Here is a 72,089-nt window from a genome sequence, read left to right on the forward strand (position 1 = left end):
AGAGTTGATAAGCAACAAGAAAATCAATTGTACAGTGATGTAGCCATAAGAAATAAAGTGGTGCAGTTTTAGCAAGAAAAGGGAACAATCCCTGTTCAAGCCACTGGGTTGTCGAACACCTCTGTGAAAAAGTGGTCAGGCTGAAGTACATGTTATTAACTTGTATATAATATTTTTCTTTCCACAAAGTATTGGTGATAGAAAAGTATTTAATTTTGTTGCAAATCATTAATAAACAAAAATATACAGTATTTATTCAAATAAATTTCCCAGTGTGTTTATTGTTCAGGATGGTTATAGGTTTATTTTTTTGGGTGTAATATGGTAGCATGTCTAATAAAAAACTACCCTAGACACAATTATATCAAGAAGTGATAAAATACAGTAACAATTGTATCAAAATGCTTGGTAAATTCTTAATTCTACTTCTAATCTAATTACTAAGAAAATTGATTTCACAAAATCAATGCAGTAATAACTATCCATTTTAATGAGTCTTTAGTATTTATATAATTTGTTTTTCATTGACAAAGATATTTCACTTTTCAACTACATACTTTTCTTCTAAAGGTTACATTGTTTATGTTCAGCCAGATGCTCTCTTATTCCTATATAATGTGGTTGTTTGTTAATGAGGACACTTGGGTAACCTCCTACTCACCTCGGGAGAGACTCATTCTACTACCAGAATCATGGAAATGTAAAGGATTACTTGATTTAACACAATTAATTGTGAATTGAGGGTATGTTACATTGCATTGTAATGCATGTATTACCTTACCAATTGTGTAAACCACACAAGTGTAGTTTAATTAATTAATCAGTATTTAGTTGATTTGATGATATTGATAGTTGTTAACTAGAAATTGTGCTTAACAAATCTTATTATTGTCATCATTATTATAATTAATTATATTAATGGTTGCAACAGTAGCTTGTGTTTCACTTTTGAAGCACACATTATACTGTCTATTCTTTTATATTTTTTTTTTAGTAATAATAATGATAATATATTTAGACCGGGCGCCCGGAAGATTTATTCATGTGAAAAGATACAAAAGGTTTGATGATGTAGTTAGGTGCGTATTAGGGCGAGATGCAATATTCGACATTGCTGCCGGGTCACAGCCTGTACACAGGGCCTGTGGGGATCATAACATAGGGGGGTAAAAATGCATTTATTTATGTGAAGCGATACAAGGATAGACTTTTTTGGATATCATTCGCAAATGACAGCAACTTTATCCTGTACGAGGCGCCAAACAGCAACATTTTAGGGCCACGCCCAAATGGGTTTATTCATGTGAAGCGATACAAGGTTGAATCTTTTTTTAATGGCAGCAGTATATATTGGGGATGACAAAAACACCAATGACAGCAACTTTATCCTGTACATAAGCTCAGACAGCAGCCCTAAAGGTCCGCAGTTTCCCCCTATTCGGCTATAATTATACTCGGCGCGTATGTCGTCTAATGGCGTTCAGCTGAGTTAGAAATACGTGATACGGACTCGGACTGACAATAAATACACAGTAGAATGCTAAAACAATAAATAAAGAGAGCAGTTGTTTCCTGTACCAAATCATCAAACATCAAACTCTTAAAAACTCGCCCAAAATGGGTTTATCCATTCGTGATCAACAATGTTGATAATACAAACACATTCACGATAACGAATGACTTTTATTTTATAATTGAAATATATCTTTATTTTGGAATAATAAATAACACCAACAAAAACACTTAAAATAACCAACAGCAGATTTGTATTTTAGGGTATCATTTTGAACAATCAATATTATATCAAAATCATTATTTCACAACACAAAATAATATAATTTAAGAATATTTTTCAGATAAACTAATTAATAATTACACTCATAATGATCGACACCGGTACCGATTATTGTGCATTATTATTATAACTCGATTTAAATATTGTTTTAATTACACACTAGACACTAGTGATATGTCTATATAAAAAAAGGCAACGAAATCTAAATTTGCAACATTTTTTACATAACATAACATAATAGTAAAGTAAATAATAGTTCGAATTCAACATAATCACTTAGAGAATTTGTAAGGTATAGATTAGACTATCGATTGCACACTATTACTAAAAAAAAAATAACCGTTTTTATGTGAATTAGACTGATAAAAACCAACAAAAAACTTAATCTGCCAACATTTGAAACGTCGTTACTTGTCCATAATGGATCGACTACTGTATCGATTACTGCATTCACAACTTCCATTGTTTCCTCCTCCACACGTGATCAATCTATCATGATCATAATCAATTTCTAATATTTTATTAACGTTATCACAATCATCTGCTGAACATGTTGAAATATTAGCAATGATGTTAAAATCCTCTGACAGTCTGTACAGTGAGGTGTAAGCTCCTATGTAGATATCTCCTGTTGTACTTTGGATTTTGACATGGTACAGATCTTCATTTTCATAGGGTTTAAATTCAAGTAACACAACATTGTTGGATGCTTGGATGCTTAGCAGAAATGTTGAAGAATATAGCAGAAATGCAAAAAAGTTTAACAATGTTGGCAAACTCACTATTTAAAGGTGAGAGAACATCATTACCTTATGAAAGAAAATAAAAAACACTACTTTAAAATAAGAAATACAACGAATGATTAATCTTTACATGCCTATACTGAATAGCTATCTACTATCTATACTCATTAATTGAAAAGCTAAAACTGGATTGTTGTACCAACAAGCATGGAAAATATCCCACACAGTATATTGCTCATTTCAGGATTACATGCTGCACTTGTAGTTAAGTATTTATAGTATCAGTATAGTATCAGTTTTGTCTAATACCCTTTTTATATCTGCTTACATTTGTATAACTTGTAACAACTTGTAACAAAGTGTTTGATCTCTTGAATTATTACACGTTTTAAGACACGCATACGCTGAGAAATATCAGGAGGAAAACAAAGTTGCACGGTAATAAAAGACACGACAGACGCATATTCTCTATAATTATAATATATTAATTACAGTACATATAAATAGAGGTAAATTATTATATGCCTATTATAACATGATGCCTAATATAATATTTAAACGTGTTTAGAAATGGCCATTTTGAAAAGACACAGTCCTTTTCCGAGACCTGTGAAATACAAAAAATAAATTAATTTAATGATTGATAATAAATATTTATTAACCAAGTAAAAAATATCCACATAAATAATCTAGTTCCTAAAAAATATCAATTAAATCTATATAAAAGAAAAATGTATATCCCCGTCTTGCATGCATAGTTCAGTCAATCTAGTGATATTTAGAGGTAAACCCACCACAAATTGCAATAGTAACGAAACATTGATTTTTTCATTCCAAATGTACTTTAGAATGACATATTAAAAGTCACCAAAAATTGAAGCATTGGAACACATTATTTTTTACGTAATCTCAACAACTATATAGCGATTTTATTCCGTAAATATTTTGGGGGTAGGGCGTGACATTTATGCCCATAACTTGTGGTTTTATAATTCAATCTCAATAATCTTGATATCAATGTGTAGAATATATATGTTTTTCTAATATGCAATTAAAAAACCAAAATACAACACCTATTTATATAACTAGAGGTCAAAAGGTTATTGACCTTTTACAAAAACTCATTTCTTTCCATAAAAAAATGATTAACTGTAATATCGTATGCCATAATTGTGGATGCATTTAATCAAAATTGTGTTTTTTCTGTACCTATCGATATATAAAATAGGAAACATGATGTTAACTAGAAGAATTTTAAAAAGTAATGATGTACTATTCTTATTGAAATTGATTCTTGATCAAATGTTATGTAAACAATTTTGTGGTAGGGGGTAGCGTTTATGCCTATAATCCATTGTTTTATAACCATATCTAAATAGCTTTAGTACCAATGTGTATAGTATATATATCCTACTAATATACATTAAAAAAACAATTAATACAACAGTTATATGTAACTAGATGTCAAAAGGTCATTGACCTTTTACAAAAACTCAAATTTTTCCTAAAAAAATTATTAACTGCAATGTCTTATTCCATAATTGCCGATGCATTTGATGAAACTTGTGTTTAGAGGTAACAGTTATGCCTGCCAATAAAATCTAAATAACTACAAATGTGTATAAGATGTATTTTTTACTCTAAAACTAATTGATACAACAGTTGTTATGTAACTATAGAGGTCAGTAACCTTTTACGAAAATTCAAATTTTCTTAAAATAGCGTAAAACTAAATTATGTTTATTTATATATTAGAAGTGTTTGGTGCAAATAATGTTTTTCCTGTACCTATTGTATCGTCATGAAATAGGAAAAATGATGCTAGCTAGAAGAACATTGAAATTCATTAGCGGTATGTACTATTGCTGATTAATTAATGAGTCTTGATAATTGGGAATCAACTCATAATTTACTATAGATAGATTTTTGATGATTTTAGTATCAACGAATGTACGTAATGACAAGTATTGGATCTCTCCAGGGTTGCGTTCTCTCTCCTGTATATTATATACACGGATAACTGTCGCAGCAAACAGGACAATAGTCATCTTGTCAAATTTGCTGACGACACTGTCTTGCTGTCTCTCCTTAAAAATTCACACGACGGACATGGTTCCGCATTAGATGGAAGTCAATGTGACAAAAACTAAGGAGATGATTGTAGATTTTAGGAAGGAGAAAGGACGCAGCCCTCTGGTATCCCTCATAAATGACGAACCAGCAAAATTGTCCATTCCTTTAACCGCTTTACATTATTATCCCAGTAATTTTTTTGGATCAAACATGTATGGAAGCATGGTTTTCGTTACACATACAGTATTTGATTTATGTACCAAATGTTATACAGTATCTCTTTTAATTTTTATTTCTTTTGTGCTGGCCAACATAATGTGGTATTGGATGCCGCACTGAGCGCTTCTGGCAGCACAGTGTTGATCGCATGTATACGCTTATTACACTTATTTCACCAGTATATAAAGTTATTTATACATTTTATCATCTTAGTGACTTACATAAACAGTATATTAATCAGAGATTTTGTACCTGAACTGTGTGTTAGGCTGTTTTAAAAGCTTACCTAAGCTACCATTGTCTTAGCTGTTATTGTTATGTAGCATAGGCTGTGGAGGCTGTTGTGTACCTATCTGCTTTGTTGTTGTTTGTGCTGCTATGCTGACATTCTTTAGCCTAGCTAGGAATGTGTACTTTTCACCATTTATATATTTATTTGGTTCAATGTACAACTACACATCAAAAGTATTATACAGCATATCTAGCTGTTTGAAATCTATCCGATTGGATTCATCTACTTGGAGTTACATATGTAGGCTTGGACTTAACATTAAAAAACGAACGAGACGGGGATGCTGTGGTGGCGCATCAAAGCGGAGAAAGCAAAACATACCATTTTTTCAAGAATCCATCCCAAATCCAAGCAGTGCACAAACTGGAATTTCTTTTTGTTTACTTAATGCAAGATCAATTTGTGATCCGAATCAAACCGGAAAATCCACTTCAATATTTGAGTACATTATAGATAACGACTGAGACATGGTTGATGCGTGATGATGACTCAATTTCTGCTGGCTGCATAACTCCAGATGGTTACATGTTTAACCATGTTCCTAGAACATATGGTCGCCATGGGGGAGTCGCCCTCATGTACAAAGCTGGTCTAAAAACACGCTCTCTGGACTTACCTGACTGTAGTACTTTTGAATCGTTGGGAATTCAATTTAGTAACGGAATTCGAACACTGCAAATCATAGTTATCTATCTTCCTCCTCCTAGCAAGAAAAATGGTTTCACCGTCTCACCATTTCTTCAATGAGTTCTCTAACATGCTTGATACCATTGCATTAGTACATTCCGACTTGCTCATTGCCGGGGATTTCAACTTTTACCTTGACAAATCCGAGAATAGGGAGGTTATGCATTTTATGAGCCTTCTTAAAGTTTATGATCTCACTCAACATGTTAAGCAACCAACCCATGAGGCAGGTCATACTCTTGACCTGCTTATTACCAAATCAACTGACACTTTTCTAACTGATGTCAATGTGGGCATCCCACATATATCTGACCACTAAGCTGTACATTGTAAGTTACAGTTAAATAAACCGCCGCAAACTCAGAAAATAGTTTCTAGTCGATCGTAACTACAAGAATCTCTGTGCTGACTCTGTTGTCAGCGAGTTACTAACACTAACACTGACTGTATCTCTTCCATGTGACATTGTTGATGCTATATGTATGTACAACTCTACATTGCGTTCAATGATTGATAAACTTGCTTTAACTAAGTCACGTCTGGTGATTATTCGACCGCAAACTCCATGGTATACTGATGAGATACGAAACAGAAAATAGTAAAAAGGCAGCTAGAGAGGAAATGGCGTAAGACTGGTCTCTAAACTGATTAGCATGCTTACACACATCAACGCCAATGTGTATCATCACATATTCATACTGCAAAGTTTGAATATCACTCAGCTCTAGTAAATATTGCTGTAGGTGACCAGAAGTAATTATTCAAAATTGTAAACACGTTACTGCATAGAGGAAATAAGACACCCTTACCTACCTGTAAATCAACCAGTATTCTTGCTGAAAGTTTCTCAGAGTTTTTTAATTAAAAGATCACTAAAATTCGATCAGGATTACTTCAATCTGTTCTCCAAGATGAGCATACATTTATTTCAAGGACTCCTTTAAGCTGTCAACTGTCTATTCTTGAACCAACCACAGATGAGGAGATCGAGAAATTGATCAAGGCATCCCCGATAAAATCTTGTGAGCTATATCCTATTCCAACTTGGCTTTTAAGTGATTGCGCTCTCCTGTAATAGTTCCAGTGCTAATGAAATTATCACATCCACAGTACCGCAGAATTTAAAGAAAGCACATGTACGGCCTTTGCTGAAGAAGACTGCCCTCGACCCAGAAGTTCTTAAAAATTATAGACCGGTTTCAAATTTATCCTTTGTTTTGAAGCTTATTGAGACATCAATAGATAATCAAGAACTTGTTATTCTATTTTTACTAGACTTATCGGCTGCTTTTGACACAGTAGATCACTCACTGCTTATTCATAGATTGTCACATGATATTGGGGTAAGAGATCAAGCATTGTCTTAGTTTACATCGTATCTAAGGAACAGAACCCATGCCGTCTGCATTGGTGATGTTTCATCAGATGACCTTCCTCCATTATGTGGCGTCCCACAAGGTTCTGTGCTTGGACCATAGCTGTTTTTCATCTATGTTGCACCAGTTGCTGAAATAATACGAAGACACGGATTATGTCATCATTTCTATGCAGATGATATACAAATCTACGTTTCTGTCAAGCCTTGCCAGACCAAGTTTATGTCCGCTGTAAAACGGTTATAAGAATGCTCTGCTGAGAAAACGGATGAGCTCCAACTTCCTCAAGCTAAATGATAAAAAAACCGAGGTGATCCTATTTGGTTCTGTTCAGCAGAGAAAAAAGATCTAGTTTTATGGCCAACATATTGGTGGCGTGCTAGTCAATCCATCAACAAAAGTTCGTAACCTTCGTGTACAACTTGATTGTAAAATGACCATGGAATCACATATCAACACAATCTGCCGATCTGCTATTTTCCATTTATGTAACATCGCCAAGATCAGACGTTACTTGAACCATTGTGCAACAGAGCAGATTGTACATGCTTTTGTTACCAGTCGGCTTGATATGGGAAATTCTCTGCTGTATGGTCTGCCAAAGAAGCAGTTGCGGACTTTCTAGAAGGTGCAAAATTGGGCAGCTCACTTGGTGATGTGTTCCAAAAAGTATGATCACGTCACACCTTAATCAAAGAGTTAAACTGGCTACCCATGGAGTCAGGTGTTAAATTTAAGATCCTGCTGCTGGTGTTCCGATGCCTAAATAGTTGCGCTCCAAAATATCTCTCAGAATTGCTGACAGTCAAGAAGGGAAAGCGAGAACTAAGATCTAGTCATCAGGTGCTACTGGACATTCCGAGGAGCAAACATAGTTGGGGAGATCGGACTTTCAGTGTTGCTGGACCTATAACTCACATAGTATTGTATTAAATGCATATGTTTCTATTAAACATGAATAGAAAGTAGTACTTCTGCATTATTTGCCATTGTTTTCGTGTTTTTAGAATATACGGTTTACGAGTTATGAGGAATCGGACATTATCTGAGGTTCAAAGGTCAAATTTGAAATGGCCTCAAATCTTAAAAGTTGCGATTTTTTTATACGGGTTACCATACCAAATTTCATGCTTTTACCCAATTTTGAAGTATTTTGGGTCTAAGGGGTCCATCCCACTAGTAAAAGAGAAGGATATTAACAATTTATGAAATAGTTTCCGCTGACCAATTTTTATACTATAAAGATGTTGTTATGTTTGTATAAAAACATTTGTTTATTTGAAATATTAAAAACAATTACTAATTATATATATAGTAATACCTGTGTTTTATTACTAAACCTTTTTCTTTTCATTTTAGAATCCCATTATATCTGAGTTGAGTCCAAGGTTTGGCATTCAAGCTGGTGGAACTACACTAACATTCAGTGGATCCAATCTGAACACTGGGAATGGCGTACTAATGGTATCTATTGGTGGAAGTAAATGTTATGTTACAAGGTTCGAAATGACATGTTGTACTTTCATTATCGTCTAGTCTAATGATCGTAATGAAGCTGCAGGTTATGTTACAAAATAAATCTTTTTTTGTTTATAGATTAACATGTAGAATATTACTACTCCCAAGGAGGTTATATTTTGCAATATTTATTAGACAGATCTTTACCGATTTTAAACCACATAGAGATGTAATGAATACTCTATTACTTTTTGATAGCAATCCACACAAGGATCCTAATTCTGGACCATTATTTTACTAATTTTAGAGCGTACTTCAAAAGGATGTATCTTTACCAAAATCTAACCACTGTTGATTTATTTTACAGTATCAATGAAAACCAGATGATGTGTACAACATCAAATTATACAACATCTGGAGCTGAAGTTGCAGTAACAGTTACATTTGGAAATGCTGTTAGAAATGGTCCTACCTTCACTTACACTAAAAAATCCCACAGTGACTGACTTCCAACCCAAACAAGGCATTCAAGCGTAAGAAGACATACTTTATGTTCTCAATTATAATACATGTATTCATGAATAAATGGTGAAGTACTGCAAAGTATACAAAGCTTCAGTAACAAACAATAATTGATTGATTAATAAATTGATTGCATACCTATTTCATTTCATTTCATTTATTTTGTCTCAGATACCAAAAAAAAACAATATAGGGAGACAGGATTCCCAAAAGCGAACTAAATCAAACTACCAAGTGGGTCTCCAACGTGGGTCTGTATCTCAATTGTTAGGAAAATCTTTTCTAAACATTCTCCTAAAATTTATGATTTTAAATAAATATTCAAAACAAAACAAGACAATGTATATATTTTAAATAATGTAAGTGTATTGACATTTAAAAAAAATAATTTTATTGCAGAGGTGGTCAAAACATCATAGTGACAGGAACAAATTTTCAATATGTACAGAAAGCACAGATGTTAAATATTATATTAACTGCAAATGTAAGATTTAAATTACGATTTGATGAATTTCGATTGAAAGAAAGAACACTTAACTACTAGTATTAGGGCATACTTACATAAACCCACCATTAAGAATTTGGTAATGCCAATTTATTTAAAACTTTCTTCTTCAAAATGATTCTATAATTTTGTAGAAATACATATATCGAAGAATATTATATGAAATAATTGGGCAGGAAACAAAATAATATTTTTTCTTCCCAGATCTGTATAATTCTGTCAAATGAGAATATGGATTGTGAAAGTCCACCAGCTCATCTCTCCACACTAGGTAGAAGACGACAGGCAGACCAAGCAGTTTTAACTTTGACCTTTTCATTTGATGATTTTGTCATTTCGGATTTTCAGTTTACCCTAATCCAGTTTATTATCTCTTTGATAATAAGTCTTCTTACAGAGAGAAAACGGAAGATGGTGACTATAAACATGACAACAAAATTGATGAGTGTATGATTCTGATGGTAATTATAATATGTGAAAACATTTTTATTTGGTTTTGATTTAAGAGTTAGAATTCATCATTGTAAACCATTTAAATCTGTTGGACATGGTCAGTTGTTGTGGATATGATGCCGATTGGGCTTCTTTCCAGCCACTTGATGGTTTTGATATTTAGTGTCAGGAAAAGAGTCCTATATTTCTTCTTGTTTAATTTGTAATAACAATTGATATTATTCTGAAATATTATCAACATATTTTAATTACAAAATTTAAATATTAGAAAAATAAAAATATAATTAATTACATAACATAGACTAAATAATGTGCACTGTAAATTATTCTCATTACAAGTGTGAGAGAAAATAAGTGACCAATAAATTCAATACATTGCTACATTGGTTCATATAAAAATGCAATGGCGTTTTAAACTTGATTATAGTTTTGAGAATCCGTATTTTATTTATACCCAACATTTAAAAAAACCTGTATATTTACATAATAGGGGTCTGACATCAACCTTGCTAGTGATGTTGAGGATGTTGAAGTCTTCATAGGAAGTGTTAAATGCACTGTAGATTCAATAAAACGTACAGTAGTTCTTGTTGAGATACCAGACATGGAACCTAATCCAGTAGATGGTGAAGATCATCCTATTGTTATGGTAGGTCGTGAGCTCACTAGATCATACTTTTAATATTATATATAATATATTTATAATTTTCAATAGTCTGTAACCAATAATGTCAAAATCACAAATTGTTTGTAAACGAACTCAGCAATATTGTAATATTAATCAATTTATTTTATTTTTAAGATGAACTACGTTATTTATGTTGTTCTGTTTTAATTGCTGTTTAGACTTAGGCTGAATAAGTAAAACAACGTTTAGAACTTAGAGACCAAAAGTGTAATTTTACAAAATTCTAATTTTAGACTTTGCTACTTAAACATTTTTGAATATATTCAATGTCGGACATACGTTTGCTAGTCCGCAATACAAAAGGGTGGTGAAAAAAGATATCGATACCATAGATATAAGAAACGACACGGGAGAAAAGGTATCATTTCAACGAGGAAGGGTTCTCGCTAAACTACATTTCAGACAGGCCAGATCAACGTACCTCGTTTAAAAAACAACAACAAATAAATAAAGATGGGGTCAGATGATTACGAAGATTACTACGTCAGACAGGCTGGCGGTATCGATATACCGGTGTTCCAAGGGTCGTACAATCAAAGAGGGTTCGGGTTGGGAGGTATCTTGTCCGGTCTCTTTAAACAGGCTGTACCATTGCTAAAGAAAGGTGCAAAGGCTCTCGGAAAACAAGCATTGCGCACGGGTGGTGAATTAGTGGGAGATGTTCTGAGCGGTAAAAACGTTAAACAAGCTGCAAAACGCAGATTTACTCAGGCGGGTCAACGTATCGTTTCCCAATATGGTAACGGTAGGGTGAATAAAAAGAGAAAACGTAAGCGTAAAGGCATCAGTCGATCGAACGCAAAGAGAGTAAGAAGATCCTCCGATATATTCGATATCTAAAAAATGGCTTTTGTACACATCACTCGTGCGAGTGTTTAAAATCGGAATTGGACTTGTTTTCTGTACCACCGACACAGACTAGTATAACCAAAGGATTGGACAATGGGTGCAGTATCACCTTTTCAACAGCATCACCGACGTGGGCCCCTTGCAATTTAACATACAAGAGTCCAGCGAGGAATACATGGATTTGTCGCAGACGATGCTTAATGTTAAACTAAAAATTACTAAACAAGACGGAACCGATCTCCAGCCCGCCGATCCGGTAGGCCCTGCCAATTTACTTTTGCAATCATTGTTTAGCGAAGTTGACGTTTCTTTGAACGAGAGATTGATTACCCCTTCGACAAATACTTATTCGTATAGGGCATTAATTGAAACATTACTGACTTATGGATCCGATGCCAAGAATACACACCTCACGGGTGGGTTGTTTCATAAAGACACGGCAGGTAAAATGGATGTAGCTGACCCTACGCTAGCCGAAAATGCGGTGAATAAAGGTCTTAAAAAACGGGCTCAATACATTGGCGGTAGTCGTTTTGTCGACTTGATTGGACCTATTCATTGCGATATATTTTTCCAAGATCGGATGATGCTCAGCGGTGTAGATGTCAAAATTAAACTGCATCGAAGTAAAAACGCATTTAGTCTCATGTCTTCAGATGCCGAGGCCGGTTTTAAGATCCGCCTGGAAGACGCGTCCTTGTTTGTTCGCAAAGTCCGCCTGAACCCGTCTATCGCGCTAGCCCACGCAAAAGCTCTGGAACGCGGTCCGGCCAAATACCCGCTGCGTCGCGTTGAGGTCAAGACATTAACTATACCGCGCGAAAAGCTATCGTTTACGAGGGAATCGCTGTACAACGGTAATCTACCGAAACGTCTGGTTGTAGGACTGGTGACCACCGAAGCATTCAACGGTAGCTACGAGAAGAATCCCTACAATTTTCAACATTTCAACATCAATTTCCTGGCTCTGGATGGAAAATGTCATTTATTATTAAATGACGAAATAACTAAATATATAATGTAAAACTACTGTAATAATAACAAAGGGGGCAGCCACCATTACATTATGTAGGTTATGGTATTGATATTACATCTAATACCTTACATTACATATATTGACGGTGAGCAAGTACCGTGGAAACCGTTAAAACCAACGTTCGAAGACGGAGGCAGCTACATGCTGGCGTATCAGGGTCTATTTTCGGGTTCTAACACGTTGTTCCAGGATACCGGAAATCAGATTTCTAGAGACGATTATCCTAAAGGCTATTCGTTGTTTGCTTTTGACCGGACTCCCGATTTGGCAAATGCCGGACATTTTAATCTAATTCGGCAGGGAATTAAATATACGTTTAGAAATTCAGTTTTCTACGGCTTTGACCGAGACCATCAACATTTTAGTTTATTCAGAATTTGATTCAATCATAGAAATTGACAAGTCTCGTAACGTAATTATAGATTTTTAATTATGAACACGATACAACTATTGAGGTTAATTAAATCAGATCCGTTGGCTAGTGGATACTTTCGAGGGGTGTACCCGTCTGACTTGTTACCTTTAGGGCATACGGGATATCCTAGAGCTTACATAGCAAACGTTGAGCCTAGCGGTCAAAACGGTTCGCATTGGGTAGCTTTCTTTTTTAACAATTTAAACGAAGGTGAATTTTTCGATTCTTTTGGGAACCCCCCAAATTACTATAGTAATCATTTTGTTAATTTTCTCGATAACTCTGTAGAAAGTTGGACATTTAACGATAAAGCGTTACAAGCGCCCTTGTCTACGGTATGCGGACAGTATTGTATTTTTATATTCTTCATAAATGCAGAAGAGTGGATACGTCCACGATAGTAAATATGTTTGGTAAAGATAAACCATCCAATGATTGGTTCGTCAATGATTTTGTAAAACGTCGATACGATGTTAACTTACCCGTATACGATAGTGAATATATTAAAGTACAATTTGTCAAAATGTTATTGAATGCGTAGTAAATAAAAATTGTTTTTTAAAATGGATATGTTTTGGACGTTTTATTTATCGAGTGACTACAACAACAAATTCGAGTTTATTTTATTTCTTTCTTTTTTATTCAATTCCTTTCTCATTATAGTACATAAAGATTAATGTTTTTTAAAAATTTAACCATTTAGGTTTAGGTTGTCTAGCTGAACGCCTCTTGGCAGGCGCTCGAAAGGTAAGTTTTTCATTTTCATCATCATCGTCATCGAGGTCATAATCCTTCTCATTCTTTCGTTTAGGTAGTGCGTGAGGAGGTGTACCGCTCGATTTAATTCTCTGTAAGGTACGACGTCTCGTCGGATTTCCAATCAAACTTTCTGGGGTGTTCAATTTCGCCAATACCGTTATAAAATCCCTCCAGCCTATAGGTTCAAATCCTTTCTTTTCTTGTATTATATCTTTTGTCAAATCTAGTAAATTACTCCCCTTTACCATTTGTCCTTCGATTAGTAGTTCACCGTATCTTGACCAATCAATTTCTCCCATCTTCCGGTAACGGTCTAGCCGGTCCAGAAATGTTTTTGTTTTGGATTTCAACGATGAGGGCATACTTTGTAGTATTTCTTTAGATATAGAGTCCGTATAATCTTCTTTTGATTCTGCGCCATTTTCGTTTATTTCAACATTCCCCGTTTGTTGTACGTTCAAGCTCATAGGTGAAGGGTTATTTACGGGTTTCTCTTTATTTAAATATCGTTGAAGTACTTGATTGTACATGGTAATTTTATCGTAATCGTGCAAGTCATCCCTTTCGAGTATACCCTTCATAGAATTATCTTACCCAGAAGTGATTGTCTCATGATTTTTCTCGTAACGTTTACTGTACAAAGCCGTATTTGCCAGTTCTTGGGGTATCAATACCATTTTCTTGGTGTGCCGCATTATTTCAAAAGTAAACTACCCAATGTTTGTAGAATCGGTTGTAATATAAGACCGAGGAAGCCGCCCTTTTGAATAAGTAAACGTTTTCTCTTGAGAGGCGAAATGCTTTTATTGGTAATATCGCGCATGTGTTTCTTGTACCGAGCCAACTTCTTCTTGTGAGCGTTGGATACTTGCACTCGACCTTTTAAAACATTCATTGCGCATTCACACAAAGCCGTCACCAGTTGATCGTCCGCGTTTTCCAAGATAATTTTTCTTTGACGCGGTGAACAGTGGGCTAGGAAACGAATAGTTTCAGCGTTCTTTTTGATACGTTTCGACATGATGTTGGTAAATAGGTAAATGAATAAATAGAACGGTACAGGCTGCGTTTTATATTCTAGGCACGTAAACAAAGTGATTGGTTTTTTAAAATATGTTACTTCTAACCCTCATTTCCTCAGGGGTATTTGCTTTTAGATCGATTAAAAGAAAACCGTACGGTACGCGGGTAGCGTCTTCAAAAGCCTCCTGTAAAAAACGTCCTTTACCGGGGTACATTTGTTTAGATAGATTAGCTATTTGTGATTTATCTCGAGTGTTTTTAAATAGTATTATGTAGTGAGCGTTTAAAGTGATGGTGCGGATTTCTTTAGAACCGTAAAAAAAGTTTTGCATAATGAATATAACCGAAATGTTTCTATGATGCGATCCCTTTGTAAACATGTTTACTACTCTTTTATCGCGGCTACACTCGGTCATTAAATCATCGATGATTACTAAATGGTTTTTTACGATAGTGAATATATTAAAGTACAATTTGCTTCACGAAATATGATTTTCTCGATGAGGTCGGCCCGCTAATTACGGCGGTGAAGGGGGTTACCAGTACACACGTCATCTTCAGTTTCAATGAGTCATACCCCTTGTATATCGGTATTTTATAACGAGGGGGTTCCTTATCCACATCACCCTATTTTAAAAACTGTCAACTAATGAAAGGGAGAGAAAGGGCCGAGGTTATAAACCAATAGGAGTTTAATAATGATAATTACGTTAACAAATGATTGTATATCAAAACCTAAAAATCAATTCCAACGTCATTAGCGTCTGTACACTAGTAGAGAGAGAAATGGCAGATTTGGAAAAACTGACTTTATCGTACATTGAATATAAATTAACGGGGGTAGTTGTGTGGGACTCCCCAATCCTTCATAGTATTATTCGCCTTTGTAACGAGGTGGACAAAAAGTATGGTTTGATTGCCTTGTGTAAAGACATTACTACGGAGACGTTGGATAGTGTGTTGAAAGAAATGATGATAGACCAAAATATACACGTCGGTAGACTCGTGACAGGAATTTCAGTGTGCGCACGTGTTGCGATGCAGTGTGATACTGATTTAGAATTAGAAATCGTTAAACGCGTATCCTGCGAATTTGTGAAGGAAAGGTTTTCTTTATTAGAACTTTGTAACGACAGTGATTTGGTAAGTAAATTTCTTTTTCTTTTTATTCTCATTTTAGCAATTAAGTTTTTTTTATTTTATCTTTTATTTATTATTATTATTATTTTTTTATAGGAACTTGGTCTGTGTAGTAAGAAGCTAGGAATTAACAGAGCATGGTACTTGATCGACTGACTAGTAGGCATTTGTATAGCCTTGTTGGAACAAACTGTTTGGTGACATTGGATAAATAAAATATTTAAACAAGGAAGAGGAGAGATTACAATATTTATATTGGATAGGATAAAATAAAAATACAGTCAACACTACGCATGTCTTTTGTTGTTGTTGTTGTCGTCGTCATCGTCGTCGTCTACGTTAAGAAACAGACAAGTATATAATATTATAAACAAGTACGGTGTATACATTTATTTCTCGTAAAACAAAATTATGATAAAGAAAACAATTATTTACAAAAATAAATTTGAAACGGTAACGATATAAGAATTCAAAAGGAAAAAATATTTAAATTAAAATTACAAAATATATTTGCTTTAAAAAAAAAAAATAGAAACGGTATCGACTTTATAAACTTTATAAACAAAATTGAAAATGTATAAAAAATATTTACATTAAAACTTAAAATATAATTTGCTTAAACAACAAAAAAGGAAACGGTAACGACATAAGAACTCAAATGTAAAAAAATATTTAAATTAAAATTACAAAATATATTTACTTAATCTACTAACAGAGAAACGGTACCGACTTTATAAACAAAATTTAAAAAAAATTTGATTAAAAACATGTATAAAAATATTTACATTAAAACTACAAATATATTTTGCTTAAGCTACAAAAAAGGAAACGAATTTATAAAGGAAATTGAGTGCATGAAATTACATAAAAAGTAACAATTAATTATTTATATATATAAAAAAAAGTAAGTTATATTTTAAAAGAAAAAGAGATGAAATTTATTGCAGTGATTCACCAAACATAACCGTAAGGAACTGTACGGTAATTTTCGATAATAATTCTTTATCGTACACGATTCGATAGTCTTTAGTCGATGTTTCGTTGACTATCTTACGTGTTTTTGGCTTGCGCGTTATGCGATTCTTCTCAACTGTCTTAATTGTATTAGGACCAATACCTCTTACCATATTGGAAACGGTGTCAAAGTTAATTTTCTGAGCGTTTGTAAAATTAAGGGTAAAACCTTTAACTTTACAAACAGTCTTCCCTGTATCCAATTTATAGGCGTAGTTCTTAGGCCCCCCAGAAACAAAGGACTCGATGTACTTACCGTCTTTAGGGTCGACCTTGGTCGTTAACTGACCCAAGTAGTCGCCCAGGGGAGGGTCCCAAACCCCGGGTTTTGACACGTAGATTACGCTGTCGGTATCGTAATACAGGACACGTTCCTGTAATTTCTCCAACAGCTTGTATAATTTTAAACGCGCTAGCGCAGTGGTAAATGCGGCAATGACAACGTTAACCTTTCGGTTAACTTCAACAAATTGTTCTTCGTCTTCGTATTTTATTTCAGCCAAATCATCATTAACAAAATTTAGATCATGAACGACTACCCGTTGGTTCGATAAAATATCGTAAACCTCGTTAGGATCTTGCGTATATTTAATTCTCGTGAGATTTTCACGCTGACCAAATTTACCCCAAAAACTATTTAGCATTAATTTGGCCAGAGATCGAAGCCCAGGATTGTACGCAATGTCGTCATGATTCAAGTCGATACCTTCTACGGTTCGATAGTCCGAAATGTATTTTTGTTTATCTTCGGGCGTTTTACACCATTCAGGCCAACCCGAAGCTTCTTGTTTCAATTTTAAAAATGTGTTAATGTAAGAGGCAAATAGACCGGACGAGAGAGAATCTGCAGAGTACGCACTTTTATTTTTAAAGTGCCATACTACGTGAACTTTACGTATCTCGTACCCAACCTCCACGGCTTTAGCGACCTCGATCGTTGCCCAAGAACCTGTAAATTCTCTATCTGTACCAGAATGATTGCAAGCGGTTTGTTTTTGAGAATCGACGCATGTTCTACAGAGAGCAAACATTAATTTACCGTTTGATCTATAAGGTAAGACTGGATGGAATACATTTTTAGGCGCTTCGATAGTACACTTTATCAAACCGAAATACTCGTTGATATCTGTGGAAATGTCTTTGCGATCATCGATTTCAGGATGTCCTACGGGGTAGGAACCGTATTTATTTACATAAGGGTACAAGGAAGTATAATCGATGTAATTAATTTCTTCACCCGGTTTTACCTTATAGAACAAACAACTGGCATTAGTCCTCCCACCGAAAAACGCGTCTCTTGGATTCAAAGTTTTCCTAATGAAAGGAACTTTGGAGACGATAGATTTAATGTTTGGGGCCAACGATTGTTTGATCCGTTTCCATTCGTGTTCCCAAATTTCGACGTACTCGAAATCTGGAAATTGTTCCTTCAGAAACCGTGATTTCTTGCTTGTCTTGACAAAGCATTCCAATATGGTCTCGTTATTGAAGGGATTAATGGAATCGGGTCTATAACAATCTTGGCACCCGTGGAATAAACAACCCATAAATTCGAAAATTATTTTGTTTTCTGAACATTCGCAGTCGACAAAGTAAGGTCCAAACATTTTGTCCCCTCCATTTCTGGCATGATGGATAAAGACCCCCCTTCTATGCGACTCGTAACACAACCATTCCATGCTAGAGTGAGAATGGTTAACGGTTGTTAGATACCCTGATGGTGGAAATAGAGCGATGGTTGTTTTAAAACATTTCTAGAAAATACGTGGTTACACGCTGAGGCAATTGTCATTAAATTATTTGAAAAGAGGTCAACACCGCCGCGTAGAGGGTTTTTCTGCGATATAGTTACTTTCAAAAAAAGATGTCTAAAAGTAAGACAACACTTTCTGAGAATATCTACATCGCTGATACAATACTCAACGAGTTCTTTTTGAAGATCAAATACTTGACTACTTTCAATTTTCTGGTTGTACCATTTAAAGAAAGATTCTCGACATGAAGTAGTCATTTTATCGGGGGAATAATTTGAAGAATCGGGGTAAGGACCTACGTAATTTTGATTATCTACAGAATTGAAATAATGAGGAAAGTAACCCTTTTAAAGTTCGGAGATGGCAAAAGTTTTGGGCAATTTGGATAGAGGCATGGGCAGAAATGAAAGGGAATCGATGAATCGAATGTTCGTTTCTTTAGTCCTAATCGAAATAAGTTTACCACCGCGAGCAATTACATCCGGTACAATGGAGTTTTTGTACAGGTAGTTGAGCACGAAGTAGCTATCATAACCCTGGAAGTTGTGAGCGATACACGTAATATTATCGTTATATTTGTAATCTTTGAATACGTAATTGCAGAAATCTACGCATGCAGACCCCCCGTGAAAACCCATTGATTTTTCCCCACACACGTCACAATCGGCGGAATCATTAGCACCGTCGATACAATTAAGACAAGTTTTTTGAAGAACGCATAAATTTGGTTTGTGTTCGCCTGTATCTTGCGTGCATTCGAAATCAAAAAAGAAATATTTAGTGACAGCTCTGTTACGGGCCTCCTGATTCTTTTTTTCAGTATGCTTAGGGGCTACAACCGGTTCCATGTAGCATTGATGATCGTATGAAACGAAAGTCCGACAAATTCTACAAAAATGGTTTTGACAATTGTGATCTTTTTGAACGATCCTATTACAAGTTGAAAAATTTTTAATTTTGTCACATACTGAAACTTTTTTAGAATCAGGATATTTTTTATGATTGGTGAAACATTGCGTATCCTTAAAAAATCTATTACATTCTTTACACTCTATTCTACTCTCTCTATTTACAAAAGAATTAGAAGAGGGGCAGTCGTTGTGCTTGCACAGCACGCACGTAAATTGACAATTGTGTTGGTACTTGTGATTATACCCCTTAAAACACCTATCGCAGGAATAATCAATTTTTAGAAAACCTCTCATTGTGGTTATGAGATCGTAATGATTAGAATGATGATAAAGATATATCTGCTTTTTTCGAAAATCGCCGCTAAAATGACTAAAAATTTAAATTGTCTTTTGAAATGACAATAATTTGATAATTTGGTAATTTTGATTGCATCTTTTTTATTTCCTCGATGCCGCAAGTATGCTCCCTAACCCCCGAATCTCTAAGTAAATGAAGGGCGGCTATTTTTTGATGACCCCTACCTTCTCTAAAGTTATTCCATCTAACCACGTTGTTAATTTTGTCTTCGAGCATGGAAATACCCGTAACAATTGCGCGTGCGCAGGGGATAGTTTCGTTTTCATCATTCTTAATCTTAATTATACTTTGAGTGTTAAGCAGTATGTCGATACCGTTTCTTCTAATACCCCTAGGCATTCTCATATGGAGAACGTTAAATTTAAACTTGTTATTAAGACAATGTTAATAAAAAATATCCGTTTTGGACTGAAGGACCTTCATAATGGCTGCAAAAATAACGTCAGCCGTAAGATGGCCCATCCGTCCAAAAGGGATAGAGATAGGTGAATCTAACCCCTCAGCCTGTATGACTTTTCGAAGCATGTCGTCGACATGCACGTTAATGCAGAGATTATCGACGACATGCTCGAAAATTCGATACAGTGTGGGCAGAAACACCTCTAAACTTAAATGATCAATATTAAAAAAATTAACTAAAAAATCGCTAATAGTCGCGTTAAAACGTTGGTTAAACCTATCAGCTAATTGAACGATTCTACAGAAGTGATTCAACTCTACCTCATCAAGATTAAGGTCCTCGTCTTCAACAGTATCAATATCGGCAAATTCTTCTCCGTCTTCGATTCTGAGCCTCTTTCTATTAACGCCCCTTCCGTATTGTATGGGTACAGGCTGAAAACAAAAAGAGAAAAACGGTAAAAAAATAAATAAAAGACGTGGTACAACAACAACAACAGTAGTAAAGAAAATAAAACGATAGTTACCTCAATAATCGAAGACTCCACTGAATCATTAATCTCGACATTTCCTCTCAATCTCAAACATTTGGTGTGAGCACCAACACCGTACTATACAGAAAAAAAATAGATAAATTAGAAAGGAAAACGTATATAAACCGTAAACGCAGAAACACTTTGTAAATGCCCCAATTACATAAACTACTACTTTATGAGATATACACGGTAAAAAAAAAAATTTAAAAAATAAATAAATAAATTAGAAAGAAACACAAAGAAGCCTTATAAACACACGTTCGGTTACACACAATCTACTTTTAAGAAATATACACGGTAAAATAAATATTACGTAAAAAATAAAATAAACAAACACTTACTTCTACGTCATCAATACACAAATTAGCCGATAGCTCCTGCACTATCTCAATAGCATTATTGCAAATATCCGAAAGTGAGAGGCTATCGGCTTCAGAAACACTCTGGCTAACATCCAAATCAAGATCCTGGTCATTAAATACGAAATCTTCTAGTAGTCCAATATCGGGGATAACATCGTCGGTATCGATATTTTCGACATTATTCCGCGATAAACTAACGATAGCTTCAACTGCTCTCTGGCATTCGATAAACAAGCTATCGTTAGAATCGGAAGATGATGATGATGATACGTAATGAGCCAATGTAAAAAAAATCAGTAATAAGTCTTGGATAATCAGTAAGTAAGCGAATGAAAAATTACCCACACTTACGTTGTTTTGATACCATCCCATGACACTAATTAAATTAAAAAATATAATATGCAAACAAAGGTACTTAGAACTTCCTTTAGGAAATGTGTCCGCTAATAAGATTGGTCAAACAACCCTTAAATAATTAGGAAGACCTTCCCACAACAGTGACCATTAGATTTAAATAAAACCCTTATAGTTACTATGGACGAATGAACTCGACGCAAACAAAGAATATATTATATTCTATGACGCAACACAATTTCCACCATTGAATTATAATTCCTTTACTTCTAATTTGGCTATCAACATATTTCTACTGTACTGTAGTGTATAATGTTGTATAATGAAATAAATATTTGAGATTGAGTTCATGTTTTAAACGCTTTATGTAACGTCCACCAACCCATGATCTTTCTCTATTACTACAGCATCGACGATCCTGAATTCAAAATTGCTAGGTCTAGCCCCCCGTTAATCATCAGCGCACACATCCATGTAGCCTGGCTCCGTCGATAGGCAATCGCGATGTGAAAAAAATCCCAATTCCTTATACGATGACGTCATACGCGTACCAGCACCCCATTGGCTGATTATGACTTAATGCAATTTTACCGTCGGTACCTTTAGTAGACGGAAGTTAGGATACGGTACCGTATCTTTAGCCACGGCGTAATTTTAATTATAATATTTTATGATGGCCTAAAATGGGGGCTGTATTTTATTATTTAAATTACAGTATTACTATTATTTTTTAATAATATATGCCTACTACTAGCCTAGGCATATATTCAGCCTACTAAATCAAATAATAAATGAAAAATAAAATAATAATACTGATTAAAAAAATGATTTTTTTGGGGGGTCAGATCATCAGGCTAGGCCGGCCAGTATGGAACGCCTCCTCTGCCTTCAGTTCACATTTATCATGCAGTACACACCAATCGTCATGCAGTACACACCAATCGTCATGCAGTACACACCATTGGTCATGTAGTACACACCAAACATCATGCAGTACACACCAAACATCATGCAGTACACATCAATCGTCATGCAGTACACACTGAACATCATGCAGTAGACACCAATGGTCATGCAGTACACACCAATCATCATGCAGTACACACCAATGGTCATCCAGTACACACCAATGGTCATGTAGTACACACCAATCGTCATGCAGTACACACCAATCGTCATGCAGTCAAATATTGCGTAATTTATACCGCCACCTATAGACAAAATCGAATATCACGTGACGTTTATTAGACTATAATTGAGAAGCTTCTCGCTCAACTTAATTTTATTAGGAGCAACGAATACGAAAGGAAACTTTATAAAGCTTTTTTTCCTCACCTGTTATTACGCTTGTGCGAGAGCAAGTGAGATGGTACGGATCAATAATCCGGAACACGTCCTAAACTTTGCGACATTACCATATCACACACTAAGGTCACCTTCCATTAATTCCTTCATATTTCAAACCGGAGCTCCAGTACTTAAAGATGTATTGTCCCCCTGAAAAAAAAATTTTTTTCAATATTTTTGTTGAATAGGCCATTTTAATTGCACATAAAAGTTATTCACTTTGACCTCAATTTGGATTGAAAAAAATAATTTTTTACACGGAAAAATCGCAATTTAATGCAAAAATTAACCAACCGGAAGCTATTTGTCTGGAAGACAAATGTGTTCCGGTTTAATTTAACCCTTGACCTGAGTTAGCTCATAAATATTCATATTGTATGGATACATCATGTGGATGATGATGCTTTCCAAATCAACAGCCAACAACGATAGCAATGCATGCGTGCGAGAGAGTCGAGTAGTGATGCGAGACGAATCTTGAAGAAAACACGAAAACTATAGCTAGCAGAATGCTAAGTTAGAATTACAGTTGGTAACTTTGATGTTGAATCTTATTCATTTAGGTGAGTTTTTGTTTCGCTAACAGGAGAGGCCTAGCTCCGAATTTGCTGCTACTGTACTACTACTTCTGTCTCTAGAAGTAGAGTGTAGTAGGCCTAGGCAGGGTGTCTAGTTAGGCAGTACACTGCTAGCTAGGGCTACAGTAGACCACCACCAGAAGGGATGTATTTTTGTTTTAATCATGATGAATTGGTTTAATTTTTAAAGATTTCAACTATCTATTCGGCAGTGAAAATTAAAAAAAAAAGAAAATCTTAATATTGTTTTGGATGTTTTACTGATGCAATATTTAAAAAATATTTTCTGTATCAAATGCAATAGGTTCAAATTAACATTCCGCAAATAAACATTTTATGCAGATATTTTGACACAAATTCCTTTTTTTTTTAGGTTGATTGAACAATAAGAGCAGGTAGTGAGAAACATAAAATGTATCGTACAGTGGCAACATTCACAATTTATTGAAACGTTTCTTACTATTAAAATGACACTTTGTAATGGATGTGAGCGATCTTAGAAGACTATAGCTGTCGTAATTACTGCCATTAATCAACACATTGATAATTTAGACAAATTGACACAAAAAACAATACAGGAATTCAATAAGATATACTGTATATATATATTTTATTAACTCCTTTTGAACTGTAATATTTACAGTAAAATTGTGAAGTGTAAGTAAATTTGAAGAATTTATCCTGTGTACTGAACTGTTGTAGTAGGTTTTTTTTTATTTATTGAATGTTATGTTTACAAAATAATGTACTGTACATATACAGTAATACAAAAAAAAATTATACAATATTCTACAAGCTGGACAAGAACATATTGGCCGAATGCAGCAGGAGAGTCAGAAATATTTTTCCTGCAATGCAATCATATTCCAATACCGAGTCTATCATTGTTGTCTTTGGGTGACCTCTGTTCCAGTCTTCATCAGCTCAACGTCTTTAAAAAAAGTAAAAGCAAAGTATGAAAATCTGGAAAAAATAGATCATGCATATTTGGTGCAAAATTGGGCTAGTGAAATTGCTTACTTTGACATAGTCAAATAAGTATACTACCTTTCTATGGTAATTAAAACACATTACTTATAATGTTATAACTTATAAAAAGAGAAAATAAATATTTGACTTACTACAGTACAGAGAAAATTTGTTGTTTGTGTTGTAAAATGGCTAAGCTGGCTTTTCCCCTCTGTCTACTTGTACAGTGCTGCTGGAAGGTTCTCAATTTCAGGCTTGTATTGCAACCATTTTCCCTGAAAAATGTTTGTTTTATTTTTATCATAAAAATTAGTTAAATTAAACAAGCTTCAACTGTAAATATATATGGTACAGCAAGCTGGCTGTATTTTCGGAATGTAGCTAAGATTGATGGCATATAGCCTAGGCCAGTCTATGAAGAGTACAATGTATAGGGCCTAGCTGGGCATCTTCTGCAGGTACCCGATTGTCACAGTCTGCTTGCTACTAGCCTAGTAATATGCAGCAGCATGTATTAATCTAGGCCTAGCCCTGAACTGAAAAAATCCCAGGCTAAGTTAATTAATTTACCTTCCTGATATTATTGCGTTATATATATTATTATATTTAAAATAACCGTCTAGGCCTACTTACCGACAAATTAACAGCTCAGCTTTACATATTTATACGATCAGGCCATGGAAACCCACATAACAGTCGAATCGCGTCGATCTATGGTGGTGTTGTTGTACATACAACGTGCATCGTCCATTGTTAGATCAGATCTCTGCTGTGTGGATGCTCATTAACATATCATGCATATGTATGAGTTAGCTCTACCGGCCTAATTTCTGAGCCGATGAGTTCGAAAAAATGGTAAACTTATTTTGATTTTTTTATAAGCGAAATCAATATTTTTTTCGGATTTTTTTTCGGTGGAAGTGAATAACTTTATGTTAACTACAAAACGGTCTATTCAAAATTTGATTTTTTTCATCTTTATTTTTCATTTTTTGGGGGACAATACATCTTTAAGGAAAAATTCATACGTTAAAAGAAGCCGCGTTACACACACCCGGTACAACACACACTCGTTCAGAATCGGAAGGGCCACGCAAATTTGGGACCTGGGCGCAAGTGAACAAGAAATTAAAGCTACCGGAAGATGGATAAGCGACGCATATATACGATATATCCGACCCTACTGCGTAACTCTTAGTAATGACTAATAAAAATCTACATTTGCATTATAACTCACTTACATCCATGCGTTTTTTTTTTTATTCTTTCAGTATTGTTTATTGGCGATGTGTTAGTACAACTTTGCTCCCATTGCAGTGCACGGTAGTGGAGACATCGGATTAGCCTTGGGTGGAAGGTGCAGATGCTCAACATACTGCCATGAAGTATCTGCGTATACTTTCATGCAGAGCATGGTTGTATTATTGGTGATTTTTGTACCTATCAGTCTCTTTGGAGAGTTTCATGTGGGTAAGTGAACATTCTTCCTTGTTTCCTGCACTTTGGTGGGCTGCTCTTGGCGGTCTTCCTTATTTTCCTTAAATGTTGTGTTCCACAAGTTTCAAATTATTAGTATTATATTACATTCAAATGTCACATTTATATCAACATGCAAAGTATATATTATTATTGCATCAAAAGCCATTACTTTATTTATTTATTATCTATTATCACAGACACAAATCAACCAAATAGCTAAATGAAGACTCCGTATAGCAATTAAGATGTTGAGGTGAGTTATAAAGTTGAAGAACAACACTATAGGCATACGAATATTAAATACTTTTTTCTAACGAGGCTATAAACAAAGGTATCATTCTTTCGTTAATGTATTGATGTAATTCATGCTATATCCGATATCTTTACAATTACAGATTAAAAAACGCATTCGAGATTAATAACTTGCAAACAATTAAAGAATTATGTGAAAGAGAGCAAGATATTTTGAAAACCCAAACACAGGTAAAACAAAGGATAGGTTTTTCATATTATTACTGATAAGAAATTATTGTCATTCAATTAGTTCCAAGAAGACCATACATTAAGTAAATTGTAAAACGTTAATCATTATGCCTATATTCAAATGTAATGATTACTGTATAATACCCTGGATCAATAACACATGCTTCATTGACGAATGCTGCAAATTAAATAAATAAACTTAGTGACAATATTAATCACTACTTACTGTTAATGTTTGTCATATAATTATTATAATAATAATAATTTATTGGAAATTTCACTTTTACAACAGTGGCACACTTTGATGATAAACGTGCGTCCAAATTATGAGATCGATGTGTACAGTTACTGTAGAGGGTTGGCCGATTAGTTAGACGGTCAGAAAGAAAGTTTAAAGTCAAGAGCCATTTTTTGTATGTGAAAAAAAAACTTCAAAAACATAATTGAGTTCATGTAAATCCAATCTAGTAAGACTGTAACTGCTCTTGGGCTCGGAGCAAGTTTGGAATGTAGAGGGCGTCGTTTAGTCAAGTCACACAAACGCGAACAAGGCAACACTATGACCATCAGTTAAACAATCTTCAATTTATTATGTTCCAACCGTGTCTGTCTGACTACCTTTATTAGTTCGTTCGGTGACTAAAATACAAAGTATAAATACAAGTTACCATAAAATAAAACTGAAGTAAAAGAATCATACAAATCGTCACAAAGCACATATTATAATCGTCTAACATAAATTCCTTCATTATCGTCATCATTCAATGCTTACGCTCAATTATTATATTAAATTCCGTATTACTTAACTTCTTCGGTTACCGTACTAATCATAGTAATACATTAAAAAATGGCAAACAATGTGAACAGTATCATCATCTGAATTACAGCAAATACAAACAATTAATTAACATGTCAATCAATAATATGCATAGAACAAGTCCTTACGTGAATATGACCGCTATAAGCCTCAAATCTTATGTCAATATTCTCCTTTCAAACATTATCTCAATTCTGTAACAATAATCAACATAAATATATTGATAGAAATTTGTCTAAAATATAACACAACACATGATAAATGCATAGGAAATTTCAATTAAAACTGATCATGAGACCATGATAAAACATGTCTAAATCCTTCTCTAATTAACACGCACATAGTTTAGTTTACTTAAAACGACACAAAGAATGCTTTTATTCATCCACAAGAAATATCTTGAATAATTAAGATAAGCAGAGATCCAGTAATTTAGTTAACCAATCATTAACCAATGGCCAAATGCATCACAATACAATAGAACTTCCCTGCATAGCTAATGAATATTCATGAGCTGTGAAATCGGTCAGCGTACCATTGCTACAGCGGTAAGATCAAATATGATATTCAATACATGGAATAGCTTAACAATTCTAGGCTTAAATCATATAATATCTTCACGTCGATGAACAGTAATAACATGTGTATAGTCTAGGCATGTCTATAAAATGTTGAAAACAGTAATACATTAGTTAAATGCCTGTTTAGAATCGTATAAAATTATGCTCAATGTTAACATTCCATTGAAACAATGGACTCATCATGGCGAATATACAAATCAACATGTCAACACCTGATTAAATCTTTAATTACTAAGCGAATCGATTCGTAAAGAATCCTAAAACTACTTATTTATAAACTTTAACTCACTAGTAATCATCTGCAACTGAACACAATGTGTAATTTGGCATTTACGCTTGCAAATCTGGCATTTTCTACCATCAATAAACCCACGTGCATCGACGACTGATGCTAGTTGCTCTCTGCCGACGCGAAGTCGAAGTTCGTTCTACCTCACAAATACAATTTCAAACGCTGGGGGCGCGCTGCATGGGAAAGATCTAACAAAGACTTTTTCGAAATAATTATACAGATAATTCATAATGTTGACTGGACTCACATTTCTTTGACAATTGGCAATATCAACTATGTATTCACTTTTTTCACTTATTATTATAGTTATAACAATTATTTACTTCAGGGTTGTACAATAGCTATTTGTTTGTGAGTATAAATGTAACTGATTTTAGTCATGCCATAACAGTGTTGAATTTACAACAGTTGTCAATGTGACATGAATAAAAAACATGTTTACATTACAGCTGTAATCTATATTTATAAACTACATGATTATGATTTCTTTCTAGTTTGGAGACACTCCACTACATAGTTATTTACGATGTGCCAACCCTACAACAGAAATAGTGGCTTGTCTCATAAAGCACGGCGCATCAGTAACGTCACAAAATTTGGTAATGTACCGTACACAAAATAATAATGGTCGTTATGTCGTTATTATGAAAACAGAACGCCTATCTGTTCCAGCAAACACCTCATTTCATTTATAATTTGTCATTTATAATTAAAATTAATTATGTAGAATTAAATTTTGCAAATTTTAGAAGCAGTTATTGAATGAAACAATAAACGAAGACATGCCATAACCGACATGTGTTTTTAGAAACAATGTTACTTTGCATAAAGTAATTTATAAACATCATTATAATCGATTGTCATTCACATATTGTTGTTCACATATTGGACTTCAATTTATATGTCCAGTTTGTTTAAGTTGGTTTATTATTATTTGCAGATGATGTAGTTTTATTTTCCTATTCTAAAGTTGGTCTACAAAATCAAATACATTTTCTTGCAAAATATTGCACTGTAAATAAGTTAAAAAATAAAGCTATGGTGTTCCGAAATGGTGAAAAATGGTACATAAATGATGTCAATATAGAAATAGTAAAAGAATATAAAAATTAAGGTTATTATTTTAACAATAAGGGGATTGGAAAATAAACAGGCGGAAAAGGGTTATGTTCAATGTGAGAAGTAAAATGTTAAATTTGGGCTTTTCGTCTGCAAAAATACAGTCTGAGCTTTTTGATAGACAAGTCGTTACAATACTATTGTACGATAGTGAACTTGGGTGGGGGGAGAATGAATGTAAATGTATTGAAAATGTACTCATAAAAAACAGTGTAAATTTGTTCTGAACGTCCCACAATCATGCCTAGAAAAAGGTGCGCGTAATGAACAAGGTAGAATTAAGATTAATTACTATCAAATATCGAGAATGATCAAGTATTAGATACAAATTAATAAAATGGAAAATAATAGATAACCAAATATATGCTACCAAACTCAAAGATCGTGGGGGGGGGGGGGGGGAATGGAAACAACTGTTGGGCGTTCGAAATAAAACATGTTCTGGATAATTTCGGTTGTGGTTATATGTGGAATAGTTTAATCAATGAAAAAATGTTACCTCACAAAGAATTAGGGATGTTGCATTGCAGAAATCAAATGAAAAAAATTAGTAATAATACACGTCTCAATTTTTATAAAAATATTAGGTTTGACAATTTTTACGTTTATTATTTAAGTTTTAAGTAGAGAACACAAATATCACGCTTTAGATAATCGTGCCATAATATGTTGATTGAAAGGGGGCGACATTTAAAAATGAATCGAGAGTGTAGAATATGTATGTTTTGTGATCAATTAAGTTTAGAAGATGAAAAGCATTTTCTTCTTTACTGTCCATCTATATAAAAACATTAGGACAAAATATAATGTTAAAGAATATGTTTGTAAACAATGAAACCCAAATAATTAAGTATTTTGCAACCTATTTATGCAAAGATTATGAAAAGAGAAAAACCTGTATGTCCGAAAATAATATAGGTTTTATTATGTGAGGCCATTGTTTTTTTAAAAAAAAGAAAGAAAGAAAGAATAATAAAATAATCAACCCTTGAAATAATTTTATTTGGGTCCTATTTTATATAAAGGCGTACATTTTCTTTTTTTGATTCAATCAAGTACGATAGAAAAGTACAAAATAACAAAGTGCTTTACGACGTTTTGCAAGCGTACCGGTTTTCAAGTAGTCTGATTGTTAGTTGCGTTGATGTTTGTTAGTACGGAATGCTATATGTAACAAGCCAGATGTGTTGTACATAAAGTACGAATGAATGTAGCTGCATTTTATTGGTTTGTACACTCAGAAGATTTTGTCATGACAATGTAGAATTTACAACCATTATCAATGTGACATGACCGAAAAATATGATTTCATTACATCTGGAATTGATATTTATAAACTACATGATTATGCTTTCTTTCTAGTATGGAGACACTCCACTACATAGTTATTTACGATGGCCCAACCCTACAACAGAAATAGTGGCTTGTCTCATACAGCATGGCGCAGTAGTAACGTCACAAAATAAGGTAACATACAATTATAGTAGGTATTATTATGCCAGTATTAAATAAAACATTACCGGTATCGGTTCAAGCAAACATCTCTATTCCATTTATGACGTCTCATTTATAATTAATATGAATGTTTTATAATTAGTTTTCACAAATTCAAAAACAGTTATTAAATAAAAAAAATAATCAATTAAAACTATATTTTGTAGACATGCCATAAACGACATGTGTTTGTAGAAACAATATTACATTGTAGACTAAGTGCGTCTCGCTAATTATGACATCATATAATCGATTGTCAACCACACATTGTATTACAATTATAGTAGCCCTTCATTGCATCTTTGTATTTTTTTAAAAGCTGGTTAGAATATAATTATTAACTATTGAAAACATTTCATTTCGGTCCTAATTTATATGTAGGAGAGCTTTTATTTAATCAAGTACGATATTAAATACGAATTAAAAACGTACTTACTTCGACGTTTTGCAAGCGTTTCGTTTTTCAAGTAGAATGTGGTTAGTTACGTTGACATTGATCAGTACATGTACGGCATGCTATATGTAACAAGCCAGATGTGTTGTATATAAAGTACGAATGAATGTAGCTGATTATTATTGTTTTGTACATTCAGATGATTTTGTCATGACAATGTAGAATTTACAACCATTATCAATGTGACATGACCGAAAAATATGATAGCATTACAGCTGGAATATATATTTATAAACTGCATGATTATGATTTCTTTCTAGCTTGGAAACACTCCACTATATAGTTATTTACGATGGTCCAACCCTACAACAGAAATAGTAACTTTTCTCATACAGCATGGCGCAGTAGTAGCGTCACAAAATAAGGTAACGAACAATTATAGTGGGTATATTATGCCATTAATAAAACATTACCGGTATCGGTTCCAGAAAACATTTCTATTCCATTTATGACGTCTCATTTATAATTAATATGAATTATTCGGAATTCGTTATTTCAAATTCAAAAACAGTTATTAAATATAATAACAAAATTAATTAATTAAAACTATATTTTGTAGACATGCCATAAACGACAGGTGTTTGTAGAAACAATATTACATTGTAGACTAAGTGCGTCTCGCCAATTATGTCATCATATAATTGACTGTCAACCACACATTTGCATTACAATTATAGTAGTCTTTCATTGCATCTGTGTATTTTTTTAAAACTGGTTAGAATATAATTATTACCTCTTGAAAACATTTCATTTCGGTCCTTATTTTTATGTAGGAGTACATTTTTTGTTTTGATTTAATCAATCGAGGTCGAGAGGGCGCACTAGCGGTGGTTGGTCGTGTTTGTGATTTTGTAGTCTGGAGAACTTTTTACTATCATTATTTTTACACTTTTCGATCGCAAGTATTTAAAAAACATAACGCTATTTGCTCTTTAGTATTATTGCTGGACGGATTCATAGAAAATAAGCCTTTTTGTTCAAGGATTGTTGTGATTTTTAAGGATGGCTAGTGGAGGCTATATTGGAGGTGGTGGTAGGCCTAAGACAGCTCGTAAGCTTAGGTCGGCGTTAACCCCAGCGGGGGATGATTCGATACCTCATCTAGGCCTATGTGGTAGTTGTAGTAAAGCTGTTGATAATCAATCAGTAACGTGTGGCATGTGTGGGTTTTGTTTTCATTGTTCATGTCAAGACGTAGGAAAGTCTTTATTTGATGTTATTTCATCTGGTGAACAGGGCCTTCATTGGTATTGTCGTACCTGTAATAAGTCTGCCTGTGGTTTTTTGAAAGCGTTGTCGACGATCGGTAAAACACAAGAAAATATTCTCAAATACATAAAACGTATAGATGAAACTATCACACGAAATTCAAGTGATATTGCTGATCTCAAGGCTAAGGATTCAACTGATAAGATTGATTTGTTAACAGCAATAAATGAGAGATTTGAAGATGAAGCTGAGAAGGAAAGAAGAAGGTGTAACCTAATGTTATATAATATTGAGGAAAATACAAGTAGTGATCCCATGATCCGCAAACAACATGACTTATCTGTTATCCGTTCTTTTTGTAACGGTTCAGTTGATATCGACGCCGAAATGAAAGTTATCTATCGTGTTGGAAAAGCTGAGAAGGATATTAAGAGGCCTTTGAAATTAGTTTTCAGAAAGGAATCTATTAAACGTCAAGTTTTTTCTTTAGCAATTCAAAAGGGTTTTGCTGTTAGTAATGATAGAACCATGAAAGAAAGAGAAGCATTCACTAAGTTAAAAGGTGAATTAAACACGCGATTAGATGCAGGTGAGAAAGACATAGTTATCCGAAGTGGGAAGATTGTGAAGCTTTTTCGTTCCCAATAAAGAAAATAAAAACAGAAAGTTCTCTAATTTAAAAGAAAGTACGTTTTCCAATCAGAAATTTAACTTTTGGTACTCAAATTGTGATGGTTTTCTAAATAAGAAGTCAGAGTTACTTTCCCGTTTGGTTTCAGAAAAAGGTGATTTTATTGCATTGACAGAGATTTTACCAAAGCATTGTTTATACCCGCCACTGGTAAATGAATTTCGTGTCCAAGGTTACCAAGCAGTTTTTTCGAATGAGGATTTTACTTCTGGTCGTGGTGTTTTAATTTATGTCAGAAATGGAATTTCAGTTTCTCAAATTTTCTTTAAGAAGAATAAGTTTGTAGAGTCAGTTTGGGTTAGAGTAAAAGAAGTAAAAACGGATCTTTTATTAGGTTGTGTTTACCGTAGCCCGACTTGTAGTATGGATAATAATATCAAGCTGAACTCATTGTTCCGTGAAGTATATAAATCATCTTTTTCTGATTTAATCGTTGTCGGCGATTTTAACTATAAAAGTATTAACTGGGAATTAAATTGTGTGTCTTCGGAAGATGGAGATTCCAGCAGAAGTTTCTTTGACACCATCAACGATCTATTTTTAATTCAACACGTTATGGAACCTACTAGATACAGAGAAGGCGAAACACCCAATGTTTTGGATCTGGTTTTTACAGACAAAGAGAATACTATAAATGGCATTATGCAGTCTCCACCACTGGGTAAAAGCAACCATATGATGTTACAATTTTCATTGGATCTTGTAAGAGATGACAGAATTGAACCAAATATTCGAAGTTACAGGCATGGTAACTATGATTTGCTGCGCGAGAAAATTGGTTTGGTAGATTGGGATGTGGTTTTCAATGACAAATCAGGTATTCAATCGTGGGACGAATTCGAGCATATACTTGCGAAGAATATTGATGAGTGTATCCCGATGAGGAAGGTTTGCCACGGAAGAAAACCCCTTTGGATGAACAAAAAAATTGAAAAGCAGATTGCCAAAAAGAATAAATGTTGGAAACAGTATGTAAAGGCCAAGAGAAAACAAAAAGTATGTATGTCAGCAAAATGGTCGAAGTTTGTCCAAGTAAGAAATCAAACAGTAGATCTGATTCGATGTAGTAAATCTGACTTCGAAAATAAAATAGCAATTGAGATCAAATCTAATGAAAAGTCTTTTTGGAGGTATCTCAGTTCTCAAATCAATATAAAGTCTGGTATACCCAACTTTGATAGTAATGGAAGGCATGTGTCTGATGACAAGGATAAGGGTAATTTTGCTAAACACGTTTTTTAGTAGTGTATTTGTCGATGAAAATGTTTCGAATGTACCGGCTGTTGATGACATTTCAGAGGATTTTTTATCTCAAGTTGACTTTCCTTGTGACGAAATCTTAAATATTTTGAATTTTTTGAATCAACGTTAAATATTACTAAAACAGCTGGACCTGATGGTATTCACCAACGCATCTTAGTCGAACTAAAGGATATCATTTGCTACCCCTCCATATTATTTTTACGAAATTGTTTAAAGAAGGAGCCGTCCCTAATAGTTGGAAACGGGCTACAGTGGTACCGATTTTTAAAAAAGGAGTGAAGTCTGACCCAAGCAACTATAGACCTGTGAGTTTAACTTCGGTAGTTGGTAAAATTATGGAGAGAATTATCAGGAAGGAATTATTGGACTTTCTTGAACATCACTCACTTATTTGTTATGAGCAATTTGGTTTCCGGCAAGGTCGTTCCTGTGCTTTACAATTACTTGATGTTCTTGAAAACTGGTTTTCTTATTTTGATAATCAAGATTGTTTTGATTTTATCTACCTTGACTACAAGAAGGCTTTCGATAGTGTGCCTCATCATAGACTCCTTCTGAAAATGAGTGCATTGGGTATTAGAGGTAAACTTCTAAACTGGTTTCAAGAATTTCTTAACGATAGACAACAACGGGTTAGTGTCAATGGATGTGTTTCAGATTGGGCTGATGTTCGTAGTGGTATCCCACAAGGAAGCGTCGTTGGACCTGTTCTTTTCATTATGTTTATAAATGATTTACCTTCTGTTATTTCTTCCTCTGTACGCATGTTTGCAGATGATACTAAATTGTATAGAGTAGTTAACACTGTGAATGATGCTCAAGTTCTACAAGAAGATTTAGAGAAAGCATGTGACTGGTCTGACAAATGGCAATTACCTTTTAACGAGGGTAAGTGCAAAGTAATGCACTTTGGGAAGAAAAACAACAAACATCTGTATGCCATGCGTGGTTTCTTATTGAATGAAGTTGATCATGAAAAAAACCTCGGTGTTACTATTGACTCTAAACTTGTTTTTAATGTACGTGTGGCAGATGTAGCAATGAGAGCAAATCGGAAGTTGGGCATGGTATATCGAGCTTTCAAGTTTTTAAATATGGATGAGTTTCTTCGTTTATATAAAGCTATTATTCGTCCAACCTTGGAATACTGCAACGTTGTTTTTAACTCGCTACATTGTAAGGAGGAAGACCTATTGGAAAAAGTTCAAGAACGTGCCACCAAGCTTATTTTTTCCATTCGTCATTTACCTTATTCAGAAAGGCTGAAAATTCTCAACCTACCTACTCTCGCATACTGAAGGCAAAGAGCTCATTTGATACAGATTTTTAAAATTTTACATGGAGTGGATAGTATTTCTGCCAATTCTTTTTTTTGAGAGTAATGTTAGAACACGTGGTCATTCTTTTAAATTAAAATTTAAGTTCTCACGCACAAATTGGATGAGGGACTCATTTGGTCGAAAAGCTATTATATTATGGAATTCGTTATCGGAGGATGTAGTAGCTTCAAGATCAACCAATCAATTTAAGTCCGGTCTTGAACGGGCATGGTCCAACCACCCTCTTAAATTTGCGCCATATTCAAGAGTTGATGTAATTATCAAGAAGGGCTTATAGGCATAGCCTAGCCTCGACTCCGGACCCAGCATTGCTGAGCTCCGGAAACAAGTAAACAAGTAAGTAAGTAAGTACAATATACAAGTACGAAATAAAAACGTACTTACTTCGACGTTTTGCAAGCGTTTCGTTTTCCAAGTAGAATGTTGTTGTTAGTTCCGTTGACATTGGTCAGTACATGTACGACATGCTATGTAACAAGCCAGAATATTATGTGTTGTATATAAAAAAGAATGAATTTGAATTTACAATAATTATCAATGTGACATGACCGAAAAACATGATTACATTACAACTGAAATTAATATTTTGTAAAATACATGAATATGATTTATTTCTAGTTTGGATACACTCCACATACGTATTTACGATATGCCGATCCTACAACAGAAATAGTGACTTGTCTCATGCAGCATCACGCATCAGTAACATCATAAAATGTGGTAATCCACATTCAATTATTGTAGGTCGTTATGTCGTTATTATGAAAACAATATAGTTAGTATTACTTATTTATAATTATTTATTGCGAATTTTAAAAGCAGTTATCGAATGAATGAAAAATTAATGAAGACATGTCATGAACGACATGTGTAGAAACAATTATGAAATCATAATAATCGATTGAATCAGCCAATTTTTTCTTCGAAATTATTTATTCTAACAAACAATTGATGCAAATATCAACTTACTGTCAAACTTAGCACTAGCCACACGATCATTACAGTTCTCTATCCTCGGTATGAGATATGAATATGTAGTAGATAATGACATTATGCTAACCTTCCGATAATCAGTGCAAAAACGATACGATTTATCTTGTGTTGGAAGTTATACGAATACACATGGGGAATTCCAAGCACTGTAACTAGGCTCTATGATATCATTTCTAATCATACCGTCACTCGTCACTCGTCACACGAACCGCACAGCTGTTCCAGAAATATGAATTAAGTGCAGCGCCCCCAACGTTTCATAGCGTTTTATGGAGTAGCGATTCCGAAAACATATTGTATACAAACCACACGAGGAACCCGGAAGCAATCAAGCATAAAACGACTGTTTTTTAATAGCAAATAAAAACAAATAAAGACCGCAAAAGTCAGAAAAATAATGAATATTCATTAGAACAACCCTGGATGAAGGTGAAAAACATGTTGTCGTCGTTTTATCACGTGGATTTTAAGAGGTAATGTAATTGAAAATTGTACACCCAACGCCAGTTTTTTTCTCAAGTGATACCTTTAAAAAGTAGGTATAAATGTTGTTTTCCATATCAGTTTAAAAATATTTTTTTCTGTTGAATTCTTTGATTTAGTTGAATACTTTAGTTATCCTTGAATGTTTTAACAAGGATCGTATTCATATAGCCTGGCTGGATTTTTTCCTATGCTAGCTTATAATAGGCTATGCCCAGGCCCCCTTGCGTGGTTAAAACCAGCTGTGTAAGACTAATGGCTGTTTATTTTTAACACGTAAACATGTATATTCGGAGTGCCTGAGTGACAGTTGACCTGTTATAAAGCTGATTAATTACTTGTTCCTGGTCCTAATTAAAAATTAGGCCTAGTCTAGGCCTAAGCTTTTTTAATAATCATTCATATTGGGAGAGGAGTACAGAGTAGGCCAGGATACAGGCCTAGCTAGGCCTATATTATATATAGGCTAGGCTACATCATCAGCAGGTTAAAGGCTAGCAGCCTACCTAGCATGTCTTAGTCAAAGATCTGTAATATATTAATAGAAAGAAGCTATAGAGTACTGTGACATTAGATATTTAATCATAAATGCATATTTCTTTCATATTTGCATTGTATTATATATGCAATCACAATCTAAATCAGTAAATAACATCAATTTCCGTTATCCCCATGTTGTGACACATGCAATGTTATTGAGAATGATAAACATATGTTAGTAGAGTGCATAACAGTAAAATGTTTATGGAGAGAGATAAACGAAATAATTAGAGCAGTAAGCATACATATTCCTGTTTTTTCTTTCAAAAGACTTTTATTTGAAACTGACAATAATTACGTAAATAAATTATACACTTTAGGAGCATTTTGTATTTATAAAGTAAAGATATTAAGTTTATTGGAAAAAGAAAAAAAAAATCAATCTCCTACAAATGTTTAAATCTGAAAAAAAGATAAGAAATATGTAAATCTGCAGGTATACTGTATATGCTCAACCAGATTAAGGAAGAAAATATGTAAATGAGATACCATGAATGATGAATCTATTATGTTTTTTTTTTTTTTTTTTTTTTTTTTTTCTACTATACTGTATATTTTGTAAATATGTATACCTTGATGATTTGAAAACAAAAAGACAAAATGTGAAAAGCTTTTTATAGATTGATGATAAAAAAAAATGATGAAGGATAAGAAGGTTTAGGTTTAAGTGGTGAAGTGTTTTCATCAAAGCTTTCATATTATAGGTATATACCGTATATATGTAATTTGCACATTCTTACTGCATGTGGAATTTTGAAATGATAAAATGGTTAAAAAGAAAAAAAAAATGTCAATTTTTTTTAATGGATCATTAAACACAAATGTTGTTAAATGATAATGTATGTATAAAAAAATAATGGAATAAATAATAAGTAAAAAAAAATAATTGAATGAACCCACATAGGAAAAAAAAAGTTAAATGAAACTTTGATGGGTTATACTGTAGATGCAAAAAAGGATAATCTGTTGGAAATAAATTTTGTAAACATTTAAAGATAAAAAAAAATCAATGTTAAAGGATGAGGAAAATATAATGTTAACAGTAAAAAGTTAGTAAGTAATTAGTATAACTGAGAATATGCACTGTTTAAATGAAAATATGTTTGCATAGATAAATCCAAAGAAAAATAAAATGGGACAAACCCATGGGATGGATTTATTAAACATAAACGTATTATAATTGTATGAAATAAATATGCATGTAGATGAAAAAAAACCAGAAACAACTATGTAAGAAAAAATAAGCTTTGTTAATGAAAATGATAATGATAGATAATATGTATAAAAAAAGGAAACTATGTAATCAATGTGGTTAAATGATAATGTATGTATAAACAAAATAATATATGGAAATATATTTTTTTTTTTTAAGAAAATAAGTAAAAAAAAAAAAGTGGAATGAATCCACATAAGAGAAGAAAGTAAAAAAGTTAAATGAAAATTTAAGAAGTTATAGATGCAAAAAAGGATCTGCTTGTTTTGTAAACATTAAAGAACAAAAATATTAATATTAATGTTAAAGGATGAGAACAATATTATGTTAACAGTAAACATTTAGTAAGTAATGAGTATAACAGAGAATATGCATTGTTAAATGGAAATGTGGTAGATGAAAAAAATCAAAAACAACTATGTAAGAAAAAAAATAAGCTTGTTAATGAAAATGTATTACAGATAATATGTTTAAAAAGAGGAAGCTATGTAATCAATGTGATAATATGTAAACAAATGAATAAAACTCTTTAAATAAGTATATGTATACAGATGATTAAACAAACATTGTAAATATAATGATATGTATAGTGTATAGTGAAAAATATATGTAAAGAGAACAGTGGTATGGAAATAAAAGTAGGATGAACCCACATAAGATAAAAAAAAAAAAATTTCCGTTATCAATCAATAATATATATAAACCAAATTAAAATAAAATAACTTCCAAAAAATTAAATTCAATTACAATTCATATACCATTTGTTAAATATTTACAAAATCATTGTTCTAGCAATAACACAAACAAATACTACCATTCATACAGTATACTGTACATAATAATATGCAATACTGTAACAATTAACTGAGAAATAGCAAACTATTCCTCAACTTTTCTGCACTTAGTTACCGGCCTAGTTTCTTCATGCTGGATCTCAGGTGAAATAAACGTCAGATGTGACTTCATGATTTCCCACAAAACTTTTTCCATGGTACTGCTGTCGAGGAATTTATTTTTTCTAAATACCTCGTCCATTTTTTTACATAGAGGTCCAGTTTCAAATCTCTTGGTTCATAGTAGTTCGCTAAATAAAATATATAAAAGAAATATGGCATTCATTTTTATAGTATTGCATGTTTTAGACATAATTTTAAAGGTGTATAATGTAGGACTGACCAAATCTTTGACCTCTTGTTCTTTTAGATTTATTCTGTGGCCAGTCTCTGCAATCTTACTATGCTGTTTTGCCACAAGTGACACTGAGAGTTCATTTCTTAAATGCTCAAGATTCTCTTCTAAAGACTGGATTTTAATCATTGTACTTTGTAGCATGTCGATGTGCTGCAGCTTCTGATTTTCTCTTTCTTCTAGATGATCACCTGAGATTAAACAATATTGGTCAACCAAATAAATGTCAATCTGCATCAAAAATGAGCATCAAAATTATTAAATTTTAAAAATGTTAACTATTTCTTGTAGCAGATAATGATAATATATGGATAATTCATAGGAAAATAAGTTCCAGCCAAAGGTTTGCTTTATTATGCATAACATAGAATAAACAATTTTGAAATTCCATGCTCAAAGGGACAATGTATATTTAAAGGGCAACTTGACCAATTAAGTTATTATGTAATGTAGATGTAAAGTTGAAACAACATTTGAATTTACCAGTCAAGATGTCAGCATCCTGTCGCATGTTGAATATTATAACATATTGACACCTGGAAAAATAGTTGATTGAGGAAATATTTAATAAAGAAAAGAGGTATATTTATAAATTACTGTAACAATTGTTTATTTCGACAGTTATTTTATACTAACATTGTTCTTTAATATGAAGTACAAACACACATTTCATTGTTTGGAGTGTGTATTAAACTTTCTAAAGAGGTGGTTGTGATTATTTACCTACCCTGTTTAATTCAATGTCTACCAGGTATGGCCTAACAACGCTGTGCGATATTGTTTTGCTTCTTTTTTTTCACTGCCATGGTCTACAAAAGACTTGTAGGCCTTGAGATATCTACAGGCTTGAGGAATATTGTTGGTTCTGATGTCATCTTGATTACAAAAACAATAGATGCAACTGTACTTTCCTTTAAAAATAAATCAATTTTTAAATCTACAGTACTTCAGTTTTGTGTCCAAACAAATCCAAACAAGAGAGCTAATAGCCAAAATATTAAACCATTATTATACTGTACAAATGTATTATTATTAAGGCCTAGCCTAGGCTGCAACTGTCACTCAGTCACACCAGCTAGCCTAAAAATGCACCAGGAAAGCAATAATTATTATTATAAACACATGCCATTAATTATTTGGTAACAGTTATAATGATTACATTTAGGATTAGGGTAATTAAAGGTTTAACTATTACGAATTTTCTATGTTTCGGCCTAGCTTCATTCTAGGCCCACATTACCGTCACGGTCATCGCGCGCGTCAACGCACTTTCTAAGCCTATCGCCAAACCATTTTCTCGCCGATAACAATAACAATGTATAAAAGGGTTGCAAAATATGCGAGTTTTACTAAAAACTGAACCAGGCTATATTGACAAAACTAGTATTATTTTGTTTATATAATAATGTTGGACTATATTCTAGTTCGTTCTTTTTCTAAAAAAAATGAATTATGTACAAAAAAAAGTAAAGAATACAATGATATTTTCTACTTACGATTGTTTACTATTTCATTACACAGTTTATCTCAACTTCCTGGTTTATGTGCGGGAGAGTATTTCATTAAAATGGACAATATCGTCGTTTATTTATTAATTTATAGTAAAGAAACAATAACATATTTATTTTTTAATTGAACATACACTTTTTTTAATCGTTTAGTTTTGTATAAAATGTTTTTACTACATAAAAACTCACGATAGCGAAATCTAATTTAGCGTTCGCGAAATAATGGTTTGTAAACAAAAATTATATGTCCGCGTGACTCGGAGGAGCCTCGTCTGCTAACACTGAGGGCGCTTGACTTTTTCTGATATCTTAACACTAGTTGAAACAGCGGCGAATCGTCATTTAGGCGGAACATTTTCTTTTTTTATATTTTGAAAGTATTTATGCTAAAGAACAATTGATGCAAATATAAATTGCGTATCTTATTTCATTAATTAATTATTTTAATTATAATTTGGCGAATATTGTATGATATTATAATTATTCGTCACACGAACAGTCTTATATCGATTCGTTACTTCATGGGAGGAAAACGCGCATCGCGCACTGTTTACGCGCCTCAATAAACGGCGAATATTGCTGCTAACAAGTGATCTTGTTGGATTATTGTGTATCTGGAACAATCCATTATATGATGGCTAATGTTCAGTCGCCCGATGTTAGAGTGAGCATAGTTTATAGAATTTTGAACCGTAATTTACCAAGTAAAAACGGATTGATGTGGTTATTACCTCCGCCAAGGAGATTATTATGTTCACCCCTATAAATGTGTGTGTGTGGGTGTGTGTGTGTGTGTGTCTGTGAACAGCATGGAGGCCACATTCCGATTCTCACCAAACTTAGCAATGATCAATGACTCATCATATTGTATTTACATTTTTAAAGGTCAGGGTCAAAGATCAAGGTCCACAAAAAAGAAAAAAAAACAACTTCATTATAACTTTTTGTATTCACTTGTGACTATCATTCAGAGCCAAGCACCTAAAGATTGAGTTCATACTCATGAAACAGCATGTAGTGCAATACAATGTTCAGTTGGTAATTCACTATATATATATATATATATATATATATATATATATATATATATATATATATATATATATATATATATATATATATATATCAGTTCATGAGGCGGGATCTCCGAAGAGATACTTTTATATATATAAACAAATCAGGCAAAGAACATTAATTCTAAACCGCCCGGTGATATACTGAAATTTAATTAATTAATTTGAAACGATAAAGATGAGAAAATCTGTGAGAATGAGAAAAAGTCGCCCCAACCGAGACTCGAACTCGGACCGCCTGCTTGATATGCAGATGTCCTAACCATTAGACCGCTGGGGCTTTCATGGTATTGTTCGAACTCGATTGGATAGCGACTCTTTAACATTCTCGGCGTGGTACGGCGGAACAGCACTAGTCCTCAGTTGTACGCACGCACACCAGAGATCAAATTGATACGCCCTCATCTTACAGTATTTTTATTCATGAGGCGGGATCTCCGAAGAGATACTTTTATATATATAAACAAATCAGGCAAAGAACATTAATTCTAAACCGCCCGGTGATATACTGAAATGTAATTAATTAATTTGAAACGATAAAGATGAGGAAATCTGTGAGAATGAGAAAAAGTCGCCCCAATATGCAGATGTCCTAACCATTAGACCACTGGGGCTTTCATGGTATTGTTCGAACTCGATTGGATAGCGACTCTTTAACATTCTCGGCGTGGTACGGCGGAACAGCACTAGTCCTTAGTTGTACGCACGCGCACCAGAGATCAAATTGATACGCCCTCATCTTACAGTATTTTTATTCATGAGGCGGGATCTCCGAAGAGATACTTTTATATATATAAACAAATCAGGCAAAGAACATTAATTCTAAACCGCCCGGTGATATACTGAAATTTAATTAATTAATTTGAAACGATAAAGATGAGGAAATCTGTGAGAATGAGAAAAAGTCGCCCCAACCGAGACTCGAACTCGGACCGCCTGCTTGATATGCAGATTTCCTAACCATTAGACCACTGGGGCTTTCATGGTATTGTTCGAACTCGATTGGATATCGACTCTTTTACATTCTCGGCGTTGTACGGCGGAACAGCACTAGTCCTCAGTTGTACGCACGCGCACCAGAGATCAAATTGATAAGCCCTCATCTTACATTATTTTTATTCATGAGGCGGGATCTCCGAAGAGATACTTTTATGTATATAAACAAATCAGGCAAAGAACATTAATTCTAAACCGCCCGGTGATATACTGAAATTTAATTAATTAATTTGAAACGATAAAGATGAGGAAATCTGTGAGAATGAGAAAAAGTCGCCCCAACCGAGACTCGAACTCGGACCGCCTGCTTGATATGCAGATGTCCTAACCATTAGACCACTGGGGCTTTCATGGTATTGTTCGAACTCGATTGGATAGCGACTCTTTAACATTCTCGGCGTGGTACGGCGGAACAGCACTAGTCCTCAGTTGTACGCACGCGCACCAGAGATCAAATTGATACGCCCTCATCTTACAGTATTTTTATTCATGAGGCGGGATCTCCGAAGAGATACTTTTATATATATAAACAAATCAGGCAAAGAACATTAATTCTAAACCGCCCGGTGATATACTGAAATTTAATTAATTAATTTGAAACGATAAAGATGAGGAAATCTGTGAGAATGAGAAAAAGTCGCCCCAACCGAGACTCGAACTCGGACCGCCTGCTTGATATGCAGATGTCCTAACCATTAGACCACTGGGGCTTTCATGGTATTGTTCGAACTCGATTGGATAGCGACTCTTTAACATTCTCGGCGTGGTACGGCGGAACAGCACTAGTCCTCAGTTGTACGCACGCGCACCAGAGATCAAATTGATACGCCCTCATCTTACAGTATTTTTATTCATAAGGCGGGATCTCCGAAGAGATACTTTTATATATATAAACAAATCAGGCAAAGAACATTAATTCTAAACCGCCCGGTGATATACTGAAATTTAATTAATTAATTTGAAACGATAAAGATGAGGAAATCTGTGAGAATGAGAAAAAGTCGCCCCAACCGAGACTCGAACTCGGACCGCCTGCTTGATATGCAGATGTCCTAACCATTTCATGGTATTTTTCGAACTCTATTGGATAGCGACTCTTTAACATTCTCGGCGTTGTACGGCGGAACAGCACTAGTCCTCAGTTTTACGCACGCGCACCAGAGATCAAATTGATACGCCCTCATCTTACAGTATTTTTATTCATGAGGCGGGATCTCCGAAGAGATACTTTTATATATATAAACAAATCAGGCAAAGAACATTAATTCTAAACCGCCCGGTGATATACTGAAATTTAATTAATTAATTTGAAACGATAAAGATGAGGAAATCTGTGAGAATGAGAAAAAGTCGCCCCAACCGAGACTCGAACTCGGACCGCCTGCTTGATATGCAGATGTCCTAACCATTAGACCACTGGGGCTTTCATGGTATTGTTCGAACTCGATAGGATAGCGACTCTTTAACATTCTCGGCGTGGTACGGCGGAACAGCACTAGTCCTCAGTTGTACGCACGCGCACCAGAGATCAAATTGATACGCCCTCATCTTACAGTATTTTTATTCATGAGGCGGGATCTCCGAAGAGATACTTTTATAAATATATACACAAATCAGGCAAAGAACATTAATTCTAAACCGCCCGGTGATATACTGAAATTTAATTAATTAATTTGAAACGATAAAGATGAGGAAATCTGTGAGAATGAGAAAAAGTCGCCCCAACCGAGACTCGAACTCGGACCGCCTGCTTGATATGCAGATGTCCTAATAGTGGGGAACCTAATGTTCCAAAAATCAGTTCCGTGAGATTTTAATGCTCCAGTTGAGTTTTTGGCAGTTTTTGAATCCTTAGGACTAGCAGAATTCATTGCAACTGAGGGCCAATTTCTCTCGACCCTATTTTGGCCGCCATCTTGGATTTCAAAATGGCCCCCATTTTTTACTCAAAACTGATAGTAGCTTCTATTTTAAACCACGTACGAACGTAATTTGTGTGATAAATCTAACAATATTATGATAGATCAATCCAATGGTACAATTTATAATAATAGCATATGGCAGCCATATTGAATTCTAAGATGGCCGCCATTAAAAACGTATATAATGTATGTGTAGCAGACCTACCACATAGCTTTTAAACAATTCAACATTGACTTTTAATTTGATTATTTATACATCCTCTATATATCTCTTTACTTAACCTCACATTGACAGGTTAACTTCCTGTTACCTTCACTTTTCTAGCTAATGGATTTTAAGAATGTTAATGACTCTAACAGAAAACCACATTAATTCTCTTAATCCTAATTGGTCAGATGAGATGGGCCAAGCCCAATATTATCATGCACTGACCACATTATTAACACACTCTTTTCTCAACCAGCATCTTAGCTACACCGTTTATTGCATTGTCTTATCAAATATTGTATATTGTATATTTTATCTATTTATTGAGAATCCTCACTTGATTCACTTGGAATAAATTGCATAGTTTACTGTATGCAATACGCCGACAATTACTAAATATGCATTATATAGTCAGGGTCCTCGTGTATTTCCGTAGGATTTTAATGCCCAAAGTGAGATTTCACTTCTTTAATATGGTGGTAGGATACCAAAAATGCTAGGTAGCAAATGTTCACGATCCCGTAACCATGGTAACAGCCCCAAGATCAAAATGGCGCCCAATTGGCCCTATCTCCGTATCCCTTTGGTCTATCAACAAGATATTGGTATCAAAATACTTAGAGCGTATATTATATTTATATTCATTGTAATGGAACATTTTGACAAAATGTAATAGGAAAAGCTATTTTTCTGCACTATTGACCTTTGACCTTGACTTGCATTGTATCTAAAAAACAGATGGTCATTGGAATTTAAAAATTGCTGAGACCATACATATTTATATTTATTGTAATGCAATATTTTGTTAGAAAATGACCGGAGGTACAGTTATTGACCTTTGACCTAATAAACATGAACTTTATGTATACAATAAGCATTTATCTATTTGAGCATGTATCGGTAATTATTTGTGGTAAGTATTAAACAATGGGTTTATACATATTATTATTATCATTTGAATATCTAATTTCTAATTCACATACTTAGTTTTTATATATTTTATAAATATTAATCAATCAATACCATGCATTTATTGTGTCAACATCCTCGTTTACATTAAGACAGTCAAGAAGTGAGAGTGGTTGATTCTTAAACTTTTGTACCTTTCATTTTATTTCCTAATGCTTGTTTTTCTTGAAACATTTTCATATATAGAGCTTTCTCATACATTGAACTGCTGTCGGCCATACATTATTACGTGATCGTAGATGATAATTTGATTGCTTGGTTCAGTTGCTTGATTAGACGTTCCTTTGGGGTTGCTTCTTGGATGTTTCGATATAAGAAGTAATCTTCCAATGCTAACATTGACTGCCATTTTGTAGTTATATCGCCAAGCCAAGGTATCAATTTAAGGAGTGAGATTGTTAGAAGTGACCAAGAGGTTTTTTATGTTTACAGCATTGTATGTTCCCTTCAAGCTACTAAATGTGTTTAGTTTAATTTTTTTTTTCAAGGAGTCCACAACCCGACTCTGCTCAGAAACTTCAAAAAGCTTCAACTCCTTTTTAATATATTTCTTGACTTCATTTGAAATTATTACTAAGACAATGTTAAAAAAAGTGTTGATTTTGTTATGAATGTATTTTTATAAAATCTTAAAGTATTTGTGTGTTTTCTGTTGAATAGTGAGTTTGATGGGAAATCCAGTACGATTTCCTCATTTTGAGTAATGCCGCGCCAACAAGACCACCAACCCATTTTAACTGTGTTCCTTCTGTTCTTCTAGAGCCTGATCCGGGAAAAGAGCACTATTTAAATACAGATTTTTTTTTCTTTACATTCAAATTAATTACATTCTTTTATTTTCTATTATTTGGTCATCTACATCAAGCCAAGCTGGTTCATTATGTGAATTAGAAATTAGCTATTCAAATGATAATAATATGTATAAACCCATTGTTTAATACCTACCACAAATAATTACCGATTATTGGATACATCAAGTTCATGTTTATTAGGTCAAAGGTAAATAAGTTTACTTCCGGTCATTTTCTAACAAAATGTTGCATTACAATAAATATAAATATGTATGGTCTCATCAATTTGAAACCATTTTTAAATTTCAATGGCCAGCCGTTTTTTAGATACAATGCAAGTCAAGGTCAAAGGTCAATAGTGCAGAAAAATAGCATTTCCCATTACCTTCCGTCAAAATGTTCCATTACAATGAATATAAATATAATTTACGCTCCAAGTATTTTGATACCAATATCTTGTTGATAGACCATTTTTGGTATCCTAGCACCATATTAAAGAAGTGAAATCTCACTTTGGGCATTAAAATCTTACGGAAATACACGAGGACCCTGACTATAAAATGCATACTGTACATGATATACGTTTTTAATGGAGGCCATCTTGGAATTCAATATGGCTGCCATATGCTATTATTATAAATTGTACCATTATTATAATATTGTAAGATTTATCACACAAATTACGTTCGTACGTGGTTTAAAATAGAAGCTACTATCAGTTTTGAGTAAAAAATGGGAGCCATTTTGAAATTCAAGATGGCTGCCAAAATAGGGTCGAGAGAAATTGGCCCCCAGTTGCAATGAATTCTGCTAGTCCTAAGGATTAAAAAACTGCCAAAAACTCAACTGGAGCATTAAAATCTCATGGAACTGATTTTTGGAACATTAGGTTCCCTACTATTAGGACATCTGCATATCAAGCAGATTGATAGCAGATTTATTAGTTCGGATTGATTGTTATTTTTTATTAGTTTTTTAATAATTTAATGCCCAAAGTGAGATTTCACTTCTACTTTGAGTCTAGGTTGGGGCGACTTTTTCTCATTCTCACAGATTTCCTCATCTTTATCGTTTCAAATTAATTAATTAAATTTCAGTATATCACCGGGCGGTTTCGAATTAATGTTCATTGCCTAATGTGTTTATATATATATAAAAGTATCTCTTCGGAGATCCCGCCTCGTGAATAAAAATACTGTAAGATGAGGGCGTATCAATTTGATCTTTTGTACGCGTGCGTACAACTGAGGGCTAGTGCTGTTCCGCCGTACCACGCCGAGAATGTTAAAGAGTCGCTATAAAAATCAAGTACTGATACAGACTCCTCTAAATTTCCAAACAGTCTTAGACTATTTTGGACTCAAACCGTTTGACTATACGACAACTCAAATGGGCTAAACCCCAAGCAATCATAGACCATGAATAACATCTATGATGTTATGCCATAGGTTGCGACACCTCACATGATGGAAGCATGTGTGATAATTCGAATTTTGCACAAAACCGGTTCTACTGTCACTCTCCGGCCAAATAATTTCCAAAATGATATTGGACAAACAGGCCGAATAGCGTGAAAGAGAGAGCTAGCTAAGGCCTAGGAGTAGTATGTATGCAGCGTGCGCGAGCGATGGAGGTGTGTGTGTGAAGAGTGCACGAAGGCAATCACGTGAATTGTGAACAACTAATGAATTATTCATGTCTATTTTGTGACGTTTTATGAAGGATCCCCAATTTATGTACGAAATAATAATCGCGAGCAGTTATGACAGTGGAACCGTAGCCATAAAAAAGAAAGGGTTCGAGGCTCACTCACTCCATGGTTCTGGTGGTAGAACGAGTCTTCTCTCTTAAGGACTATCAACCGTTGGTTCAATGTACACATCTAGCTCATGTGCACTTTAAAGAATGTAATGCATCTTTCTATACGAGTAGAAACTGATCATAACAAACAGACGAGGGTCCGTCCTTCACTATAACTGGATAGGTACAACCATAATTAAATATTGTATTAAATACAAATAAATAAAGTTTAAAAAAATACATGGCACTTTAAAGACAGTGACAAAAATATTAGGTTTATTTTTATTATCTGACCAATAGATATCCATTAAAACATGCATAAAAGTAGTTGAAGATGTATTGTTTTTTGTTGAATATGCCATTCACTTCGACAAAAAATTGGATCGAAAAAAAAGTATTTACCTATGAAAAGTGTAAAGTAAAGCATAAAATGATAAAATTGTCTGCCAGACAATGAATAAGTGAAATCATTATTTTCTTTCGTATTTTTTTTTCTTATGCAAGTGAATAATGTCATTAAAACTGCAAAATGGTCTATTTTTCATGATTTTGGGGCCAATACATCTTTAACTAGAGGGTGCTCCGAGTGTACAAACCTCCGCCTACTGTAAAATTCTTCTACATAAAATATCCCCGGAAAATATATACATATATATATATATTTTTTTTTTTATTAGGTCCAAGTGTAAATAGGCTAACTGCACACTACAAAGTTGTGGATGAGATTTTGGTGTAATGGTTATGTATCCAGCCTCCATCCAGTTTTTTTGTTAGTTGTGACCTTAACCTATCACCTTTTCCCCTCAAAATCGAACTCGTCCGAGCTTTTGGGGAATATATCATTGTGGCCAAATTTGGTGAGAATCGGATGAAAACTGTAGTCTCCAGGCTGTTCACATACACACGCACGCAAACACGCAAACATACAGGGGTGAAAACATAACCTCCTTGGCGGATGTAATAATTAATAATACTTATTATATGATAGCCAATTACCAAAAATGGTTATTGCCAAACGGCCATACATCATTGTACAACTTGGAAGCTTGTAACCATCCGATTCCTACATCTGTATCCTCTAGCTGTGTGTCGGACAATTCTAATTTAATGTGAAACTGCTTTTCTAATTAAATCTGGTACCATAATATGTTAATTTTACCATTGCTATCATCTACTAAACAGTAGCTGTTTGGTCTGGCTGTAATGTGGTTGTCTCACGCTATTTGATCTGATGTTTTTTTGATATATGATGATATCAAGTTATTCACATAATGCAAACATATACAAAATATAAAAGATACAAGTGGTTGGAAATTAAGTAAATAATAGTTACATTATGCCTGGAGAATACCATTTAAACCCCAAGGAGCTTTAAGCCTGGATCCACCAGAAAGAATAAAAAAGTTAAAAATAATAATAATAAGCAAGGTGAAGGTTAGCTACTGACAGACAGGGACGGACATGTACGACGATACAAACACGACAAGGACGACAGGAAGGACAAACTGTATTTATATGATTTGCCTAATTAAATTTAATTATAAGTTATTAATATGATCAAAATAATTAATTTAATTTTTATTTTGATATTAGATAAGATTTTTAGTTTATTTTTAGAGTATTATTTGTTTTGCTATTAGTTATTGACGGATTAAGAGAGTTTCAGAGTAGGGGACCGGTATGTAGTATAGAGTTGAGTATTTGCTTACTGTTATAGTTTTTAGAAATGTAGTTGTTTGCGTTCCTAGTGTTATATTTGTGTAGTTTGTTATTTTTAGTGAAGAAACCGTTGAAAGTGGATGGTAGTTTGTTATTAGAGTACCTAAACATGAAGAAGGCAGTTTGCAATTTATTAATGTCAAAAATGTTTAGGGTATTTAGGGTGTGAAAAAAGAGGTTTAGAGTGGGAGAGGTATTTTGAGAGAGTGCAAATGCGAAGGGCCTTTTTTTGGAGTTTGAAAAGTTTGTCTATTTTGGTTGTTTCCGTGCTGGTCCATGGACAGAGAGTTCAATGTTTTGAGTTAGTGGCTGCCCATGCAATGTTGCAGTAAGAGAGATGTGGAAGTATTAGAGTATTATATAAAGAAAAAAGGATGTTAGACGGAAGAGTGAATTTAAGTTTATTTAGTATGCCAATAGTTCTTGAAATTTTGTTTGATATGTTATTAATATGGAAATTCCAGTTCAGTTTATTATCAATAATTACACCAAGAAAATGGGTGTGGTCGACTGGTTTGATGGGTATATTATCGATATAGATATTTGTATTTGTAGCATTATTGTTGTTTTTATTTCCGAAAAAGTGAATTTAATTTGTTTGCTGATGTTTAGTGAAAGCTTGTTGATTTTAAACCAGTTTGAAACGTTTCGGATTTCTCGGTTGAAAGTTTGAATTAAAGTGTTAGGATCTGGGCTGGAGAGAAAGATATTAGTGTCATCTGCAAATAGAACATAAGAGAAATAGTTTGAGGCATAAATCAGATCATTTATGTAGATTATAAAGAGAAGGGGACCAAGAATAGAACCTTGAGGAACGCCACATTTAACAGGAAGGATGTCAGAGGAGTGAGAAATAAAAGAAGTGAATTGAATTCTGTCTTGAAGGTAGTTAGTAATTAGGGATAATAGAATTCCACGGATGCCATAGTGGTTAAGTTTAGATAAGAGGATTGAATAGTCAATAGTGTCAAAAGCTTTGGATAGGTCGAGGAATAGGCCAATGGTGTGATGCTTTTTTGATAGTGCGACAGAAATTTTATTTTGGATGTCAAGAAGTGCGAGATCAATGGATTGTTGTAAGCGGAAGCCATACTGGTTGTTTTGAAGAATGTTATGGGTAGAGAAGTAATGATAAAGTCTGTCATAGATAATGCGTTCTAGTATTTTAGAAAAGCAAGATAGGAGAGAGATAGGTCGATAGTTTGAGAAGGAATGTGGGTCGTTTTTTTTGAAAACGGGGATTACTTTAGCAGTTTTTAGGGAGGATGGAAAAATACCAGTAGAAAAAGAAAGATTAAAAATATGAGTAAGGGGACCGGCAATAAATGGTGCAATATCTTTTAAAACCTTAGGGTCAATGTCATCCGGCCCAGAGCTTTTGCCGTTTTTAAATTTTGATGTGATGTCGAGAATTTCTTTGCTAGAGGTGGGGGAGAAGAAGATAGAGTCCACCGTTGGATTGTATATTTGAAGCAAGCTTGGGGCCAATTTCAGTAAAATATGGATTAAATTTGGTAGCAATTTCAATGGGATCAGTTAATTTAATGTCGTCATTTAGAAAAAATGTGGCTGTTGTCTTTTGGATGTTTTTCCCTAAGATATTATTGATTGTTTGCCATGTTTTTTTTATGTTGTTTTTGTAATTATCAAATTTATTTGTAAAATGTTGTTTACTTGAAATTCTAATCAGATGGGTAAGTTTATTTCTGAATGTTATATAGTTGGTTTTATTGATTTGGGTAGGTGAATTTATGTATTTTTCATATAGTTTATTTCGAGTATTTGTAGATTTTATTATTCCATTTGTTATCCAAGGTTTGTTTAGTTTACGTTTATTTATTTTAATTTTTGTCCTTGGAATATTAGTATTGTATAATAAAGAAAATTTATCATGGAATAATTTATATGATTCTTCCGCAGAGTTGTTTTCATATACCTCATTCCAGTTTGTGTTGATTAAATTGACACCTAATGATGCAATTGTTTTAGAATTAATTTTTCTTGTGGAGTACGTATTTTGAATTTGTATCTGACGAGTATGAGAGTTAACATTGGGATTATTTGGTATTTGGAATATTGGGAAGTGATCGGTGATGTCGTTGTATAGTATACCTGGAGTAAGTTTATGGTCAAGAACATTGGAAAATATGTTGTCAATAAGGGTAGAGGATTTAGTAGTAATTCGGGTGGGTTTATCAATGAGAGGGTAAAACGATGCAGAGTACATGATGTTTACAAATTCATTAGTGGGACTATGTGTTGTATGTTTCAGAAGGTCAAGGTTAAAGTCACCACAAACAAACGAGTGTTTTTTTATGTTTTCTGTTTTAAATATCTCTAACAATCTAGCTTTCCCACTTTTCATTTAGTTTCATTATCATCATCTTCGCCATCTCCCTTTCTAATACATCTCCATTAGTGATCATCTTTTGGACAATTTTCCTATTTGCTTGAACCATTTTGATAAACTGAGCCAATGTAAGATCACCCGATTCTTTGGTTGTCATCAGACTCAGTAGCCAGACTACCAGACACCTATCTAACTGTATTAAGTACTTTTAATACACGATATCTCTGTCATCAGGTTCATATCTAGAGATCAGCTTTATTATACTGTCATGCAAGCATGGATATGCCTCAGTGTTTTCCGCCACTTTGAGGCTTTCTAGTCAATTATTGTTATTGATTATACAAATTATGTACAGTACTTAGTTCAGTAGCTCATCTACCTTTTTTAGCAGGGTATCATGAATATCCTAGCTAGGCTAGACCTACTAGTCTGGCGGGATATCAACCAATTATTTTGGTGGTACGATTTTAGGGTAGGAAGTTACGATTTGGCATGGGTACGAGTCCACCAGGGGTTGAATCGACCAGGGTACACCCACTAGTCCTACTAGAGCATAGGCTATAGGCCTGTGGGAATGGGAAATCTAGACCGCTACTACCTAATCTGGATTTGATATTGAATACACATTTTACGTTACACATTGCTTCTAGATAGGAACCTAATAACAGAGATATCGTGTATTAAAAGTACTTAATACAGTTAGATAGGTGTCTGGTAGACTGGCTACAGTCTACAGCACTGAGTCTGATGACAGCCACAGAATCGGGTGGTCAGATGCAATGCCTCGCGAGCTTATGAATACGTTGTAATAAGCAAGCTTTACTCCAAGCCTGGTATTATATTTGTTCAAGAGTCGGTTATATTCGGCAAACTTTGATTTTGCAATCTGGACCGCAAAATCAGTTCAACGTTACCGGTTTCCATTTGGCTTATAAATGATCAAACTATCAAGTTATCTAAAACTTTCAGAGTTTTTTACTGCATTTCAACAAGCCTACTAATGGAGTATAGGTATTCATGTTTTCAGTTGTTACATTATATAACAGTATTTCATTTTATTATTTATTCGGTCTATTTCAATATAATTATATATGGGTCAACCTAAGTGAACTTAATCACTGTAGCGGAGCCGGTTGACCCAATGTTATGTATAAGACTCATTATATTTGATGTTTATGACTTCTTCACAGGAAGGAAACACACCGATCAATATTTATCTGATGCGTAATGATGTTAAATTAGAGATATTGTACTGTCTGATAACCAATGGTGAATCACCAACATTCCCAAAAGAGGTAATTTGACAAAAACTTTTAATTGCAATAGTATGGCATATTGGTACTAGTATGATTAATGATAATTATTATTTTGCTTCGTTTTTTTACCTTGAAACGTAAGAAGGTATTGTACTCTATGTTAATTATTATTATCATGATACAACTTCTCTTGGTATAAATAATACATTTTAGCGACTTTCGATTAATGTGATTTAAAAATATTTAATTATTAAAAAGATAACATTTTTTATTTTTTTTGTAGGAAGGAAGCAATGCTCTACATGTACATCTAAGTGGTAGATATGTTAAACCTACATTAGAAATTGTGACTTATCTCATTAAACTTGGTGTATCTCCAACATTACAGAATAAGGTAAAGTACATAAGAGTGGGCTCCCATGATCTAATCTTGTGTAATTATTGGGTGGGACTCAAACAAACCTCCAAATCAAGAGTGTGGTGTCCATAACGCTATACCTGCATCATAGTTTAAATAAATAAACATGTAACCCGCGGAGCTACAAAATGGAAGGACGGTTATTCTACATTAAATTTACGGCGAAATTGTGTTTCTTTATCTGTTTTTTACCCCATTTAAAAATTTAGTTTTTTTGTGTGATGTTACTTACAACAATGGCATCAAAATAATCAATTAAGGACACGAATGAATTATGACTGGAAGAACACGCCGAGGAATTTTCAAACTGTAATTGCTATTCCAGTATGAATACTACTTTCAATTAAAACCTAACTATCTAATAGTATCTCATCTTGCATAACACTGAACATCTCCTTACCATATACTACTCATTTTCACATAGATTCCAATATATTCATGGAATGCGGTACTGGTATTTGTTACGTTTAATAGTCCTTTTATAATACACTGGCCTCGAATGTTGAAAATGTTATCTTATTTTAGGAACAAATTAAAGTAAGCTTACCAATACGATGTTTACCACTTCGAGTGAATATTTTGAAAACATTCGAAAGCACATACATGTGTGTCTAAAATACTAATACTAAAAATAGCTTCCCAGTTGGCTAACCAAATTTAAAGGCACCGCACAAATACACATTTGACGCGTATGATTATAAAGTGGGCTGCAATTGTTTAGTACGCGAATGACCTAGATATTTGATATACTTTATGTTTATAGGAAGGAAAATCAGCAGTATCTGTTTTAGAAGAAAATACGCAGATAGAACAAACAGAAAAAATAATGATTTTAGAGTATTTTGACAGTAAGTTAAAAATATTATATTAAACTACATTAAAGTTGATTTAACTTTAAAGCAAAAACGTTTTGATGTTGAACAATAAACAGTTGAATTCGGAAAACAAATGTTATTATTATTACAGTAAATTTTACATACAACCCAACCGAAATGATACATGTATGTTATGCGTATTTTTAATTGTTTATAATTAGAATGGCTAGTTCCTCCAGAAATATTTGCCATGGGTAAAGAGGCTATTAAGATATATAAAGATGAACTTAACAATGGTGAAATTACAGTTGTGAATTCAAGATGTATGTTTCTTGGGAAGGAAGGTGCTGGCAAGACCAGCTGCGTAAAGTCCATGCTTAGAGAGAGGTAAACAAAATACAAATGATACAAATTAACATATTAGGCTAATATTTGTAATCAATTATTTCAACGTAAATATATACGTGTATTATGTTTACTAATGGTTATAATATAGGCCTACAGATTTTTTTTTTTAAATTGCGTATTTGTATAAATTAGTCTGATAATTTCAATTCGTAAAACTTACATGTTGGATGTAATGGATAAAAAAGTATTTTGTTTCAACGTCAACGTACATGTTTATAATAGATTCAACCCCAATGAACTATCGACAGATGGTATAGTTACGGCCACCGTGTTTAAAGCAACCGACAAGATCAAATGGAAGAAGATTACAGATGAAAACGGTAAAGATTACCCGAACTCTAAATGATTGTCTTACTTTATCATCATTATTTTTATTTCTTTAAAATTGATTACCTGTGTGTCTGGAATTTTTGAAATGTTTAAAAGACTGACATCAAACGGTAATAGGCATACAAGTTTAAATTAATTCCTTTCTCATAAACTCCTAACAATATCTTTTAATACGATATTAATTCTTTGCCAATTTGTTTATTTGTACAGATTCTGAGCTAACCAAAAAAATGCGTGAAAATGCGTTAGCAAAAAAAGTTGACGAGTTAAGACTGGGTATGTACAGCAAAACTAATGGAAGCGTGTTTAAAATTCGAATGCATTCACCTTTCATTTATCAATTATGAACGAAACTGTAGATAAATAATAGGATTCGATATTATGGGATAAAACAATACCCTAGATGATAGTATTAAAATGGTGAAATTCAACAGTTTTATTTAGGATCACCATAAGATTATTAAAATCACATGATTAATATCATAAAATTTAAAATACCAAAAACATGACGTTATAAACAATGATAACAATACAAATTCAAAATACTGGCAATAGTAAAACATCTTAGAAATAGGATTTAAAAAAACTTACACACACATATATATATATATATATATATATATATATATATATATATATATATATATATATAAACACAACAGGCATAGAAATAAATTCCAAACCGCCCGGTGATACACTGAACATTATTTAATTAATTTTTGAAACGATAAAGATGAGGAAATCTGGGAGAATGAGAAAAAGTCGCCCCAACTGAGACTCGAACTCGGACCGTCTGCTTGATATGCAGTTGCCCTAACCATTATACCACTGGGGCTTTCATGGTATTGTTCTTTAACTCGATCGGATAACGACCCTTTAACATTCTCGGCGTGGTACGGTTGGAACACAACTAGTCCTCAGTTGTACGCACGCGCACCAGAGATCAAATTGATACGCCCTCATCTATAATTCAGTATATTTATTCACTAAGCGGGATCTCGAGATATACTTTTATATATATATAAACATAACAGGCATAGAAATAAATTCCAAACCACCCGGTGATACACTGAAAATATATATATATATATATATATATATATAGTGGATAAAATAGATTCACACACAACCATCCGTAAATATCAGATTGATACCTTCTTAAACGAATTGTTTTATTTTCATAGTTTTGAATTATTGTATCGTTTTCTCAAAATAATTTTCGTGACTTTAAACAGATATTCTATTTAATTGAAATATAATTCCTCCCTCGAATAATTTATTTCTCATTAATTAACATTTAAAGAAAACAAGCATGCTTGGAAACACCGGAAAGCAGAATAAATTCTTGTTGTGTTATTATTTATTTTATCCTGCGATAGAAAGCAATGACAACCGGAGCCTCTGGAACAAATTCAATGATTCTGTAAGAAGTAAAATAGGAAGTGATGATTCAGAGAATATTCCAAATGAAATAACTAGCTTATGGGACTACGCTGGTCAACTGGACTACTACATAACGCATAGGGTATGCCTATCAATATGTTATTTATTATTATAATAATGTATAAACAATAATATAATACAGTGTATACACAGGATATACATTCAATTTGACATTATCCATAAAATTAATTCGCAGGCGTAATTTCGATATTACCGTTACCGTAATTGTATATTCCATAGCAACAACCAAATTATAATATACGGTGATGGCTATCTATAATTAACAACGTATCTACCAGATACGTTGTTCTGCCACGGAAATGTCTACGATTTTCGCTTCAAATTCTCACAATAAGCTAAGTTACGTAATTTTGAGACAGAAACCACTGATGCATGACGATAGGCATAGCAGCGATCTTAACTAAAAGTAAAAGATATATTAAACAATATTAGGCTTATTACGCTAGACAACTAATTTAATGTATTAACATTTATTCTAAGAATTAACTATATTTACGAAAAAGTTCAGGCAAGCTTGAAACTAGGCTAGGCTATTATTGTTACAGACCTACCTAATCTAGCCTAGTACATCAGTATTGTCATTGAAACTAGGCTTAGCCTAGTAGGACGGCCGTCTTTGCATTGTTGTACGTAGGCCTTGTAGTAGCAGGCTAGTAGGTAGGCTATAACATAATAATGTAATAAGTCTATATCATAAATAGTAGATGCAAATGGCTAAGCCTAGCTTCAAATGCACTCTTTGTTAAGCCAACCTAGTTCCTAGCCATCATAGATGATCGCAGCCTTCCCTTTTGTTCAAAAATAGTTTCAATCTGTAACCGCTCCACACACAACACAAAAGATTATCGACTTAGGGTTGAGGTGAGCGGGGTTCGAGTTGATTGGGGCAGCGGCACTAGACACACATAGATAATAAATAAAAGAGTACAAAATAGTTGGCTTATAGTAGATGTGTTATTATTCTAAATCATAATGCAAATTATACAATATGCGACTTATAATTAAGTATGCTTAAAGATTTAGATAACAAGTCAAACTTAAGTTTGTTGACAACTGGCAGTGGTCGAGCTTGTCCCCTTTTTGGTGTGGTAAACCCGTTCGAAGTTTGATGCTTATACACTCCATCGATTCCCTCGTCTGGCTGTGGACTTTACACACAGAATCCAACTTGGGCAATCTTCCCTCAACCTGAATTTGTTGAGCAAGGAATAAGTGTAAATACAACTTCTTTCAGAACGTACAAAAAGTATCAGGGAGGACCTGACTGCTCTCAATAGATTTAGAGTTGAGTTGTCTACTACGGTAGCCTTTTTGTATTTAATTCCTATAACTACAGAATTCTCTATACAGGCTTCATTCAAGGATAATTTAGGATTAGCTAATAAATCATAGCCTAGTGAGTATATAATGACAGGGTTTTATTACTACACTCTAACTTACATATAAACATACAATCAATACGATATAAGGTGGTCAAACATATAGTACATATTTACAATATATCAAGTTGTATCTAAGATAATAAATTCATTGCTGGACAACGAGCAATGATAAACATAAAAGTAGTATCCTATATGTAGTTAACAAGTACAACTAAAGGACCTAGCTATGTTACTTACGCTACAAAATAATAAGTTTATGTTGGTTATCTTACCTGAATTTGTTGAGCAAGGAATAAGTGTAAATACAACTTCTTTCAGAACGTACAAAAAGTATCAGGGAGGACCTGACTGCTCTCAATAGATTTAGAGTTGAGTTGTGATTTTTCCCAACTCTGCAATCTTTTTTATATATCTTGGCCCCACCCTGTTGTTCCGAAATACATTCCTGGACCATTATCTAATGGTAGATGATGGTGGCCCTATTTCCTTATTTGGAGTTTGATCAGCTAATAGTTTATCCTTAAAATAATTAGCTCATACTTAAAGTATGTTGGTCAGTACTTTCTTTGTTTGTAAGGAAGTAGGAATGTGTAAATGTTGCAATTTCCTTGGACTGGCACACTTTTGTGGCCTGGGTTACCCTTCATCTTCTTTGACTGGCCTACTTTTGTAGCCTGGGTTACACTCACCCTGCCAAAATATTCGTCCGTCCCCGGACGACGCTCAACAAACTCAATGGTAACCAACATTTACATTAAAAGTAGTGCTTAACTACGTCACCATTTAGTTTTTGATCGTAATTCACCTGTCTTAATACATAAAATATACAGTGAAAAAAAAAATATTACATTGAAAAGGAATCAAAATTGGCGTGTATATATAAACATATAGTAAAAATAACATTATAAAATTAATTCGGCTTAGAGCCTCTTAAAAGTGATAATTGAGATTGCATCATATCAGCAAACATTTGGTTTTGCATCCCAATGACTTGGACCACCATATTAGAAGTTGATGTAACTTGTTGGCCGGGAGCAAAATAACCTAACCTTTCTGGCTGTGTTCTTAGCCATTTAGGACGTAAGGTATCATCTGTATTAGCCTGTGGTTCGTGGACATCAGGTTGAATATCAGGCTCATTATTATCATTATCAATATTAACATTATCATTGTTGTCTAAATTATGAATAACAGCATCTTCGATATCATTAATATCATGGTTAACTATTACATCTTCCTCATTGATCTGAGGTTCTATTTCGTTAACAATTGGGGTGTCAATAATAGTTTGAGCCACGTTTTGGTCATTACCCAGATTAGGAGGTATAGATGGATCTGTTGGTTGTTGAAGTGTGCGAACTGAATTTGGAATGTAATAATCTAAATCACTATCACTTGTTTCATGTCCAGATAGTTCTGGCTGTGGGACAGTTGACTTAGGCGTTTTGTGCCCTTGTCGAGTGACAGGCTTTCTCTGTCTTTGTTTTTCTTTAGTACCACTTTTAGGGGGAGTTTCCTTTGCTGTAGCAAACCTACATGGGAGTAGCATATTTCTATGCAATGTTCTAGTAGGACCATCACTATCTTCAGGTTCTATCTTGTACACAGGGTTGTCCCCTATTTGTTTCAAAACCACATAAATAGTTTCTTCCCACCTATCAGCAAGTTTATGTTTACCCCTTAAGCGCACATTTTTTACTAGTACCCTATCACCCTTGCAAATAGTGCATTCACGCACTTTACTATCATATCGGGCTTTATTGGCATTAGCTTTCTTGGTTGCCATTTCCTGGGCTAATTTGTGTGCTGTTTCTAGGCGATGTCGTAATTTGTCGGCATATCCCCTTGGAGAAAGTGAACCATTTTGATTTGGGTCAATACCTAGTTGGATGTCAATTGGGAGGCGGGCTTCTCTACCAAACATTAAATAATATGGGGACATTCCCGTAGCATCATTCTTAGTACAATTGTATGCATGCACTAAGGGTGCAACATGGTCTCGCCAATGTTCTTTCTTTTGGTTTTCTAGAGTGCCTAGCATTTTAAGCAGGGTTTGGTTAAACCGTTCTACCTGACCATTACCCTGGGGATGGTATGGGGTTGTACGAGATTTTCTTACTCCTACATATTTACATAAATCTTGGATAACTTTTGATTCGAAATCTCTGCCTTGATCTGAATGTAATTGTTTTGGAAAGCAATAATGTTGAAAGACATTATTCCACAGAGCTTTTGCTACTGTGGGGGCTTTTTGGTCCTTAGTTGGGATAGCAATAGCATATCTAGTGAAATGGTCAGTCACAACTAATACATTTCTAGTATCCTTAGAATCGGGTTCTATAGACAGAAAGTCAATACACATTAATTCCATAGGCATGGTGGTTCTGACACTAACTAGGGGGGCTGCTTTGGTAGCACGGGCCTTTCTTCGGACACATCGTTCACAACACCTACATTTATCTTCAATTTGGGAGGACATACGAGGCCAATAAAATCTGGATCGGGCAAGATCCAAGGTCCGTTCCATCCCAGGGTGACCAATGTCATCATGTAAGCCAGTAAATGCTTTATCTCTATAAGCGGTTGGAAGTACTAATTGCAATTGCATAGCTCCGATATTATTTACAAATTGGCGGTATAGAATATTATCTTTTACCAATAATTTATCAAACTGTCTCAGGAGTAGCCTAGTTTCCTCGGGTAATTTTGTGAGTTCATCTTGTGTAGGTTTCCGTTTGTTATATACAAATTTAAAAATAGGTTTTATATTAGGGTCTTGTTGTTGATGCTCTACCCACTCCGCTGCAGTAACATTAGGCAAGGTTGACTGCCCATCTATCGGCCTAATAGGGTTATCATAGATGGCGGGGATTGCATCAGGAGAATCACTAACTGACTCAACTAAGGGTGTTGTATCATTAGGTATAGTAGACTTTTTAACTATTTTAGCATTACAGACTGCTGTGAACGAACAGGATGAACATTTTACTCTACCTAACACTTCGTCAGCTTTCTCTTGATATTGTTCGTATTCAAAGTCATTGGAAGGGGGGTCATGTGGGCGACGACTAAGACCGTCTGCATCTTGATTGTTTCTACCTGCTTTGTATTTAATATCAAAGTTGTAATTGACCAGGGCGGCAAGCCACCTTTGACCTGTAGCGTCAAGCTTAGCTGTCGTCAACACGTACGTTAAGGGGTTATTATCGGTGTAAATTACAAATCGTTGACCATAAAGATAGTCAGTAAATTTCTCAGTCACCGCCCATTTTAGGGCAAGAAACTCTAATTTATGAGCAGGATAATTGGCTTCACTTTTGGATAACCCACGACTAGCATAGGCAATTACCCTCTTTATCCCATTTATCTCTTGATATAGGGCTGCACCTAACCCGCTTGTGCTAGCGTCGGTATGTAGGATAAATGGTGAATTGTAGTCTGCGAATCCTAATATAGGGGCTGAAGACAATTTATCTATTAGTACATCAAATGCCACCTGACATGATTCGGACCAGTTAGTACCAAATGGGGTATTAGGACTAGGGCGCCTTTCTGAGGGAGTATTGGATTTAGGTTTTTTGAACGTTTTACCTCGTTTACGTATTGGGTCATACTTAGTCATAAGTTGGTTTAATGGTTTGGCAATATGGCTATAATGCTGTATAAATCGTCGATAATAACCAGCAAAACCTAGAAATGATTTCAATTCTTTTACATTTGAGGGGCGGGGCCAAGATTTGACAGCCTCTACCTTATCTGGGTCAGTGCTTACCCCATCCTCTGAAATGACATGGCCCAAGCACTTAATGGAAGTTTGGGCAAAATTGCACTTGTCTGGATTTAGTTTCAAGCCATACTCTTCAAGCCTAGATAATACTTTGTCTAACTTAGCTAGGTGTTCGTCTAGTGTGGTTGAAAAAACTAGTAAGTCATCTAAATAAACTAGAACGTCGGAGAATGTTAACTCCCCCATGCACTTCTCCATTAGTCGCTGGAAGGTGGCGGGGGCATTAGTGATCCCTTGGGGCATTCAGTTAAATTCATAGAATCCCAATGGGCACCAAAATGCAGTTTTTGCTTTATCCTCCTCAGCCATTTCAATTTGGTAATAGCCTGATTTGAGGTCAAGACATGAGAACCATTTGGCACCACGTAAGGTTGTAAGGGCATCTTCAATGTTGGGGACGTTGTATTGGTCCCTAACCGTCCTAGAATTTAGAAGTCTGTAATCTATACATAATCAAATTTCGTTAGTCTTCTTTTTCCTGACTAATACTATAGGAGAACTATACTGGCTTTCGGACTCTCTAATGATATTCTTCCTTAATAAATCTTGAATGTGGTCCCTAGCATCATTGAAATCTGATGGGGGTATCCTCCTACAAGGTTGACGGAATGGGGTGTCATTAGTTAGGTATATTTTATGTTTTACAGCCGAAGTTCTCCCTATATCTAAATCATTCTTTGAAAAAACATTCGGATGATTATTAAGTAAATTAATAAATTTCGCCTTATCTATATGTGAAATTGGCGAGCTATCAAAATTAAAATTGTTTGAGGCCGTACTTGAGTTACAGTGAACTTCCGGACTGTGATGCGTTATAGACTGGGGGATGAAAGCAGTGGCAATCTTAAAGTTTCTATTTAGCCTAATTTCTTTACTAGAATTTGACAAAGGAACTCTAAGTTTAACTGGGCCCATATGTTCTAACTTGACTATTAAGGGTGTGATTAAAAGCCCTCCAGGAAGTGGGGTATCCGGGGATGCTTCAATTAACACATCTAAGTTAGGGTGTACTGTGTTCTTTATAACACATTCTACCTCTACTATTTTTCCTCTAGGTATTGTCATAGGAGAACATATTTTAACGGGGCCTAGTTTATCTTTCTTAGCCTTATCCTCTTTATACACTTCAGCCCAAGCAGAGTGTATGGGGCCTACTTTCCTTCCCTTTTTCTTAGTATTTGTCCAGCCAGTGGCCAGATCCCGAACTATACTGGTGTTGGTGCCCATTAACATAGACAGTCCCTTCCCTAATTTGGGGCACACTAAAGCTAATGTTGGGAATTGTTTAGTATAGCCCGTCTGGACTTTAGGAAACGTTAAATTGACCTCTATATAACCTAGATAAGGTACGTTCTGACCGCCAGCACCAGTTACTATTAAATCGGTTAATGGGTATATAGGCTTATCCCTTAATTTATCTTTATAAAAGTCTTCACTGATACATGTAACCTGCGAGCCTGTATCTAACATTGCATTACATATATGACCGTCAACAATTATTGTTACGACACTAGGGTCGCCTATAAGATTATTAGTTTGTGATATTGCACTATGGAGTAAATTATTGGATGTTTTTGTTCCAGTGTTTCCCTTTCTCTTTTGTTGGGACCTTTTTACTGATGGGGCAGACCGTTGTCCCTTCTTCCCGGATGCCCTCTGCCGTTTCCCGCCTGATTAAACCGTTTGACCAATTTCTGCTGTACTAATGTGGCATTAGTTGGGTTGGGACAACCCCTCATGTGGTGCCCATCCTCGCCACAATTATAACAAATTTTAGGCCTAGTGTTTGGCGCAGGTGAAGAACGCGTTTTTGGGTTAGGGGTGGACTCTGGTGGGCTTGGTGTGTTGATTTGAGGTGATGTAGCTCAGTTCTAAGAACTTCTACCTCATGGCTAAGGGCTTCATAGCTACATAACGCAGCCTTGGCACTAACTGCCTTAGGTGTTCGCTTTTCTGCCCTAGCCCTACTATTAATTTCCTCACTTCTAACTTCTTTAATCAGTGTTAAATAAGTAGGGGGATTTGATTTGCGTTGTTTCAGGTTTAATGTAGATGATAGCATCTCGTCATATACTAGCCCACGGACAAATTGAGCTAGTCTCATATGGTCAGCCTTTGCTACCCCAACTGCCCCAGCCTTTGTTGCCCTAGTTAGATTTTCATCTAGGCGCATTAAAAATTTAGAGGGCAGTTCCCCTTCCGACTGATATGTCTCCCTAAATAGAGTATAGAGGTCATCTGCATCCACTGCCAAATCATAGACCTCATTAAGTACATCATGGCATTCCCTAGCAGTTGATTTATCAGTCACTTTATTTAGGATATTAAGTGCTGGAGGAAAGAGACTTTGACTTAAGATGCTCTTTTGTTCAGCCTGTGATAAGCTATCATCCCTTAAAAGTTGTTGGACTAGTTGAGACCAAGTCTCAAAGTCTACCTCATTTGAAGGGATTGGCACCCGTCCCGAAAACTGTCGTAACTGACGAACACCGGCCGTACGGGGCACGTTGATGCCTATTAGGTGTTTTACTACTACTTCTTTGGTGTCGGAGGGGATGGAATCTAGCCTAAGATCGTTCAGGGTTTTCCCATGTTCTAAGAGAAATTTTTGTAGTTGTCCCTGGAAATCTGTGGGTAGGATATGGGTGTCCTTTTCTGGGGTCTTCCCATCCCATTTTATAATAGTCCAGGTTTCGTTATCTGTGTGGTCAATGGTTGTGGGGATATTTAGATCTACTACAGGTTTGGAAAACGAAAGTAGTAATTGAAAAGTGGTATCTGTTTCATCTATAACTTCAACAACCTGGGATCGATCTTTTTCTTTGAATGCATTAGGTATTCTATCGTGACTATAATTGGCCTTCAATACACCCCTTAATGCAATAGCATGACTAGGATCGACCTTGTGTTTAATACATATATATCCATGGTATACAAAATAAGAAGTTACAATTGTAAATTAAAATAAGTGAAATTACGATCAAATATTACAAATTATAAAACAATAATTAGATATATAAGGGTACAACAATATTATAAAGCAAAGTTGAAAAGCATGAAATATAATACAATGATAAAAATATGCAATATAGTATATAATTATAAATTTATTATCTAACTAGTGCCTTTTCAAGCCCCACATTGGGCGCCAGTTTTTATGTAACCGCTCTACACACAACACAAAAGATTATCGACTTAGGGTTGAGGTGAGCGGGGTTCGAGTTGATTGGGGCAGCGGCACTAGACACACATAGATAATAAATAAAAGAGTACAAAATAGTTGGCTTATAGTAGATGTGTTATTATTCTAAATCATAATGCAAATTATACAATATGCGACTTATAATTAAGTATGCTTAAAGATTTAGATAACAAGTCAAACTTAAGTTTGTTGACAACTGGCAGTGGTCGAGCTTGTCCCCTTTTTGGTGTGGTAAACCCGTTCGAAGTTTGATGCTTATACACTCCACCGATTCCCTCGTCTGGCTGTGGACTTTACACACAGAATCCAACTTGGGCAATCTTCCCTCAACCTGAATTTGTTGAGCAAGGAATAAGTGTAAATACAACTTCTTTCAGAACGTACAAAAAGTATCAGGGAGGACCTGACTGCTCTCAATAGATTTAGAGTTGAGTTGTCTACTACGGTAGCCTTTTTGTATTTAATTCCTATAACTACAGAATTCTCTATACAGGCTTCATTCAAGGATAATTTAGGATTAGCTAATAAATCATAGCCTAGTGAGTATATAATGACAGGGTCTTATTACTACACTCTAACTTACATATAAACATACAATCAATACGATATAAGGTGGTCAAACATATAGTACATATTTACAATATATCAAGTTGTATCTAAGATAATAAATTCATTGCTGGACAACGAGCAATGATAAACATAAAAGTAGTATCCTATATGTAGTTAACAAGTACAACTAAAGGACCTAGCTATGTTACTTACGCTACAAAATAATAAATTTATGTTGGTTATCTTACCTGAATTTGTTGAGCAAGGAATAAGTGTAAATACAACTTCTTTCAGAACGTACAAAAAGTATCAGGGAGGACCTGACTGCTCTCAATAGATTTAGAGTTGAGTTGTGATTTTTCCCAACTCTGCAGTCTTTTTTATATATCTTGGCCCCACCCTGTTGTTCCGAAATACATTCCTGGACCATTATCTAGTGGTAGATGATGGTGGCCCTATTTCCTTATTTGGAGTTTGATCAGCTAATAGTTTATCCTTAAAATAATTAGCTCATACTTAAAGTATGTTGGTCAGTACTTTCTTTGTTTGTAAGGAAGTAGGAATGTGTAAATGTTGCAATTTCCTTGGACTGGCACACTTTTGTGGCCTGGGTTACCCTTCATCTTCTTTGACTGGCCTACTTTTGTAGCCTGGGTTACAAATCCATTGTTTTTAAAATCATCACAGTTACGTTGTTTTGCCATGGAATGACCACAGTTACGTTGTTTTGTCACAGAATATCGCAGTTACGTTGTTTTGCCTCAGAAATGACTTTCATTCTATGCCCGTCATTTCTAAGGCAAAACAACGTATCTGTTAAAAGTGGTAGTAACTTTTGATCAAATTGTTTAAATTATTTAACATTTTGTATTTAATAATAATTATTATTTATATACTCATGCAAAATTTCACATCATTACGATAATTTGTTGTTGAAATGCAAACACTCAAACTTCAATTAAATTTTTCTCGAAAAGCAACATTTTGTAGTTACGTTGTTTTGCCTTGGAACGGCCGCGTAGTTTGCGTTGTTTGAACTATAATGAAACGAATTTAGCCTAATAATGTAGCATTACCATTTTAACAATAATAATGCAACATTTCCGATAGCATTGCGTCGATAAATATTGATATAGTCAAAAATACCTATATTGAATAAATAAAAGCTAAACATATGCGAAATTTGTGCAGTAGGAACTTTAACGAAGAAAAGAATGAAAATGCTCGTCTATTAGATGGCAGATGGCAGATCACCAATCAACCATTCATATTCATCATTATTACATTTGAGGTATATTCTAATTGCCATTTGGCGATTGGAGCTTTCTCCAATTTAATTTTAATAATAACCTTTCATTTTATAGACCACCGATACACCTACCATAAAAAACATTTTGTAGTGAAAATGTCTAACAAACAGTGAATTCAAACATATGTACACAACCTACATTTGTATAGTGTTAGGAGTATTAACCACAAGTTGCGCTCCATACAAGTAGAGAATGCTCCAACCGCCAAAACGAGGTTCCAACAATTATTATATACATCAATTATCTGTGTTTTGTTTTCAGTTTTTCCTCACAAATACAGTGTCGTACTGCGTTGTGTTTAGTGCGTTGGATAAATTAGACGAACTAGCTAAAAGACGAGATCCAGCATTGGTAAGTTCACTAAGTTAGATTATGCTTATTATATTAAAATGTAATATTAATAGTTTAATATAATGTACGTTGAGTATATATAATACAGTATATATAATTTTAAAATCTATTTTACATTTAAATTTAGGGTCCATTAGGAATGACTAATTTGGACATAATTCTGTTCTGGATAAGGTCAGTATATGAACATACTGTGGTGCAACATGCTTCAGGAAACATCATTTCAATTGATGGCAAAGTGATAAAATCGCCTCCCATCAGTTTGGTTGCTACTCATATAGACAAATTGCAAGGAACAAAATCAGAAAAGCTGAAAGAGGTAATAGCCACAATAAAATAATTAAATATAAAGATTTATGAATATATATTGATTATTTCGGTCTATTAATTTATAACAGTGTTTTACTGAAGTAGCAGTATGTAAAAACTTAATTAATATAATATGAAGAACAATGGTCATAACGTTGAGTATTACAAGATACACAGATAAGATGTATAATAGAATAAATATTACACTATTATCAAAAATAATATTCCTGAGGTTTTTTTTCTGGAGAATGACAAATGTCGTATACATTTATGAGTTCTTATAAATCATCAACTGTTATGCGTTTGGGTAACGGTTTCCGAAGAAAATGGAAATAATCAGCACACATCTATCACATCAATAGAAATAATAATATCAGAAAAAAAGAGTGTAATTAAGTACTGATTAGTACCGGGATTAGTGCTTCAACAAACAACAACGTGTATAATGATAACGCTACGAAAATTATAGGTGTTTCAATGAATGTTTTGTGTTGCAGGTTATGCACCAAAATGACATGTCAACAGTTTTTTGACACTAAGATACGTCTGAAACAATAATACACACACATCACATATACATTGAAATCAACATCACATCCGAGAAAAAAATAGCCCTATAGAAAATAAACTGTGCAAGGGGGTGTAGGCGGGAGGGTAGATTGAATGTCTTACTTACAAAATTTGGAGGTCTGTGAACCTCGTGGCGACCAAATTGAAGAGGTTGAAATTACGCCCTCTCTACTTTCAAATTAGAATTGTGTTCGACTGACACTATTCTTATTTTTATGCACTTATCAACATGTTCTTAGACTCATCAACTTTATACAATTTTTTTTTATGATGTCTTTAGGCAATGTGGCCAAGGGTTACCAATAGTGAATTAATCACTGTCCTATCAGACAGATGGTAATCCCCCTGATACAGGGGCTATTTTGTGAACCAGTTCACCGGGGTAACCCCCTTTTCTTTTCGAATAATGAACTGGGTTCTTTAAAGTGCACACAGGTTATAACTGTGTACACTGGACCTACGGTTTATAATCCTTATCCGAGAAGACTTGTTCCACCACCAGAACTAGGAGCGAGTCTGCCTCGAACCTTTGCCGATGTTGTTGGCTCTTTAGGTACGGTGAACGGCGCTCCTGTCTTAACTGCTCGGCCATTTGACTTTTTGACTAATTAAAGTTAAGCCAACAATGTTTCCTTTAGCTTGAATAGTGAGTGTCCGAAAATATCTTATTCTCACAAAGTGTTTCAATTCAATCGTAGTAATGAACCAGTAGATGCTTATTTAAAATGAATCACGATACCCCGTAACCGTATATACTGTGTTCGCCCACCACAACCAAACGGTTGCATTAAGATAAATGTAGAGTTTATTTTAGTATTGATACGACCATGATTGTAGGCATAGTGTGTATCGACATAGGATATCTCACGTAATATCAGTTATCTAGCTTCGTATCAGCTGGACCGATAGGCATATTGTACATGTACATACGATTTCCTTATTAAAAATAGTATTCCACTGAAACAACATTAAACATTGAATCTTATATATTTGACAGACTTTAGCAGTACGCATAATTGGCAACATTAAACACACACTGCAATATATTAAAGTTAAAACGTATTATTTTTTTATAAACGTAAACTGTAACAATATTAATACCTGTACTGTGATTATTTTGAAGGTTCAGAATATGTATAAGACAATTTTTGCTAAAATGGAAAGAATGAAATATGCCGAGCATGTAGATCGTGAAATGTACATGGTCAACAACAGGGTAAAATCACACGAAGGTATTGAGAAACTTAAGAGGAACGTTGTTAGATACATGAATGTAATAGGAACGAAGGTCATCCCTCTAAAGTGGCTTGATTTTCAGGAAAGATTGCAAAAAATTGGAAAAACAAGACTGTGCATTTCATTTAATGAGGTAAAATTTGATTGTGCTTTCGTAACAGCAGTACCCGTGTCATGTTCATACCGTTTTCACGTGTATGTGTGCAAATTGTTTAATAGTAGTTAGGTACACCTAATCTGTGCTTTACAAAAAAACGATAATAATATCCAAAGATATTGGAATTGAGTGTCGGTTCTTTTATTCTTCCATTTCCCTCTTGGTGTGTTCATTGTTATATGTTATGCAAATCACGTGTTCACGAGCGCTCGAGATAGTCCGACTCAGAGACTGCGTCGTGATTGTTTGTTAGATGGTAGTGTGTGGTAGTGGCTTACTAATAACATCAGTATTTGAGAGATTCGCAATTCCTCTAAAAGACACTGTAGAAAAAACAGTGTAGTTTTAGTATGATAGAATAACTATTTTGGTGTGTTCTGATTTACAATTTATTTTAAAAATGTGATTTTTAAATATGTGATTGTTTACTTATTTTATAGGCTTTACCAAATACACTCCTTAAATTGTATCACATTTGAAAACAAATCTCCACCGCATAAATGATATTGTATCACATATCAAATTAATAGCTAAATATGTAGATTTGTGTATGCATGTATTAATTTTTAATTCAATTATTTTAATTTGAAAAAAATACACTACGTATTAATTTTTTTTCAATATTATTATTTATATATTTATGCCCACTTTCGTTGCACTAAATTTATTTACAAGGCGTTAATCCATGTGTATTCATCGCCGAAACCTTCTTCACTGATCTTAACTAAAATTTAAAACTGCGCAAGTTCAAATTTGCAGAGTCACCGATGATCAATGAGCTTAAGGTCATTGCCGATGTCGGTCACCGCGTCACCGAGGATACGGGTTGGGTAGGTTTGGCATTGCATTGAAAACATATTGCGCAATAATTGGACGCCCGCTGGCCTAATTGCGCAATATCCGGGACGCGATTTTTTTTTTCGTACATAAGTTGGGGACCCCTTCATGAAACGTC

The 72,089-nt window shown here is 34.2% G+C and overlaps 3 protein-coding genes and 2 long non-coding RNA genes across 5 annotated transcripts; 2 read left to right on the forward strand and 3 right to left on the reverse strand.

The window, feature by feature from the left end:
• Nucleotides 1-11,835: 11,835 nt before the first annotated feature.
• LOC140058227 (uncharacterized protein F54H12.2-like) lies at nucleotides 11,836-13,077 on the forward strand. Its single transcript, XM_072103790.1, has 2 exons — nucleotides 11,836-12,540; nucleotides 12,733-13,077. Exons 1-2 carry the CDS (start codon nucleotides 11,836-11,838, stop codon nucleotides 13,075-13,077), a joined length of 1,050 nt encoding a protein of 349 aa, XP_071959891.1.
• A 3,894-nt stretch (nucleotides 13,078-16,971) lies between these two features.
• LOC140058228 (uncharacterized) lies at nucleotides 16,972-18,654 on the reverse strand. Its single transcript, XM_072103791.1, has one exon. It carries the CDS (start codon nucleotides 18,652-18,654, stop codon nucleotides 16,972-16,974), a length of 1,683 nt encoding a protein of 560 aa, XP_071959892.1.
• A 5,797-nt stretch (nucleotides 18,655-24,451) lies between these two features.
• On the reverse strand, nucleotides 24,452-25,625 carry LOC140059134 (uncharacterized). The gene is made up of 3 exons (XR_011847120.1): nucleotides 25,249-25,625; nucleotides 24,768-24,890; nucleotides 24,452-24,577 (listed from the first exon to the last, which is right to left on the reverse strand). It is a non-coding gene; the product is annotated as an uncharacterized lncRNA (long non-coding RNA).
• Nucleotides 25,626-58,253: 32,628 nt separating this feature from the next.
• LOC140059137 (uncharacterized) lies at nucleotides 58,254-69,243 on the forward strand. The gene is made up of 3 exons (XR_011847123.1): nucleotides 58,254-58,342; nucleotides 68,773-68,862; nucleotides 68,990-69,243. It is a non-coding gene; the product is annotated as an uncharacterized lncRNA (long non-coding RNA).
• On the reverse strand, nucleotides 60,574-61,772 carry LOC140059293 (uncharacterized). The gene has a single exon (XM_072105159.1). It carries the CDS (start codon nucleotides 61,702-61,704, stop codon nucleotides 60,574-60,576), a length of 1,131 nt encoding a protein of 376 aa, XP_071961260.1. The 5' UTR covers nucleotides 61,705-61,772.
• Nucleotides 69,244-72,089: the final 2,846 nt, after the last annotated feature.

The sequence above is a fragment of the Antedon mediterranea genome, chromosome 9 (assembly GCF_964355755.1).
Source record: "Antedon mediterranea chromosome 9, ecAntMedi1.1, whole genome shotgun sequence".
NCBI lineage: Eukaryota > Metazoa > Echinodermata > Crinoidea > Comatulida > Antedonidae > Antedon > Antedon mediterranea.

Coding starts and splice junctions, on each gene's coding strand:
- LOC140058227 (XM_072103790.1), top strand. CDS start 11,836: ATGGATTTGTCGCAGACGATGCTTAATGTTAAACTAAAAATTACTAAA. Junction 12,541..12,732: donor ATCTACCGAAACGTCTGGTT/GTAGGACTGGTG, acceptor TACATTATGTAG/GTTATGGTATTGATATTACA.
- LOC140058228 (XM_072103791.1), bottom strand. CDS start 18,654: ATGTTTGGACCTTACTTTGTCGACTGCGAATGTTCAGAAAACAAAATA.
- LOC140059293 (XM_072105159.1), bottom strand. CDS start 61,704: ATGCTAGGCACTCTAGAAAACCAAAAGAAAGAACATTGGCGAGACCAT.